We start from the raw sequence: 71,714 nt of genomic DNA, 5'->3' as shown, positions 1-71,714 counted from the left end.
GTAACGATTAGCTCCGTCGTTGTGTCCCATCATTTCCGGTGATATCTGTCAACTTTGTCTATTTCCGATATCAGTTTAGTGATCGATCCTGCTTAATTTGGTAGTGGTTCCTCTCGATTCGCAAGTTCAATTTAGTAGTGGTTCCTCTCGATTCATATTGAGATCTAGCCTCAATTGCAAGGTGATCTCTAACCTGATTAGTGACTATGATTGAGTTATACTCTGTTTGTGGGGAGTGGAAACAAAACGATAGAGGAGTATGGGATTTTGAAATTGATTCTAAAAAAGGAGGATCTCTTAGTGAAGTAGATGAGAATATCACATATAAAGTTTTAGCTGAGATGGTAATTGAAGATTTTGGACTTGATTGTTTAGTGAATGATATCAAACTTAGCTATAGGATTTCTTCAAGGATGAATTTGATGGTAGAAGATTCTCCACCAATGTATTTGCGAAATGATCGTCAAGTACAGACGTTTTTCAGGAAGTTTCAAGATGACCCTGAGTTGAATCGTTTATGTGTAACTGTAAGTGAATACACTGTAGTTTTCTTACTGCATCAATATGTCATTCTTATATTTGATGTTTTTTTTTTTGTTTTTTATGTAGCTGCCTATTGGTTATGGGAATGTTGAAAGTAATACTCTGTCAGCTACTTTCAAGAACAACCGATGCATTCAAGGTTTTCAGTTTTCGAATAGTGATATATCTGTTGCATCAGTTCGTTATCTAACAACCAAGGTAAACTTGGCTCTATTTTTTTACTCAAAAAACAATGTCTTACAAATCATAGAATACATATGTGTTTTTTGTAATAGGTGCTTGCTGTGAAGAATAGAGTCATATATATTAGAATCTTTCTTTGTGCATTAAGAAGGATATGGTGAAATGAAGTCTGATATCTATATGTTAGGAAAGTCATCCTAAAGTCTTTTTGAGATATTCCCTAATTGTTACATTTTATATGTAGGATTTCATGAACCAAGTGGAAGTGGCGCCACAGTTTCTGAATCACATACTGATACCTGTTCAACTGCTAAAAAAGTGATTTATGATGGTATTCCTAGAGGTTTTTCACATGACACTCAAGGGACTGATTATATACATGAGGGGAAATATTTCAAAAACAAAGCAGAGTTGAGGATGAAGATGCGGCTGTTTGCACTTGAGTTCAAGTTTGAGTTCAGATCTTTGTGGTCAGACAGAACGAGATTGATATTGGGTTGTGTCGATCCTAGTTGCAACTGGAAGATGCGTGCAACGAAGCTCAAGTCATCTGATTTCTTTGTAGTGATTAAGTATATTGGAGAACACAATTGTGATCCAACGTACAGGAATGCGAACCATAGGCAAGCCACTGCAAAACTGCTTGGTTCTTTTATTTGCAGTCATTTTGCAGAAAAGAAGGTTGGACTCAAGCCAAAACAGATAATTGAGAGAGTTAGATTAGATCATGGTGTTCATATAAAATACAAAAAAGCTTGGAGAGCAAAAGAGGCAACTCAGATTTTGGTTAGAGGAACTCCTGAGGACAGTTACCACAACATAGCAAAATGGTTGTTCATGGCTAAGGAAAGAAATCCAGGATCAGTTGTTTATCGTGAGATGGATTCTGGTACTAAATTCAAATATGTGTTCATTGCATTCGGTCCATCGATAAGAGGTTTTGATTTGCTGAGAAGAGTGATTGCAGTAGATGGTACCTTCTTGAAGGGGAAATTTAAAGGAACTTTATTAGTAGCTACAGCACAAGATGGAGATCATCACCTATACCCGATAGGCTTTGCTATTGTTGATTCAGAAAATGATAAATCTTGGAATTGGTTTTTTAGGTGTCTTCGTACTATCATACTTGATGCCCAAGATTTGGTGTTTGTCTCTGATCATGCATCGTCCATTGCAAAAGCACTTACAGAGTTGTATCCAACATCACATCATGGAATCTGCAAATACCACCTTGGAAACAACATCAAAGTAAGTTTCAAGGGTCAATCATATTTGCCACTTGTTGAATCTGCAGCCATTGCTTATACTCGTGAAGAGTTTGCTAAAATATTCATCCAGATTCAAGATGCAAATCCTAAGTTGGCTGAAAATTTACAAAAGGCCGATTTCAGAAAGTGGGCTCGTTCCTATGCTCCTTCAAATCGTTACAATATTATGACAACAAATGTTGTTGAATCATTTAATTCGATGTTGAAAGAACCACGAGAGTTGCCAGTTCTTTATCTTCTTGAGACAATCAGGTTAACTTTGACTTCGTGGTTTCATGAGAGACGTGAAAAAGCTGCTAAACATGACAAGCTTGTCACGCCGCAAGTAGTGAAGAAGTTGGTATCAAGGTTCTCAGATGCAATGAAACTTGACGTTTTCCAAGTTGATGAAGACAAGTTTGAGGTGAAGGACAACATTAACAAGTTTATTGTTCACTTGAAAAACATGCATTGCAGTTGCTGTGTTTTTGACATCGACAAAATTCTGTGCATTCACGCCATTGCTGCTGCGAAGCGTTCAAATAGGGATGAAAATAAGTTTGTTCATGTTTGCTACTTGACTGGGACATGGGCTAAAGTATATGCTGAAAGCATACACCCGAATGGAGATATAAAAGATTGGATTTTCCCTGATTCTATAGAAGAATTCTTTTGTGCACCTCCATTTAGTAAGCCAAACAGTGGGAGACCACCAAAACAAAGAAAGCGATCTGTTGGAGAATTTGGGGTGCCAGGTTCAAAGTCTCAGAGTCACAAGTGCAGTCGATGTGGCACAGCAGGACACAATAAGAGTACATGCCGAGTTCCCATATGATTATCGGTTAGTGATAACTTTCATACAACAAAGCTATATGGTGAATCTGTGACATTTTTAGGATATGTATTTTAACATTTTTCATTCTTTTTTTTGTAGGTGTTGTAGACTGTAGAGGATGATACAACTAGGATGATGTGTTTCATACTTTACAGTATTCTATTCTTTAATTTCAATTTATATATTTCATTTGATTGGGTAGCCATTCTGTTATGTGAAACATTAAGACAACATACTTTTATACTGTAAAGGAATGTCATCCTGAATTTCAGAAACTCCTGCCTAAATATAATTAAGTATTTAGCATATATAATTTGTCTTACCTTTATGTTGTTATTTATGAAAGCTTTCAGTTTCTTTTAACACACATTCTTGTTTTTGTGTGTTTTTATAGGTTGGGAATGCATTTCTGCATCACTATTTCTTAAATTACATACCTACACTATTAGGGAATGCTATCCTAAATAACAAAATAGCCTTCCTAAAATAAATAGCCTATATATTTCATCATATATATATTAAAGCTTATAACATATTCTCGAATAACAGGCTTTGGCCTACTGGTTACTCTCCCACTTGTAAATTCTTAATGTTGTCGGTTTGAACCTCCTGGATGCGCATTTGAGGAATGCCATCCTTATTTTTTGTAATCTCTTCCTAAATGTTTGACCATATATATTAAAGCTTATTACTAATTTCCGAATAACAGGCTTTGGCCTACTAGTTATTCTCCCACTTGTAAGTTCTCGATGTCGCGGGTTCGAATCTCCTGGATGCGTATTTGAGGAATGCCATCCTTATTTTTAGTAATCCCTTCCTAAATGTCATCCTAAATGTTTGACCATATATATTAAAGCTTATTACTAATTCTCGAATAACAGGCTTTGGCCTATTGGTTACTCTCCCACTTCTAAATTCTCGATGTCATGGGTTTGAACCTCCTGGATGCGCATTTGAGGAAATGCCATCCTTATTTTTAGTAATCCTTTCCTAAATGTTTGACCATATATATTAAAACTTATTACTAATTCCCGAGTAACAGGCTTTGGCCTACTGGTTACTCTCCCACTTGTAAATTTCTCGATGTCGCGGGTTCGAACCTCCTGGATGCGTATGCTTTGGCCTATTGGTTACTCTCCCACTTCTAAATTCTCGATGTCGCGGGTTTGAACCTCCTGGATGCGCATTTGAGGAATGCCATCCTTATTTTTTATTTTTTTGAGGAAAGCCATCCTGATTTTCTATAAACCCTTCCTAAATAACTTTCATTCTTTCCCTAATCTGTACAAATACCATCCAAAATAAAAAAAGTTTCACAAAACACATCATTTACTTAGTATCTTTAACATTTAAATCATAATCCCAAAACACATAATATATGATTCCAATAAATCCATTGTAAATTTATAAATCCAAAGAAAAGTCTACCATCTGAAAACAAAAAATCAACCTCTAAACATCTCAATCTTTTTAAGAATGATATCATGATAGATATCAAAGCATAACTTGGCTCTTATATCTTCTGAAACCTCTTCTTGAAGCTTACTCATCATCTCTTCTACGCCCATTGAGTGGCATTCCACCATTTTAAGGATGAATAATCCACAGTTTGCATCACTCTTAATGCGACGAAAGAACTTCTTAGGGCATAAGACTTTAAATGGAGACAGATCAATTGTTCCTCTGTTTCTTTCAGTGCCTAAGAGATAAGGTATCATCTCTGCAATACACACAAATTGTTATCAGTAATATATCATAAGCATAAGATTCACATCATAATCATATAAGTTCTTACCTGCAATTGGCTTAACATGAGTTTCCACCAAGTCACCTTTACTCTCATGAGTTCGACAATCAAAAACAGTAATCTTCCTGGACTTATTTCCATACCAATGAACTGTTTGTATTTAGAGTTATAGGCAATACCATAAACTCCCTCGAGATCCTGCCACTTCTCAGTAGGAAGACAAAACCGAAGGCAACTTCCCACTCACAATATCAGTGACTTCTTTTGGAAACACATGTTGTGATTTAAAGTTATCCTCCTTGAAACTGAAGTATCCAGCTTTCAATTTTGAAAAGAAGTCTGGCCTCACAAAGGTTGATTTCAGAAGTCTCTTGTTGTGAAAATAAATGGGATCCTTGTTTCTTCTCAACCAAAGTAATCCCAAAGCTGCATCAATATGCTACATTAAAAAAAAAAAAAAAGACTTTTAGTGTATTAGGAGAAATAGACACAATAATATTTGATAATCTGACATTCAGGATAAGATTCATGAATCCACCCAACAGAAAAGAAACTGAAACAAAATTTGTGAGCAGTATCGTTTCTTGCAATTTCTTCTCTGGTCTTCCCAGCAAATGTATCCAATGTGAGGTTAATGGTTCTGTATCCGTTATTACCCTGGAATTATCAAATAACATTCTCTTATACTTGGATAAAAACTTAATTTTTAAAGTTGACAAGAATTGTTAAAACATCACACTAACCCTGTTCTGATATTTGAGCTCTTCCAAGAATTCAATTCTTCAATGTCATTGAAAGATGGAGACAGGAAAGGGTTGAACATTGGATGAATAGCAGATGTGGTAGGGTTTATTGGTGCTTTATATGGAGTAATGGTTGAAAATGATGGAGTTGTGAGCCGATTGCTTCGTCTTGGAACATGCTTCTCACCTTCACCATCATCTTTTTGCTTCTCACCATCACCGTCAACTCTTTGCTTCTTTCTTGGAATAACAATTTTATCTTTCTTATCCAGCTTTCCCTTTTTTTCCTGAAATCAAGATGTAACAAAGAAACGTGTTTATGAATGTCCTCTTTGTACTTTTTACAAAAATCAGCAATGATATATACAAAACAAACAAGAACTAAATTAAATTGACATACCTCAGGTGAACTTAAACATTTAAGATCAAATGATGGTCCCTCGTCTTCTGGATTTTGTTATCTTCTTTTTCATCATCACCATCATTTGGGCTCACTCCTTCTGGTACATGATCTTCTTCTTTATCAAGACCATCATTTAGATTCTCACCTTCATCCGCATGATGACTTTGATTGTCATCACCTTCCTGAAGGTTCACTTCATCATCACCTTCCCGAGGAAGGTTCTCTTCATCATCACCTTCCTGAGGAAGGTTCTCTTCATCATCACCTTCATGAGGAAGGTTCTCCTCATCACCCTACAAGCAAAACACGTTTTAGAACCTTTTTTAGCTTAAGAAGACTTTCCTACAAAATTAAATCACAGGATAAAGTTGTATAATAAATCTTACATCAACAGCTGAATCGAGCTTCTGGGTCATCTCCTTAGTGATGGAATTGAGCTTTTCGGTTAACTCCTCCGTTTGGTTTTCCCTTGGAGTAAAGAACTGGATATGAATTATTTCACTTGTCAATATAATGTGTTAGAATATTTTTAAAAAGTTTTAAGAATCATTTCATTTACCTCAGTAGTTAAAACTTCTGGATTTGGTTCACTTTCATTCTCTCTATCGAAGAACCGAATTTGTTCTTTTCCAAAAAATTCTTCTTTCTTTGAATTGTCCATCAAAACACTGATTCCGTTTTCAAGAATTGTCTTCACTCTTCCTTTGCTCCTTTTGTTCTCATACCTAACTTCAACTTCTTGCAGCAATTGTATCTGAAAAAAAAACATTAGAAGCTTTTAATACATTGATTAAGAATACTTCCCCTATCATTCAAAATACAAGTACCAAACTAACTCTTACCTCCTTAGGAATCTGAGTCTCAGAAGTCAAAGCCACATGCACTGTTTTTTGTTCAGTGGTAGACATGTTAGATGGTCGGATCCCATCACCACACTGCAAATATAAATGTTTTTAGGAAGCTTTAGTGCATAATTAAGAATACTTTCCCTAATATTCAAACTACAAATAAGAAACAGATTCTTACCTCCTTAGGAATCTGAGTCTCAGATGTATATTGTTCAGTGGGAGAATTGTTAGTTGGACGGATCCCATCACCACTCTGCAAGTACAAATCGTTTTTAGGAAGCATTAGTACATAATCAAGACTACTTTCCCTAAAATTTAATTTACAAGTAAGATACCAATTCTTTACCTCTATAGGAATCTGAGAGTCAGGAACCTGAGTCACATGCTCCGTATTTTGTTCAGCGCATGGGGAACTGGGGAATGGAGGGTTTGAAATTGGAGAACTAGGAAATGTAGGCATTCCACTATCTTGGTGTAGATCCTACAACACAAAATGAAAACGGTTAGAAGTTACATTCATAAAAAAAATTTCTTAAAGAGAAAATTTGTTTTACCTGATCGTTTGTATTGGTAGGTTTATATCTTCCCAGACTCTCTTCTATTTTCGATAGCATGCAATTGATATCTTTGAATCCATCTGTAACAATGTTGTACAGCTTGTCTAGTTTCTCCATTAGTGACTCTCCAGAAGAGGATGGCTTTAGTGTCTCCTTGTTACGGAACTGGAAAGATTTCTTAGCAATATCTTCCATCACTGCACCAACATCCAATGCTTTTTTCCCCCAGTCTTCAATTGTCAATTTGTATCCCTTGTTCACTACTTCTGTTAACATACTCAAATCTTGATCAGGAGTGTCTTCCAAGAAGACTGTATCTTCTGCATCATCAGGTATCGATGGTAAGATGTGAATAACCTGAAGCTGCACACAAACAATTTCTGTTTAGTTAGACAGTCCTAAATTACTATTAGTCCTTCTTAAAATTAAAGAGAATATAACTTACATGGTTTGATGCTTCAATGTTCTCCACTTGAGCAATCGATGGATTAACTGTATGTGTGTATTTTTCACACATGTATGTTGTTGGTCGCTGAATTACACTCAATGTACTAAAAGCAGACTTTAACATAGGAACAGACTCAAGGATCCACAAGTGCAATGCCAACAGATATCCATGTATGTAATATTTATTCTTCCTCAGATTTAATTCGACATTCTTCTTTACTGATTTAATCAGAAGATTATATGCATCTTTTCCCCACGGATAATTAGCCAAAACATCCAGATGTTGAGCCCTCTTAAGGTTTTTTGCAGGAAGCCTGTTACCTTTGTACCTCTGAAGGAAGATGCATTCTATAAGGATCAGCATCGCAAGAGAGAACTTTTCATCTGCTTCCTCTGGATCAGTTTCTTGTAGAATATCCAAAAGATCTTCATATGTGTGAGCATCTTCAGTGTTAGCCCTGTTATAACGATTCTGTTGTTGATCTTCATCACCTCCCCATTCAGTGCATTTCAATTCAGTGACCATATGGAATTCTCTTATTGAGAATCTCATAGGTTGTCCTCCAAAATGCATCCATAGCTCATTTTTCTTTGATACCTTTAAACTCCTGCTCAGAAAACAGTGCACCATTTTCCCTGACATCATCAGTCCTCTGTTGATAACCTTCAAAATTGGTCCTAGGAAGGAATTCTTGATCCTCTCATACTCTGCAACCGAGAGGATGCTTTTCACTTTTGTGATGCCATCATTGTTTACAAACTAGTTTATCGTCACGTCTGATCTCGGTTCCTCTCCAATGTTGAAACAAAGTTCAGGAAGTTTGATTTCTATAGGGAAAGAATCACCCATATCCTGCAACATATAAAAGAAAGAGAAGAGACGCATATCGTGTCAGGAAATTGATCCTAAACTATATAGATTCTTTCATGAATTTTAAAAACCTAGCATCGCCATTGTACTCAACAAAACGTGAGAACTATCATCCCCTTTGAACTCGCTCTTGGCCATGACTATCATCCCCAAAATTACCATTCCCATTGTACTCAACAAAACTATCATCCACATTGTAACCCACAATTTAGAATATTTTTTTACTAGAAAATCATAAGAATCTACTAAATTTTTCACCCAAATTGTTTAAGTTTTTGTTTCACACACAATTGTTTCAAATATCACAAACAATCATTTCAAATTACACCCAAATCATAAGAATTTACTAAAATTTGTTTAGGTTTTTGTTTCACACACAATCGTTTCAAATATCACTCACAGTCATTTCAAATTACACCAAAATCATAAGAATCTACGAAAATATAACACACACACACACACACAATCGTTTCAAATTTCACAAAATCAAACCGTAAATCACACAATCGAGAACAATTCATTAAAATGGATCTGAAGCTTACTTATAAATGGCAATAAACTGATGATAAAGTGTCGCGTGGTGAAGATTGATCAAGCAAGAAGATTCGTGGAGACGAGATTCAACAAAAGCACTGACGGCGAGGAAAAACAAAGTTAGATCTCGATATGTATATAGAGGATTTTTTGGTGGTAAGGTGATTTCGATCAAGGTATTCTCGAAACGGCGACTCGAAGGAAGGTATTACCGAAACGGCGAGATATGCCGGCAACGAGAGTCCGATGATTAGTCTTTTCGTCTCAAGAGAGAGGAGACGCAAACGAGGGTTTGAGAAATGTGAGGGTATTTTCGTCATATGTTTTAATTAGAAATGTTAGAAATGGAAATTATTGGGCCTGGTGGTATTTTTGACCCCAAAATTAAAAATGATGGTATCCATGACAATTGCCCTTTTTAAAAAGAACTTTAAAAAATCTGATCTTATTAAACCTAAATTGTGATAAAATTTAGCTGACCCTTCTTAGCCTATAAATAGATAATAGATCATCTAACTAAGTTATTCACATACCCACATAAAGCACTCATTTTTCAAAGCTTTTATGATTTGTTTTTCATGTTGTTTAACTTTCTGATTTGTTTTCTTTAAATCTTTTGAGGTTATTTTGTTTGGAATAGAACTTGACTAGAGAGAACACATCGGCAACGAAGCCATACATTGAGATATATGGTATATTTCTTTATTTCTCTAATTAAAGAGATTTAAAATTGTATCTCTTTATTTCTTTATATCTCTTTGATTTTTTCATCTCAATTTGCAGTAACTGGAATGTCTAGAAAACTTATTAAATGGTTGATTCATTTTTGTTTTTACGTAATTAAGATTGCCTTCGATGTTCTGTTTCTTATATTAGTTTTTTTGGTTCACAGGTGTCAAATAGAACTAATGATTGCAAGTTATAAAGTATCTCAAGTGTGTAGAGTAAAGAACTCAAAATGAGATTGCCAAGATACTAACAGTGAGTTTTCAGCTTCTTATTATCCAATTCTATGTTTTTTGTGACCTTTACATTGACTTTTCAGTTTGATATATTGTTTCTATAATATACTGATCTTTTTTTAACATATATATTTGTCGCCTTCTTGATGCATAAGCTGTTAGTTCAGTGATTAAGTATGTGCTCAAGAATGTTCAACATGTATGTTTCTAATTCGGGTTTGGTGGGTATCTTCAACAAAGATGCATCATCTATTGAGCTGCCACATATGGAGAAATAAATAAACATGGAGAAGAGTCGAGACATATTTAATAGAACACTATAGTAGAAGAGATGCATATGTAAGTAGATTAATAGAGAGCCATGTAAAAGCTCCACTTTTTTATGGGCATTTGTTTAAATTTCTCATGATATATGCAAATATATTAGCTGCATTTATACTGTCTACCTTCGTTTAGATTAATTTTGTAATCCAAAATCCATCGTAGTTTACTTATATTTAATACCTTAACTAGGTAGCAACCCGCACATATTTAAAGAAAATTATTATAAGTAAAATTATTATCCTAGAACCAATATCTTTTTGTGTCAAACATAATATGTAATTAAATATTTGAGGGACGGCGCTTGGGAGGAAACCATATAAAATGCTCTGGTTCTTGGGTTGAGGGGATGTACGGACCTAGACCCAGAACCTCTCGGTAATTCAAAAGAAAAAAAATATGTAATTAAATATTTTTATTTATTTATTCAAAGCTGTGTTTTTCGTGTAAAAAATATGTTTCACCTGTGAAATCTTTGAATGTGTAAGAGATTTTATGGTAGAGAAAATATTAATAAAATATTAACTATTTATTAAAACATGTCTTTTGTATAATTTAAAAATCAAATTCATATATTCTTATGTTTTATTTTGTAATCATAACAATTTTACATGTTTGTAATGTAACCATAACAACATATACTAAATTACTCGGTAGTTTAATTATTTTATTTTATAATATGTTAGTAACAATCAGATTCTAAACTAATTTTTTTGAAGATAATCTAATTTATTGATTTAATATTTTTGATTAGGCTATTTAAATCTTTTGAGTTAGTCAGTTTGTTAACATTTTCTATAAATGACGGATTATTGCCAAAAAACCATTATGAATTAATGAAATTCTAAAATCAACGTATTCGTGTAAGAATACATTTCACTCGTGAAATATGTGAACGTGGTAAATAAAATATTTATAAAATGTTACAATTTATGGCAATATATATTTTTGTGTATTTTGAAAATCAAATTTATATTTATGGTTTATCGAGTAACTATAACAATTTTGTATAATAATCACTTATTTTAAATATATTATATTTTTTTGGGTACTAAGTTTATTTATAATGATAAGGGTTATTGTCTCATTCCTTTTTAACAGCACATATATGAATATACAATTAGAATGTATATTCCTATTCAAAGGAACTGCTTCAAAGAAGCTTAACGTTTACTTGCGTGCAACACCAAAGAAGCGGCCTGCACCTAAGTCTAACGATTCAGGCAGTGAGGGGCCTAACCCGAAGAACCCGGAAGCGGGGAAGGGAGCAGGGGGTGGGCATAAGCCACCAAAACCACAGAATCATAAATGAGGATTTTAAGCTGGAATTGTCAAGGGTTAGGGAATAAAGCAACTATTGGCTATCTCAGGGATTTGTGGGGGAAGCACAAGCCAGAGTTTTTGTTTCTTTCTGAGACAAGGCAATCTTTTTCTGTTTTAGAACCTTTTGTTGGTCATTTTGGTTTTTCTGATTTAAAAACGGTTGAACCCATTGGTTGTAGTGGGGGTCTTGCACTTTTTTATAATAATAATAAAAATAAAATTAATAATGTTTCAATTTTATCTTCTTCAAACAGACTAATTGATGTTGAGTTACTGTACAAAGGGAAATTAATTTATCTTACTTTTGTTTATGGTGATCCGGTTTCCAAGAACCGGGAGCTGGTTTGGGAACGGTTAACACGGATTGGTTTAAACAGGGATTCCCCTTGGTTTTTAATTGGAGATTTTAATGAACTAAAAGGAAATCATGAGAAGAGAGGTGGCAAATTGCGACATGCTTCTTCATTTGTACCTTTTAACACCATGATTCGACATTGCGGTCTCCTAGAATTCCCTTCTCTTGGGGATAATCTTTCGTGGTGCGGATGGCGAGACAAGAAACCAATACGGTGCCGGTTAGATCGGGCCCTCGCCAATGAGGAATGGCATGATATGTTTAAGGATTCTTTTACCGAATACTTAACAATGATTGCATCGGATCACAAACCCATAGTTGCGGTTATTGAAGATAAGGTCCATAGGGGGCGAAGCGGTTTTCGTTTTGATAGACGTTGGCTTGATAAAGAAGGTTTTTATGATGTAATAGCTGACGGGTGGGACACAAATAAATCTGCTTCTCCCACTTTGATAGATAAGATTACCACATGTCGGAGGGCGATCTCTCGTTGGCGAAAGGCACAAGTACCTTATGGGAGAGAGACAATTGAGGATCTAAAAGCTAAATTAGCGGCGGCACAGGAAAATGATGCCACTACGGTGGATGAACTTGCGGAACTCACTTGGAAATTGCGGGAGGCGTACAGGGATGAGGAAGTGTATTGGTATCAGAAAAGTAGAAGCCGGTGGATGAAACTTGGGGATCATAATACCGGGTACTTTCATGCTCAAACGAAGCAACGGAGAGCTCGGAATCGTATTGTGGGTCTCCATGACCAGCAGGGTGTTTGGACGACGGAGGAGAGTGGTGTCCAAAATATTGCGGAATCTTATTTTCAGGAGTTATTTACCTCATCGGATCCATCGGATTTTCAGGACATGTTAGAGGAAGTTCCTTCCTTAATTACCCCCGCGACAAATGATTTTTTGACACGTGAGGTTACTGAACAGGAAGTTAAACAAGCACTTTTTATGATGCATCCGGATAAGGCCCCGGGACCTGATGGCATGACTGCCCTTTTCTACCAGAAAGCATGGTCTACGGTTAAATCTGATCTGGTTTTACTGGTTAATTCTTTCATGAGGAATGGGGAATTTGACAACAGACTGAATATGACTAATATCTGTCTTATCCCAAAAGTGGATAAACCGACGAGGATGACGGAATTAAGGCCCATAAGCCTATGTAATGTTAGTTATAAGATTATATCTAAGGTTCTGTGTCAGCGCCTCCGCGCCATTTTACCATCCCTGATTTCGGAAACACAATCAGCATTTGTTGCGGGCCGCTTAATTTCTGATAATATCTTGATTGCTCAGGAGATGTTCCATGGCCTGCGGACAAACCCGTCTTGCAAGGGCAAGTTTATGGCTATCAAAACGGATATGAGTAAGGCCTATGACCGGGTGGAGTGGTCTTTTGTTGAACATCTGCTCCGACAATTTGGTTTCTGTGATAAATGGATATCATGGATAATGTTTTGTGTTCGGTCGGTCCAGTATAAGGTATTGATTAATGGTCAAGCTTACGGTTCTATTATTCCGTGTAGGGGATTGCGTCAGGGGGACCCGTTGTCCCCCTACCTTTTTATTCTCTGCACGGAGGTACTTATTGCTCATTTCCGTAAGGCAGAACGTATGAAGTTACTTACTGGGATTAAGGTTTCGACTGCCAGTCCCGCCATATCCCATCTTTTATTCGCGGATGACAGCCTGTTTTTCTGTCGAGCTACAAAAGAACAGTGTGAGGTGGTCCTGGAGATTCTTAGGAAGTATGAAAGGGTCTCAGGTCAACAAATAAACTTTCAGAAATCCTCGGTTCAATTTGGACATACGGTGGATACTGATCTACGGGAGGAGTTGAAAGGGGTCTTAGGTATCACAAACCTAGGTGGGATGGGCTCCTACCTAGGTATCCCGGAAAGCTTAGGGGGTGCTAAAACGAAAATTTTTTCGTCTGTACAGGACAAGCTTCAGGCTCGGGCAAGCGGGTGGCCAGCAAGACTTTTGTCCAAGGGCGGTAAAGAGGTAATGATCAAGTCCGTTGCTATGGCTGTTCCTACCTTTGTAATGTCATGCTTCCGGCTGCCAAAGACGGTTACGAGGAAATTGACTAGCGCGATCTCCAATTTTTGGTGGAGCTCGTCTGATCAATCACGCGGGTTACATTGGGTCGCCTGGGATAAACTTTGTCATGGTAAAGATATAGGGGGTCTTGGTTTTCGTTGTTTGGATGATTATAACACCGCCCTGTTGGCAAAACAGCTATGGCGGTTGATCACGGTACCGGATTCACTTTTTGCACGAGTTTTTAAAGGACGTTATTACCGGCACTCCGATCCTTTGGATCCAATAAAATCTTACTCTCCATCCTACGGGTGGCGGAGTATGATTTCTGCTCGCTCTCTGGTTAATAAAGGACTTATTAAACGGGTAGGATCTGGTGATTCCATCTCTGTATGGACTGACCCATGGATACCTGCTCAATCCCCGAGACCAGCACTAAGCACAGGGTTACCTTTTGATCCCTTGCTCAGAGTTACAAAATTTATTAACAGGAATTCCAATTCCTGGGATATGGCTCAACTTACGGCTACTTTTGTACCGGAAGATGTTGCTATAATTTCTGCCTTGCCGTTACGACAATCGGATGCCCCAGATCTCTTGGGCTGGCACTTTACTAAGTCTGGTAAATATTCGGTTAAGTCAGGCTACCATGCCCTTCGCTCCAGTAAAATGATATCTTCTGGGTCGAAGGTCTTTGGACCCGATATAGTGCCACTGCAGGCTTTCGTTTGGAAAATCAAATGCCCACCAAAGCTCCGTCATTTCATGTGGCAAGTGCTTTCTGGTTGTGTTGCGGTTACGGCGAACCTCCGCAAACGTGGTATGAGCTGTGATGCTACGTGTGGTCTGTGTGGTTTTCAAGAGGAGACGATAAATCATACTCTCTTTACTTGTCCACCTGCTCGGCAAGTCTGGGCCTTGTCGCGCTTCCCGACGGGCCCGGGCTCATTTCCTTCGGAATCAGTGTTCACAAACCTGGACTTTCTTTTTTGGCGGTTTAACAAAATTCCGGACTATGAATTTTTCTCTTGGATTCTATGGTATATCTGGAAAGCGCGTAATGATAAACTCTTTGGTAATCTCGACTCTAATCCCCTAGCTATCTTGCGTTTAGCAGAGGATGAGGCAAGAGCCTGGGCATTGGCCCAAATGGATGATATGGTATGCCCCCCGGAGACCCCGGGGGTGCAGGGGCATAATGCCAGTGGAGGTTTAGGATTACCTAGATCTCCATCGAGCTATATGTGTTTTGTAGATGGCTCTTGGAAAGCAACAGATTGTTATGCGGGTAGAGGATGGTTCTGTATTTCGCCCTGGGGTGCGGCCCCTACTAAGGGTGCTGCTAACCATCGCCGTAGTCTATCTCCTCTTCATGCTGAGGTTGAGGCCCTTATTTGGGCTATGCGCTGTATGATTGGAGCGGATAATCAATCAGTGGTTTTCCTCACCGACTGCTCTGATTTAGTGAAGATGGTGTCTTCACCCGCTGAGTGGCCAGCTTTCGCACCATATTTAGAGGACATACAGATGGATAAGGAGGAGTTTACTTTCTTTTCTTTGGTCTACGTCCCACGCTCCCAGAATGGTAACGCGGATAATCTTGCACGGCGTGCTCGTACTTCACCGCAGTTAATTACCTTTGTTAACGATTTTCCTTCACATTGGCTTGTTTGAGCCAATCTTGTATTTGTTGTCAAAAAAAAAAAAAAAAAAATGTATATTCCTATTCGGTTATCAATATTTCTATTTTTAATGAATAATCACACTAAATGTAGAGATTAATTAGTTTACATACTTAGACATATATAAATAAGAGAATTTGTTAAAAATGCCCCTTTTAATATACCCCTTTTCAAAAATACCCTCTTTTCTGGCCAATTTTATTTATGCCCTCTTTTAATTTTTAATGACCATTTTACCCTTAGATGAAAATTATTTTATTCAATAAAAAGAAAAACAAAATTTTCCCGCCAAAAAATTTCCGACATATTTTCCCGCCAAAAATTTTTCAAAAAAATTTTCCCGCCAAAAATTTTTTTGTCAAAAAACTTTTGATAAAAAATTTCGAAAAAAAAAAATTTCCCGCCAAAATTTTTCCCGCCAAAAAAAATTTACAAGGTTTTTAAAAGGTTTTATAAGGTTTCTACTTTATAAAAGCCTTATAAACACCTTGTAAAGGCTTTTACAAGATTTTTTAAAGAGTTTTAAAAGGTTTTTTAAACAACTTGTAAACGCTTTTACAAGATTTTTAAAAGGTTTTTAAAAGGTTTTAAAAGGTTTTTAAAAGGTTTTTAAAAGGTTTTCAAATGGTTTTTAAAAGGATTTTTAAAAGGTTTTTAAACACCTTCTAAACCCTTTTACAATGTTTTTAAAAATCTTGTAAAAGTTTTTATAAAATTTTTAAAAGGTTTTTAAACACCTTTTAAATGCTTTTAAAAAGTTTTTAAAAGCGTTTACAAGGTGTTTAAAAACCTTTTAAAGCATTTACAAGCTTTTTAAAAGCATTTACAAGGTTTTTAAAAGCGTTTACAATGTGTTTAAAAACCTTTTAAAAACTTTGTAAACGCTTTTAAAAGTTTTTTAAAAGCATTTACAAGGTTTTTAAAAGGTATAAATTTCAATATTTTTGGCAGGAAAATTTTTCGATTTTGGCGGGAAATTTTTTTTTTTGGCGGGAAAAAATAATTTTTTCGGGAAAAATTTTCGATTTTAGCGGGAAAAAAAATTTTGGCGGGAAATTTTTTTGGCGGGAAAATATTTTCGATTTTGATGACTGTACATTCTTGCTGTCACTCAAAAAGGGTAATTTGGTCATTTTGTATATAAAGAGGGGTAGTTTTAAAAATGGTCAACATGAAGGGGTATTTTTAAAAAGAGATATGGAAAAAGGGGTATTTTTGAGAATGCCTCTATAAATAATCACACATCATGATATCTTCTAATTTGTTGTCATTTTTATATTTATTTATGAATATATATAAATCTATATTTATTGGGAATTAAGTTTTTTTTAATGAGTTGGAGATAATTCAGGGGTAATATACTTCTTTTTATAATCGATTATAATAACTATTGAAAGCTTGTTATTTAAATTATTATCGTCATAATACTAACATAAAAAATAATATTTTTTATATGATTTTGTTAATAAGTTATATGTTCTTTATTTTTATTAACTTTATATTAATTGATATGTTTTTGTAGCTGTTTTAGAATATTTTACTTATATTAATTTTAAGAAATCAATATAACTTTGACTTGTATATTTGTAAGTAAATTTTAGTAAATTTTTGCCTTAAAATAGTATGTAATTATTTAATTAGTTTTAATATGTGATAGTTAATTTGTGTGAGAAATGATGATATATCTAATTATTATTCATTTAATTGTTTTTTTTTGAAAATATAATGGCATGTTAATGTAATTAAGTAGAAAATTTAAGGATATTTTGCTAAAAGGTGCACCGAGCTCTCTGGCGGCGACACATCAGCTTTTTCAAGAGTGTGGTTCTTTATTAATATATAGAGGATTCTTAAATCCATTAAGTATAAATGTACTTATATTATAATATAATATGACAAAATATTCTTACTATTATAGTAATTTAGACTTAGAAACTAATATATTTAATCAAATATATTCAATATTCAATTATTTACTTTTAAAATCATATATTACAAATTTAATACTCTTCTCAACTATTCCACATATAAAACCACATATTTTTAACTTAAATCATTTTATTCTTTTCATATATATATATATATATATATATATATATATATATATGTTTCCTTCCTTCAAATTCAAATTATAACCAAATAAAATATATATGTGATCTAACACCAATAAGATTTATTGTAATCGGCTGCATTATACTTAATAAAAAAAAGTAACATATTTCAATTCGTTAAGAACTGTCAATACCCGTAAATATTTTCCCGCGCTGTAATGCGGATTCGGTCCTACTGTCTTAATAAAATACAAAATGGATTAGAAAACTTATATATAAACGCGTATAATCTTGTAACAACCAATCAAACCGTTAAAGTGGAGATTACGATTGTTTTCGGTGAAATCATGACCTGCGAATAAAGTTAAGCAGATGCGAATTGAAAAAAACAAAAAGATAATAATTCATAAAGTGTAATAAGGAACACGTGGCAGATCAAATAAATAATTGCTCAAGGATATTTTGGTATATGCGGACAGGTCACGTCGTGTCCTAAAACCTCTTAGCCTTCCTTTCTCCTTTATATAAGTCAATCTTGCGTCGGCTTCGACTCTCAACATATAACAAAGAACTTGCAAAGAAGAAAAAAATGGCGACTCTTAAGGTTTCTGACTCTGTTCCTGCTCCATCTGAAGATGCTGAGCAATTGAGAACTGCTTTTGAAGGTATAGTTTTATGCTTCTTCTTGTTCTCTGTGTTTGTTGCTCTTGTTTATCTTTTTATGTACCTTATCATCAGTATCTGTTGTTTTTGGTTTGGTCGATGATTGTATTATAATTTGTTTAGATGGTTTTTGATGTGGATCGAACTTGGTTTTGGTCCGATCTTATTATGGATGTTGTGTCGGTAGTGTTTTATTATATGATCATCTGTTTTGATGATGGTATTGATGTTGTAGATCGAGCTTGTTCTTTCATGGATCGGATCAGTCCCCAGTGATCTCGTTTCTTTGTTGGATCTAGAATAATCTTTTGTTCTTGTAATGGTTTGATCCTTTTTTTTGTTCTTTTTTTTTTTGTTCTGATCAGTCTGTAATGGACTTTTGGTTGTATGATCATGTTGATACTGACAATGCTAACATTCACACGACATCTTGATTGGTTGTTTTGGTTCTCAAACTCAAATTCACAGATCTGTCTTCTTATTCTAGATCTGAAATGTTGTTATGATGTGCTGATTTGTTTGAAGTCCAAGATCTTGATTGAGATTAATACTTTGATACCTTTTGTTGTTATGGATCTGCAGTTTGTGGCTTTCTTGGATCTGCCATTTGACTTTGATGCTTATATAAAGTGAATCTTATTCGTGTGTTTTCGCAGGATGGGGTACCAACGAGGATTTGATCATATCAATCTTGGGTCACAGAAGTGCTGAACAGAGGAAACAGATCAGGCAATCATACCATGAAACCTACGGCGAAGACCTTCTCAAGACTCTTGACAAGGAACTCTCAAACGACTTCGAGGTTCGATTTCAGACTTTAAAGTATGGACTTTTCAATCTGTGTTAAGTCATTGTATCCTAATTGATTTTGGTCATGGAACAGAGGGCTATCTTGTTGTGGACTCTTGAACCCGCTGAGCGCGACGCCTTATTGACTAATGAAGCCACCAAAAGATGGACTTCAAGCAACCAAGTTCTTATGGAAGTAGCTTGCACAAGGACATCAACGCAGCTGCTTCACGCTAGGCAAGCTTACCATGCTCGCTACAAGAAATCCCTTGAAGAGGACGTCGCTCACCACACTACCGGTGACTTCAGGAAGCTTTTGGTTCCTCTTGTTACCTCATACAGGTACGAAGGGGATGAAGTGAACATGACATTGGCAAAGCAAGAGGCTAAGCTGATCCATGAGAAAATCAAGGACAAGCACTACACCGATGAGGATGTCATTAGAATCTTGTCCACAAGGAGCAAAGCACAGATCAATGCTACTTTCAATCGCTACCAAGATGATCATGGCGAGGAAATCCTCAAGAGCCTTGAGGAAGGAGATGATGACGACAAGTTCCTTTCACTGTTGAGGTCTACTATTCAGTGCTTGACAAGACCAGAGCTTTACTTTGTGGATGTGCTTCGTTCAGCAATCAACAAAACTGGAACCGACGAAGGAGCTCTCACTAGAATTGTGACCACAAGAGCTGAGATTGACTTGAAGGTCATAGGAGAGGAGTACCAGCGCAGGAACAGCATTCCTTTGGAGAAAGCCATCACCAAAGACACTCGTGGTGATTACGAGAAGATGCTTGTCGCACTTCTTGGTGAAGATGATGCTTAATCAATAAATCCTCCACAGAGAAACAAAAGCTGCTGCTGTAGCTTCTGTTTTCTATTCTCTCCCTCTCTCTCTCTCTATTTCTCTTTGATGAGTTTCAAATCTTTTGATTCTGTTCTTCCAAAACCTTGGTTGTTGTTTCTGTTGTGTGTTTTTGAGTTCCCAAATAATGCAAAAGAGAGACAGAGAGAACCAGTGTGGTCTCTTTAAGTTATATATATAATTAAAGATTAAAGAGTAGATGGCCTAAAACACAGACTAACAAGTAATTCTGGTTTGACAAAAGTTGTTGTCACTACAAAAAGGGAGACTAACAACAAAAACATTAAGGGCAGGGCAGTGTTTTCTCTATAGCCCTATATGATCTTGAAACACAAAATAAGGACAACAACAGCTTTTAGTTACTAATTAAGGTCACTTCTTCAAGATGGTCTTGGAGAAAATCTTCTTGCAATAAGGGCTCGACCGTAGTTTCCCGAACCTGTAAACCTTCTCCAACAGTATAGCACGAACAGCTCCCTGCGTTAACCCCAAAAGCCATGTCATCAAGTTCTGTTTTTGAAAGCTTATAAAAGATTCATCTATTTGGACTTACTTTGGTTACAGAGAGTGCGGTTTGGATCACATAGTTCGCATAAGGATCCTGCAGAATATATTCAAAATCTGGACTAGAGAGGAGCTCCCGGACAATCTCAGATCGACTCTCTGGATACTCCCTTAGACACTTCTCAATCACATGGCTACTAAACTTCTGAGTCGCTAGCTCGGCGTAGTGATTTCTAAACTGAACTAGCAACCTCACTGCAGAAAATTTTTGCTCTATTAAGAACTGCACCACATAGTTCCTGCAAAAATTTATTAACCATAAGGAAAGCTTTTCAAACGATACCAAATCATCATAAGAAAAAATCTTTTGAGTCTACGGTGGAAATAATGTTTACCCAAAAGGATCCTGTGAAAGGCGAAGTGCGTTTCTTGATATCTCAGCAACGAGCCTTTCATGTTGCGGTCCAACAGAGTTTGCAACGCAGCATTGAAGAACACAGCATCCGTGGCGATGAACTGCAATCTCAGCACAGTGCTTTGTAGCAGCTTCTAACACAAACTGACACCAAAATCAAATCATTCATCAGAGCTTAAGTAAGAAACAAATGATGAAGATTAATATCTGACAACAATTCAGCACATGACTTTTGTAGCTGCTTCCAACTCAAACCAACACCCAATTTCACAACGTTCATCAAAGCTTAAGTACGAAACAAAAGATGTGACATAAATGATAAATAAAACCTTGTTGTCATTAGGGCCAAGGGACTGAAGGCAGCTTTGAATCACATGGTTGCCATTCAAATCTTTAACAAGAGCAAGAAAGCCTGGTTTGAGACCTGACTTGACCAATGCCATCTGATGTTTTGTTCTCACTGTTTCAATCATCTTCTGTACAACTCTTGTCCTGTTTTTTAATTCATAAACCCATTAGCCACAAATGAGGATTCAAAAACGTATAGCAAATTTTTAAGCTTTGGCCAAAAAGTTTTTTATCTTTTGAAATCAGAAGTATGTAAGCGGATTTATAGGGTTTTGTCCAATGGTCTCAGCTTTATTTATTTTTTCTTCCTATAAAGCTTGCAGTCTTTGGTTTGTCCAAAAACAGCAAAAAGTAAAACCAAAATTCATACTTGTCCACCAAATAGTGCCTTCTTTTAATGATAGCGATGGCTAAACCTTATACCAAACTATGAAGAGATATCAAATATTTCCATAAACAGAAAAGTCTTCATCTTTCTCAAAAAAAAAAAAAAAACAAGAAAGATTTCATCTTAATCCTCAAAAGATGAAATGTCTCCATCTCTATTGAACTTGTTGACTAAAAAATAATGAATCTAGGGGTTTTTAAAATTTTACTAAAGTTGATGGAAAGAGATGAACTTACCCATAAGTGTTGAGGCAGATTTTGATAAGCTCCCTTGGTTTTGATGTCAGCACACTCACAAACAACGTTCTCTGTTCCTCATCACAGGCATCTATAAGCTTCTGGACAATGTAGTTCCCAAAAGGATCCATGGAGAGTTCAACGACATGGTCAATAATCTCAAGGAATATAACATTAGTCTCAAGAAACGTTCCTTGATCAACTAATTTCTGCAGAACTCGACAACCAGTCTGATCTTTGGCCATTAAGATGACAGATCCGTACATATCAACCATGGAGACGAGACTCAGAGGCAAAGGCAAATCAATACTGCTCTTTGGACTCATCCTATCATAAGAGCCTTGACCGATCAGAGTATCCTCTGGATACCTTCTCATCAGAGAAGTATCTTCTGGATAATAAGCTCCAGAACCTTCCATGGCGGCTAGGGTTTGAGAAACCCTAAATTTCTCAAACATCAACGAACCCTTGAAAACACCGTTGTTGCCTCTGAGACAAGGAGAACGCTTTATGGGTTGATGGATATGGTCGAAGAGGAAATCTCTGTGAGTCTTAGAAGCCATCGTCTCTTCATACCCATTTGGGTTTAAGGAATCTTGAAAGCCAAGCAATCTAAGCTCTTCCGGAGGAGAAGCTCCATGAAAGTTGTTGTTTTGCAGACAAACAGAGGAAAAGTTGCGAAACCCATCATGATGAATCTGAGAAGCAGCTCCTCCAGTCAGATCCTCCTGCTCAAAGTCAAACCCAGAAGACCTATGAAGAGTTGTAGCTTTAGACCCAAAATCACCCGGGTCGACCCGGAAAGGTTCTTCTTCAGGTTTGGTCCAAATGCTCATGTCACAAGAGATACCCATTTTGTTAAGCTTTCTGCACAAATCCAGAGCATCACCGCTCTTGTTGTAACACTGATTCTTCAGAAACGGGTTTGTGTCTAGACTCTTTGTAAGAAACCCATCAGAACCAAAATCAGGAGGAAGAGGAAGAGCTCGTCCCAAGTTAAAATCTCCCTGAAAACCTCCAAAGCCCATGAATCTTCTTTCTCCAAACATCAGATCAGAAACAGAGTAAAAGTGTGTAGAAACGAAGAAGAGAGAGAAAAGAGAGAGAGAGAGAGTAAAGCCAAGGAAACAATACGGAGCAGAGAGGTTTTGGTTGGTGATATATATAACAGAAAATGGTTTTGTGGGGAGAGAGAATGTTGTGTGGTGAGTGTACGTACGGAGGGAGAGGCAGAGGCCTTCACGTCCAAGGCTGAGTTTGTCTCTTTTGTCGTCTTTTTCGCCATTAATGTGCAACAGAGAGCCTCAAAACACTACTTTTTGCAGCCTGCCTAAGATTTCTTACAAATTTACAATTTTGTCCCTTTTCTTTTATTTTGATTGTAAATTCCACATCAAAACAATCAACATTCAACATTTACCCAGTTGCTCTCCTTATTCAAATTTACTTAATGAGAGATTCTGATGTTAAAAAATTATTTTTACTTTTTAGTACTTGCAGTTCATCGTTTTGATGAGTTATAATACTTCTAATGTTCTCATTTCTTTCACAATGAAATTGATTTGATCTTACATCAAATTGATCATCAACATCGAAAAGAGCTAAGTCGGAAACAATGAAACTTTTATTTACTCATCTATTTTCGATGTTTTTCAAATTTTTATCTTGTCAAACCAAAACTTTTGATTGTTTGTTGAGATCAGAAGCTCAAAGTTATATATAAAGAGCATATTAGCCTAAAACACAGACTAACACGTCACTGTTCTGGTTTGACCGATGTTGTTGTTAATACTGTGTCCTATCCGATCTTTAAATACAAAATTACTAATCAAAGTCACTTCTTTTTAAGATACTGTGTTTTGCTGCATGATATTAATTCCATTTAAAGCTTTGCAATTTTGTTCCTCTTTTTTTTTTTTTTTTTTTTTGTTATTTTGGTCCCGTTTTTTGTTCTCTTGTTTGTTCCAAATACAACAACTAAATAAATTTCATAAGTTAATCAATAATAAACAGTGTTGCAAATATAACCGAAATACTGTAGACTCTAATCATCTTTTCAACATATATCAATTGTTGTTATTCTCTTTATTTATTTATATCATACACAAAATAACATTTCACTATAAAGTTGGATAATTTCTCTCGATAACATTGCGGCTGTGGTAGACGCATATATCGTTGTTCATTTTGTTGCCGCCGGTACTTGCGTCAAAACGCAGCGACAAACGCAGCGACAAACGCAGCGTCTTGCGAGAAAAAAAAATTTGGACGTTAGTTAAATTCAGCGTCTGCGATTAAAAAGCATCATTATATATGGTAAAACCCAAAAATACCCTTGTTATTTTTGAGAAATCACAAATAAACCTAACCCTAAATCTTCATCTTCTTCGCGACAAAGCTTGTTGTTCTTCTCAGTCTCTCTTCACGGCGAAGCTCCTTCTCTGTCTCTCTTCACGGCAAAGCTCGGCGTGAGCTCCTTCTTTACGACAAAGCTCCAATCTGCTCTATCTCTCCAGTCTCCATATCTCTCTCCCAATCTTTGAGTTTCTTCGTCTCTCTCTAATTCCCTCTCCATGTATATTGGTTTTTTTGTTTCACTACATGACTTAATTTGGGATTTGAATTGTTGGGTTAGCATGATACTTAAGGGTTAAGATTCATTGGGTTAGCATGATTTAGTTCACTTTCACCGTTGAGGGTTAAGATTCATTGGGTTAGCATGATAAGGGTTAAGATTCATTGGGTTAGCATAATCTGCTCTATCTCTCTCTTTGACTTTACTTGGGTTTATCTTGTTTCTTACATGAATTTGTTGGAGTGAAGCTGTAATGTGATAACATGAATTCATTTTGGCAATTTGTTTGTCCTTTGTTTAAGTGATTGGAAAAGTGAATTCTTTGTTGACTTTAACACTAGAATTATACAGACTTGCGGTAATGTTTGTCGCAGCCGCTTGCGATAATGAAACGAACAGCACCAATATCGAAAGAAAAGATGAACTTGTATAGAAATGTTTAAGTAATTTATATTAACATTTTTGAAGTACATTTAGGTTTATGCCCTTTAAATTTTACTTATTTAATTTTTATTTTACAACATTAATCCCTAAAACAATTCCATAAATAACATTGCAGAGAAAATCAAATACTAAACTTTCTTAAATTGACCAACATTTGTTACATTTATTGCCATAAAATTTTAACAACATCTATACATTTCGATTTTTCCAAAAACAACTCTACCCATTAAAGTTTTAACCCATTAAATCTCCAAAATTATTTTTATGGATGCTAGAATCTCTCATTTAAATGATATACAACATATTTTCCATAACAAAAGTTTACAATCTCCAAAATTATATATTAACATGAATAAATTTCCTAAACCGAAAATCCAATTATAAAATATCACATTAAATATGTTGATAACCCCCATATAATTTGATTTGTTTTTTGAAGAATTACCAAAAAAATTAAAATTTTATTAATTATCATAAACTATATATATTGACATGGAAAAATTATAAAATATAAAAAATGCTAATTTGGTAAAACAATTAACATAATTAAACTTGATAAAAAAACTTATTTTGAATTTTTTTTTACGCAAAAACTTATTTTGATTTTGGTGAGACAGGTTGTCATTAATCATATATAGGGAGTTAAGTGGAATTGTTTGTTGTTTAAAACACTTTTAAATGTGTACCATGAGATAAATGTATTACTAGACTATACATATACCACATGTGTTCAAACCTTGAAAACACTACAAAAATTCTATACTTTGAATACTTATATCAAATACCTGTAAAATTTTATATTTTTAAAATTAATAAAACAATAATAAAATAATAAATAAATACAATATAAATTTAAAATAAAAAATATTGTCCTGCGGTGTACCATGAGTTAAATCCTAGTAATAAGTGAAAAGAGCAATGAAATAAAAATAACGTTTAAATCAGATTATACTGAAAGTTGAAAATGTGATATGACTCTTATATTTCTCTCTATTATACTGACTTAAAAAAGGAAAAAAATGATGCTCATTTATGTCACTTTTCGACCGTTTGCCATAACTAAAATGCAACTGTTTTGGAATTTTTCCCTTTAACAAAAAAAAAACTGTTTTGGAATTTTCTTTAGCTTGCATTAGGCATAAAATGGAATAAACTTAAAATATTGTAATCCTGATGGATATTTTTCATGTGCAAAATCCTTTTAATCCATTAGAAGGACAATACTTGAACAATACTTGAGTTCACCCATCTTTAGGGATGAACCTATTCACTCACCTCCTTATAAAATAAGGAAATAAAATCTGTATACTTTATTACAAAATTAAAAACTTAAACCGTTTTTTATAAACCCAAACCAATATATAATTTTATTCTAATTGTAAAATCTAAACTCTAACCATCTTATTTGAAAGCCCAAACCGATATATAATTTCGTTTTAATTGTAAAATCTAAACTCTAACCATCACATTTGTAAACTTAAATCGACATATAATTTCGTTCTAATAGTAAAATCTAAACCCTAATCATCTTATTTGTAAACCCAAACCGACATATAATTTCGTTCTAATTGTAAAATCTAAATCCTAACCATCTCATTTGTAAACCCAAACCAAAATAAAATTTTGTTCTAATTGTAAAATCTAAATCCTAACCACCTCATTTGTAAACCCAAACTGAAATGATTTCGTTTTAATTGTAAAATCTAAACCCTAATTCTCATTTATAAACCCAAACCGATATATAATCTCGTTTAATTATAAAATCTAAACCAAGTCAATATTTAACTTTTCTTAAATAGTATACAGAATTTGTTTACTTAATTTGTTTTGCTTTTTAATTTAATTTTAATTTATTTTTAAATAAAATATTAGATAGTTTATTCTGATTGGTTGAGAGAGGAGGAGGTGGGATGAACCTAAGTATTTTTCAAAAAAGAAATCCTTTTCGTCATCTAATTAGCTGTGTCATTATAAAACTTGTTCTAATATCAGGATAAAACTTTCGTTAAATATGAATGAATCGTACCAGTACCACAGTTCTTTACAAAAACAACTAAACCAAGAGGTCCAAGACTAAACCTACCAACAATACCAATGTAGCTTAACCGAGATATATAGACTCACTCAGTCATAGTCATGTTTGGGTTTTTAATTTGATTTTTTAATTGGTGCTTAAAAGTTTAACCAAAAAATAGGTTTTTAGTATGACCCCACTCTTACGGCACTCTTAAGTCAACTAATAGTGAGATTTGTGCATATAGATATACAGTAGATTGAAGAATCAATTAATAATTTTGTTTTTTTTCTAAACTAAAACATCAAGAATTAAAGAACTGAGGAAGTATATCTTAAAGAGGTTAGTAATGTTTGGGTTTCTAATTTGATCAATCAATATATTTAAAGAAAAATTAGTTTTAAAAGAAAATCACAGATAATGCTGAGTATTGGAAAAAAAAATGTTTAAATCATACTGGAGTTGAAAAATTGATTCAACTTTTTTTTGTTTTCTCAAAATGATGACTTTGAAAAGATCTTTGATATACATTTTCAAAAATTTTCTAGCCATAAATGAAAAAGTTCTTCACGATGTTTTGAACTTGTTATAAGTCATAAAATGAATTGAACTTAATAGACTCCATTTCCAAAAGATATTTTTTTCATTTAATTTTTCTATGATCATCTAGTTAAATATATTATTAAATTATTTGGTACTTGGAATTCATCTTCTTGATAAGTCTTAATGTTTCTAAGGTCCTCATTCCATTCATATCATATCAATAATGTAGAGAAAGAGGGAGAATCAGCTTTTAAGTTCTGTTTTGCAAAGAGTTTCATTTTACCATTTTCACAAAAATTAAAAAAAAAAATTTATTTTTATTCTTTATTAATACACACTACAGAATACTTTCTGAAATAGTAGAGATAAAAAAGAGATTTAGTCTTAAAACTGTATTGAAAATATAAAACAACACTCTTTTTGATATAAAATTAAAATCATAAAACAACATTCTTTATGAAATAATTATTTGTAAAACTGAGAAAGTACTAGATTATAAAGAATAATGGCCTAAAGCACATACTAAGACGTAGTGTTCTGGTTTGACAAAAGTTGTTAGTCATGCACTACGAAAGGAGAGATGACAACAAAATACTCCCTCTGTCCCTTATTGATGTTATGGAAAAAAAATATGTTTCTAAAATATTGATTTTCTAGATTAAAAACTAAAATGATCTTTTTACTTTATATTTTATTCCAAGTAGCACAGTATTTAGTGGGTTATGTATTCTCTTTCTACCATAAAATCATTATAAATTAATTTAAAAATAAAAAACTTAACTTTTTTTAATATGTGTGAAACTACTAAAACATCAATATATATGAGAGAGAGGAAGTATATAACAACAACATCAGCTTTTTCTGTTTAATCAAAATCACTTCTTGAAAATGTTTTCAGAGAATATATAAATATCATCTTGCAATAACGACTGGACTGTAGTTTTCCAAATCTTTCATGACTTTCGTTTGCCACAATTAAAATACAACTGTTTTTCTTTATTTTTTTAGCTTGCATTAGGCATAAAATGGCATAGACTTAACATATATCTTATTCCTAATAATTTTTTAGATATTTTTCTTGTGTAAATTCCTTTTAATTGTAACATTCGCGAATCGGAAATTCGGTTTGGATTGTGCATCGGTCGACGTTGGTGATGCATCGGTCGATGCAAGACCGGTTCTGGGCGGTTTGACTTAAGTAAAACGCTGCGGTTTGGGGTTAGGGAAAACCCTTAAGTCGTGTTTTGTCGTCGATAGAAAAGTTTGGCCGCTTTTGAGAGAAAATGTGTTCTTGAGGATTTTGGGAGATTTGAGGCTGTTCCTGTAGAGATCTGTAGCTGGGATCGTTGTAGGAGCTTCCTAGGAGCGTTGTTTTGCTTGTTTAAGATTCAGAATCTTCTTGGAAAAGGTGAGTGTCACCATGGCTTATCTAAGCTTGAGATTTATCTAAGCCTGAGATTTCTCTGATCTGCTTGTTTATGTGTCGGTTGGCTTGTTAGAACGTTATTTGAGGCTTTGTGAAGCTTTCTTGTGGCTTGGGATCGAGTTTGATGGTTTTAGGAACGAAGATCCGGCGAGAAGCTTTGGGGAAAATGATGCTCGGCATGTGCATCGGTCGATGCACTTTGTGCGTCGGTCGATGCAAATGCGAGGACGACGCGATTTGACCTAGGAACATCAGTCGATACCATGTGAAGGCGTCGGTCGATGCAACTAGGGGTTTTTGTGAATTGTCGAACATGCGTCGGTCGATGTAATGTGAGTATCGGTTAATGCAAGTGAACCTTGCATCGGTCGATGCCAAACAAGTGTTGGTCGATGCAACCCCCTGATGGTGTCCGTCGATGCAAGGTTGGCGTCGGTCAAGGCATTGCCTGTTTGTTTGTTGTTTGTTGTTTGATGGTTAGAGTATCTCAATTGCTTGTGTGTATAGTCCAGTAGATGAGAGGATCCCCAAACAGATGGATAGTCAAAGAGGACGATCCAGACGCTGGAGGATTTGCTGAGGATGTGTGTGTTGGATTGGGGTGGCCATAAGGCAGATCACTTGAACCTGGTAGAGTTTGCTTACAACAACAGTTATCAGGCGAATATTGGGATGACTCCTTATGAAGCTTTGTATGAGAGGCCATGTTGTACACCGTTATGCTGGACTCAGGTGGGGGAGAGAAGCATGTATGATGCTAGTTTTGTTCAGGAGACCTCGGAGAAGATTTAGGTCCTCAAGCTGAACATGAAGGAAGCTCGGGATAGGCGGAAGAGTTATGCTGACAAGAGGAGGAGAGATCTTGAGTTTCAGGTAGGAGACAAAGTATACCTCAAGATGGCCATGTTGCGGAGTCCAAACATGTCATTGACAGAGACTAAGTTGAGTTTAAGGTATATGGGTTCGTTCAGAGTGATTGATCAAGTGGGACCGGTGGCATATAGGCTGCAGTTGCCTGAGGTTATGCGTGCGTTCCACAAGGTTTTCCATGTGTCTATGTTGCGAAAGTGTCTCTGTGAGGATGATCAGGTGTTGGCTAAGATTCCTGAGGATCTTCAGCCTAACATGACTTTGGAGGCGAGACCAGTGAGGGTTCTCGAGAGGAGGATCAAGGAACTTCAAAAGAAGAAGATTCCTTTGATGAGAGTCGTTTGGGACTGTGATGGTGTTGAGGAGCAGACTTGGGAGCCAGAGGCAAGGATGAAGGCAAGGTTTAAGAAGTGGTATGAGAAGCAAGCCGCGACTTGAGCTTGTCTAGCCTGGTCCCAGCTGTAGTCCGTGGTTGGAGCGGAAATGGTGTATTCCAGCCCATCTCTCTTGTTTACTTGGTCGCTTAGAGATGGTTGGTTGTACGACTAAGTAACAAGATGAGGTGGTGTTCGGGGTACGAAATTTTCGTGAGGCAGTGGTTTGAGGGAAAGTTTCCTAAATAGAAGTTTCTAAAAGTGAAAAGTTTCCAAAAGGGAGAAGTTCTAAAAATGGAAGTTTTACGGGAGTTATAATTTGTCCATTTTAAGTGATTGTGAGCCTTGGAGGGGCTTATGTGGCCTTTGTGGCGGGCTTTTGAGTCATTGTGCCCATGTGTGGTGGTTTTTTGAGACATTGTGTGGCCTTTGTGGCGGGTTGTTTAGCCAATTGTGTGGCCTATGTGGCGGGTTGTTTAGCCAATGTGCCTGTTTAGGCGGTCCTTCGGGATGTGTGGTCTTTGTCACGTTCCTTCGGGACGTGTGGCCTGTTTAGGCAATCCTTTGGGATGAGTGGTCTTCGTGACGGTCCTTCGGGATGTATGGTCTCGTGACGGTCCTTCGGGACAAATGATCTTCGTGACGGTCTTTCGGGAAAGTGGTCTTCGTGACGGTCCTATTGAGGACATTTGTTTGACCTTTGTGGCGGTCCTGTTTAGGACATTTGTTTGGCCTTGGTGGCGGTCTTGTTTAGGACATTTGTTTGGCCTTGGTGGCGGTCCTGTTTAGAACATTTGTTTAGTCTTTGTCGCGGCCCTTGTGACATGTATATGATCCTTGTGTGGTCATGAGGTATTCCAGTGAGGGGATATGTGGGTGGTAGGACATTGTGTTGTCTTACGCGAGCCACGGGAAGGAAACCTGGTTAGGGATAGGACTGAGACATGTTCAGAATTGTTTGCTAGCGACTCTTGGGGGACTTTAGTTCTTCTAGTACTGCCATATTCTGAGACTTTGTGGCTTGGGAGTATGGTTGGTATGTCGACTTCGGATGACGATATGGGGGCGCACTTTAGGGTGGCAACCCGAGAGATGAATATTGGACTTCCTTGTATATTATGGCATGCGGGCTTTGGCGCGATGAGGAGCCAACATTATGGCATGCAGGTTTCAGCCTGATGAGGAGCCAATAAAAACTCAAAGTTAAGGTCTATGAGTAAAGCAAAGTCCAAAAGTCAAGGGCAAATAATGCATGGAACGTGAGTCTATCGCCTAGAGGTGACCTTCGTAGATCGGTTAGAGGTAGTGCGGGCCATGGAGACGGTTGCACAGGAGTTCTTGACTGATGGTTGTTCGAGATTCGAGGATGAATCTATGTTGGTGGGGGAGAATTATAACATCCACGAACCAGAAACCCGGTTTTGGTTGTGCATCGGTCGATGCTGGTGATGCATCGGTCGATGCAAGGCCGGTTTTGGGCGGTTCAACTTAAGTAAAACGCTGCGTTTTTGGGTTAGGGAAAACTCTTATGTCGTGTTTTGTCGTCATTAGACAAGTTTGGCCGCTTTTGAGAAAAAAGACAGAGAGAAAGGTGTTCTTGAGGATTTTGGGAGATTTGAGGATATTCCTGTTGAGATCTGTAGCTGGGATCGTTGTAGGAGCTTCCTAGGAGCGTTGTTTTGCTTGTTTAAGGTTCAGAATCTTCTTGGCAAAGGTGAGTGCAAGACCATGGCGTATCTAAGCTTGAGATTTCTCTGCTCTGCTTGTTTATGTGTTGTTTGGGTTGTTAGAACGTTATTTGAGGCTTTGTGAAGCTTTCTTGTGGCTTGGGATCTAGTTTGATGGTTTTAGGAACGAAGATCCGGCGAGAAGCTTCGGGGAAAACAATGCTCGGCATGTGCATCGGTCGATGCACTTTGTGCGTCGGTCGATGCAAATGTGAGGACGGCGCGATTTGTTCTAGGAACATCGGTCGATGCCATGTGGAGGCATCGGTCGATGCAACTAGGGTTTTTCATGAATTGTTGAGCATGCGTCGGTCGATGCAATGTGAGTATCGGTTGATGCATCGGTCGATGCAAATCAAGCGTCGGTCAATGCAACCCCCTGATGGTGTCGGTCGATGCAAGGATGGCGTCGGTCGATGCAAGGATGGCGTCGGTCGATGCAGTGCCTGGTTTGTTTGTTGTTTGTTGTTTGATGGTTAGAGTATCTCAATTGCTTGTGTGTATAGCCCAGTAGATGGGAGGATTGCCTCACTGAGTATTTATCAAATACTCATGCATCTCAATTTGTGTTTATGGTGCATGTAAAGGCAAAGTGTGATCGTGGAATCAAGGTAATGAAGAGGAGGATGTTCTAGTAACTCGCTTGGTTGTTGTCTAGCTTCTGTTAGGTTGATAGATCGAGTCGTTTCATTAATTCTGTCAACAAAAAATCCATTATGTAATATCTAATTAGGTGTATCATCATAAAACTTTCATTATATTTGAATGAATGATACAAAGAGTTCTTAAAAAAAAAACTAAAGCAAAGCTAAAGCTACCAGCAATAACCAATATAAGCATAATCGAGATATATTGATTTTAATCTCCTATCCTCCTTTTCCTTAAAACAATTTTTCGAAAACCCCCACTTATTCTCACTACCCTTTCTTTAATGAAAGGACGAAACTACCACTCTAACAATTTTTAAATTAAAATTAAACATCCTAATTGTACCTACCAGTCTCTTAGACCATCTTTACTCCAGAACGGATAAAAGATGCTCAGAAAACAAAAAACAAAAAAATTTATTATATATATTCTTTATTTATTTATTTATTAATATATGTACCACTGAGTAACTGACACATGTCACTTTATTCTGAGAACCCGTTTCTTTTGATTCTTCCCCAAGTACCGATTTCTCTTGTTTTTTCCCCTCTTTCTTACTTTTGTTATTTTTTTAATAAGAGTAATTGCAAAAGTAACCCCCACTAATGATGTTCTTAGTTGTACTAGATATCCCTAATTGCACCCAGTTGCACTCAGTTGTACCTAGTTGCACCCCACATAATGGGATTCGAACCCTGGGTGCACACGCGTGTGCATGGAGCTCACAACCACTGAGCTAGTGTGTTTTTAGTTGAACACTTACTGGTTTAATTATATTTAACCTAAAACAGCCGAAAACAACCTTCATTAAGGATAATATTATCTTTTTTACTATTGAGGGATTTTTGAGAAATTGTTTTGATGAAAAGAGAGATATGATATTTTAGTCCGATTGTATCAGTCATAGTCATGTTTTTGGTTTTTACGTCACTCTTGGGAAGCTAATCTAACTGAATCATTTATGCTATAATATGATTACATCGGCAAACTAATACTAATAAGATTTACAATGTATATTTGATTTTTGTTTTTTTTTTTGTTTTTAACTAAAAAATCATTTATTATCTACTCAAACATAATTTGACCAATGATAAAAATAATATTTAGAATATAAATGATCAAAATCAATCTTAAACTTTTTTTAATCAATTGTGTGGTTGACAAAAAAAATGGTCAAAACCAATAAAAGATAATTAAATTTATACTACAAGTTAAAAACACCATATATATTAGTATGAAACAAGGAGTACAATTTAGTCTAGTCTTTCATCTAATACATTAATCATTTTTTTCTCTGTTTAAGCACATCAGTATTGTATATTTATCTGGTTTCATTATTTTCTTTTGATATCTTTATTTATCTTATCATCCACCATATCAATTTTTTGTTTTTTTATTAATTGTAATTTATTTTAATTTCAACATATTAAATAATTTTTTTTCGTTTGTTATTATTCTGATTTTATACATTTAGTTAAAGAAGTTGGATGATTTTTGAAAATTGCTATTAAAATCAAAGAAATAGTAGTGTGTATAAAAAGTTAAAAGCAATAATAATTTTTAGAAGAAGAAATTAATTAAAATAATGTTTAAATCATATTGGAAGTTGAAAAGGTAATTAAACTCTTACTTTTACCCATAATGATGATTTTGAAAAGATTTTTAATATACATTTTAGTCTTTTTCTAATCATAAATGAAAAACAACTGTTCATGATGTTTTGAGCTTGCTATTAAAATAAAATAAAAACTAGGTTTGATAGATATCATTTCCAATAGATTTTTTCTTATTTAATTTCTCTATACCATCTAATTAAATGTATCATTCAACTTTTTGGAACTTGCAATACATATTCTTGATTAGTCTTAATGTTTTATTTCTAATGTCCCCGTTCCTTCGATCTCATCATGATCATATCAAATAATGTAAGAGTGAAAGAGGGAGAACTATTGTGGTCTCTTAAGTTTAAGTATATTATAAAGAGTTATGGCATAAAGCAAATATACTAACACGTACGAATACGTAATGTACTGGTTTAGCAAAAGTTGTTAGTCAGGTCCCTTTGTTGCCGAACTTGAAATACAAAACTAACAACAACAGTTTTTTTTGTTACTAATCAAAGTCAGTCTTGAAGATGTTTTTGGAGAATATCTTCTTGCAATAAGGACTCGACTGTAGTGTAAGAATTGTGGATGATAATGGAGTAAGTTTTAGAATTGAGAGATTAACAACAAAATATGGAGAATGAAGGATATGATGAACAGTGACGAATTTGGAATTTGAGAGGATGAGAGAGATATATTCTTCTCTTAACATTTTATGTTTACAAAGAGAATCTATCGTAATACAATAGTAAACAAGTCTGAAGCTATTCTATCTTAACACAACACAAATGTATAAAATAGACGATATATAGTATTCAATTTTATCTTCAATATAGAATAAACGATCGTATCTATATTCTACCATGCCATATAGAATACTCCCTCTGTTTCACAAAGAGTGTTATTTTGACACATTTCACACAAATTAAGAAAAGTTTGAATTATACTTATTTACCCCTATTTATTAAGTGATTAATGATCAAAATTCAATGAAAATAGCTTTGGGTTTAAGGGTAAAAAAGAAAATTTAGCATTAAAACACTCATTGAAAATGTAAAATGACATTCTTTGTGAAACAAGAAATTTTCTCCAGAATTACACTCTTTGTGAAACAGAGGGAATAGAAGATAATATTCTATTTTATCAGGCTTGATCAATATGTAGTTTTCCCAAACCTATTATTAACTTTCTCCACCAATCTAGCTCGTGCCCTGTTTCAATCAACTCAAAAGTCCATTTCAAATTCTGTTCTTGGAAGCTCTTTAGTTGTATAAAATATGTATGATATTGGACTTACCTTGGTTACAGAGAGAGCGTTTTGGATCACGTAGCTTCCTGTATGGATCCTGCAGAAGATCTTCAAAGTTTGGAAAAGAGATACGTAGTTAGACGACACTTCTCTGTCACATGGCTACTAAACTTGTGAGTCTCTAGCTTTGACGTAATGCGTTCTAAACTGAACCAGCAACTTCACTGGAGAAACTTCTTGCTTTACTACTACTAGCTAGGCTCTGCATCACATAGTTCCTGGCCATTTCCACAGACCATAAAGAGAGTTACCACTTACCAGTTTCATAATAAGATTTTTGTTGAGTTTACAGTCGAGATTTGAATTACCTGAACTGATCCTGTGAAAGATGAAGTAAGTACTCTCTTGATATCTCAGCGACGAGTCTCGCATGTTGCTGTCCAACAGAGTTTGAAAGGAAACATTGAAGCACACAGCATCCGTGGGGATGAGTTGCAATCTCAGCACAATACTTTGCGGCTGCTTCCAAGACAAACTGACACTAAACTTCACATAAAATTCAGACATATCACATAAAGTTAGTCCTAAGAATCTTAGTTAGTCCTAATGTTTCATTTTTAATGTCCTCGTTCCTTGATCTAATGATCATATCAAATAATGTTAAAAGAGAAAGAGGGAGAACCATTGTGGTCTCTTAAGTACAGTACGTATATGTATAAAGAGTAATGGCATAAAGCAAATATACTAAGACGTACGACTACGTGATGTACTGGTTTAGCAAAAGTTGTTAGTCATGCTCCAAAGAGGGCAGTGTCGCTTTGTTTCCGAACTTGAAATACAAAATAAACAACAACAGTTTTTTTTTTGTTTTTTTTTTTTGTTTTTTGTAACTAATCAAAGTCACTTATTGAAGATGTTTTGGAGAATATCTTCTTACAATAAGGACTCGAATGTAGTGTAAGAATTGTGGAATGATAATGTAAGTTTTAGAATTTGAATTAATGGTGCAATAATGAGTTTGTATAAAAAAATTAAAGTAATAGTAATGAGTTTTGGAAGAATAAATAAACTAAAAATAATGTTTAAATCATACTGGAAATTGAAAAGCTGATTTAAGTCTTATTTTTTTTTTATAATGATGACTTTGAAAAGACTTTTGATATACATTTTCATCATTTTTTCTAGCCATAAATAAAAAAACAACATTTGAATCTTGATCATTATATAAAATATAAAAACAAGCTCGAGTTAATAAACATCATTTTCAATAGATTTCTTACTATTTAAGCTCTCTATATCATTTAATTAAATGTATCACTAATTTTTTTTTTTCAACGTATCACTAAACTTTTTAGAACTTACAGTTCATCTTCGTGATTAGTCTTAATGCTTCTCATGTCCTCGTTCCTTTGATATTGAAATTGATTGGACCCATATAACATATATAGAGAAAGAGGGGAAAACCATTGTCTCTTAAGTTATACGAGTATATCATAAAGAGTAATGGCATAAAGCACATTCTAACACGTACGATGTTCTGGTTTAGCAAAAGTTGTTCCTCATGCACTACAAAAAACAAAAGAAAAAGAGACCGACGACAAACGAAGAGGGCAGTGTCGCTTTGTTTCGGATCTTGAAATACAAAATTAACAACAACAGTTTTTTTTGTTACTAATCAAAGTCACTTCTTGAAAATGTTTTTGGAGAATATCTTCTTGCAATAAGGATTCGACTTTAGTCTCCCAAACCGATTAACTTTCTCCACCAATCTAGCTCGTGCAGGTCCCTGTTTCAATGAACCCCAAAACCCATTTCAAATTCTATTATTGGAAGCTTTCTTTTTTTTTTTTGAAAATCATGTGAATTTCAGTAGATGAATAACTGTAGTGAATACAGACATGTGAAAACAAGCGAACAATCCTTGCCAAAAAATAATAAAAAACAAGGAGAATTCGAATCAGAGTCTCTTAATGAGTAGAGAGCTAGTCATAATCCAGCCAGGTTTGGAGAAGTTGCTTGAACTGCTTCCGGTGTTGCTTTGCTAGGAGGGCATCTCGGATTTGACGGTCTAGCTTCTTGAAGAGAACAAGAGCGTCAGTGGAGATGTTGTTGTGATATCTGTTGTTTCGTTCCTGCCAAATAGAGTAGAGGGTGGCCTGAGCAGCAAGACGACGGAGGTTGAGGGGGGATATGTAGTCTTTGGTATCCAGCCAGACTGAGAAAGCAAGCCAGGTGTGGAAGGAGAACGCTGAATAGCCCAACCGTTGGGTAACTTTGCTCCAAAGAACCTCGCTGATTTCGCAGTGGAGGAAGATGTGATCTCGTGATTCCAAGTGCGTCCCACATAAGCAACAGCGTGGATCGAGTTGCATTCCCCATCTCGCGAGCCTGTCTCTTGTTGGTAACATGTCCAAGTGCATCAACCACATGATGAAGGCATGACGGGGAATATGACCTTTGAACTAGACGTGCTCTGTCCACGGTTGGGGAGACGATCTTTGTCGCAGGGCTTCCCAAGTCTTCTTTGCTGAGAACTGGTCGAGCTCCTCTGATTCAATACACCAAACATGAATATCCGGAGTTGGATCAAGCGGGAGACGGACTGAAGTAAGATGGATTTGGAGTTCTTCTGCTTGAGCCGATCGAGCAGGTCGAAGAGCCCATCCAACATCAGAGCAAGCAGTGGAGACTGGTGCAGTTAACGGTATCCCTCTCTGAGACGGTCCTGTAGGCCCTATAAAGTCGATTAGAGGGCCAAAGGGAGTCCACCAATCAAACCAAAAACTGATATGATCGCCGTTCCCAAGGTGGCTGCGAATGAAGTTGCGGGCAAGGGGTCTGAGATTGAGGATAGTTTTCCAGGTCCAGGATGCTTGTTTTTTTGCGTCAATGGACCAGAATATGTCGTCTTTTACCTTCGTATTCTTCAGCCATTGTGCCCAGAGGGAGTCCGACGCCGAGAACAGTCGCCAGATGAACTTTAGGCATAGCGTTTTGTTCCAGGCTTGCATGTCTCTGAAGCCAAGACCTCCTTCACTTTTAGGACGACAGAGGCTGGACCAGGCAACCTTTGCGGATCCTGATTTGTTAGGATCCCCACTCCAAAGGAAATTAGAGCAAAGACTTTCGATCCTTTTCAGACAACCTTTTGGAAGAAGAAAAGCTGACATCCAGAAGTTTAGGGTTCCGTACGTCACCGAGGCAATAAGCTGCGCTCTACCCGCGTAGGATAATGCTCTAGCAGACCAGGAGGAGAAGCGGCTGGATAGATTGTCTAGAAGAGGCTGATAATTGGCTAGCTGGAGCTTCCGGTGCATTAGAGGGAGGCGTAAGTAGCGGATGGGGAGTGAACCCAACTTGAAACCAAGAGAAGAATTCTGGGAGGTTTCAACCTGGTTCAGACCAGCAAAAAATAGTTCAGTTTTGCTCTTGTTCATGGCCAGACCCGAGAGAGTTGCAAACTCGCAGAGAACCCCATCAATGTTGCTAATAGAGCGAGGGGATCCGTCAAAGAAAACCATAATGTCATCTGCAAAAGCTAGGTGAGAAACAAGGGGAGCACTAGCGTTAGGATGGACTCCAATACAACCACTCACATAGTTAAGAGAGAGCATCTGTGAAAATACTTCCATAACTAGGACAAACAAATAGGGGGAAAGGGGGTCGCCTTGGCGCAAGCCCTTTTCACCCTTGAAGTAACCGCAGGTCTCGCCATTTATGCATAAGGAGAAGCTTGCAGTAGTGACACACTGCGTAATCAATGAGATGAAAGCAGGTGGGAAGTTCATAGCATGGAGAGTATTAAAGAGAAACCCCCAGTGTACTGAGTCAAAAGCTTTCCTCAGATCCACCTTCAACATTCCCCGCGGAGAGATGTTCTTTTGGTTGTATCCCTGAACTAATTCCGTTGCTAGTAGAACGTTTTCCACCAGGAGCCTGCCTTGTATGGAAGCTGACTGATTACTCGAGATTAGTTCAGGGAGGACCTGTTTGAGTCGTTTTGCCAGGATCTTTGAAACTATCTTGTAGACTGTGTTCAGACAGGCTATTGGGCGGAATTCAGTGATCCTTTGAGCATTTGGCGTCTTTGGGATCAAGGTTAGGAGTGTAGCGTTCCACTGCTTTAAAAGCTTACCCGAGAGGAAGAATTCCATGACTGCTTGGACGGCTGAATTGCCCACTGTTGCCCACTGCGCCGTAAAGAACTTAACACAATAACCATCTGGGCCTGGTGCTTTGATTTTAGGGAGAGAGAACACGACCTCCTTTATTTCTGAAGGGGTTACGGGTGCTAGCAGGAGTGTTGCTGCTTCGGGGGAGCATCGCTGAGGGATCAGAGAGGCTATTTCCTGGGCAGAAGTCGTGGAGGAAACTTGCTGCTCACCCAGAAGCTTCGTGTAGTAGCTAATAGCCAAGTCTTTGATTCCCTGAACGGAGTCTACTACTTGGCCAAAGTCGTCAAGTAGAAAGATGATCTCATTCCCGGATTTTCTGACTTGAGCTGCCCGATGGAAGAATCTGGAGTTTTTGTCACCCTCTTCTAGCCAACAGATTCGGGATTTTTGCCTGAGAAAAGATTCTTCAGCAAGAGCCAAGGTACACCATGCTCTATGAGCTTCAGATTCTTGCAGTGCCTGAGAAGGGGACGGGTCAGAGAGCAAACGCTGTTGACATGCAAGAAGGTGGTCATAAGCTTCCTTTACTCTCTTTTCTAAGTTTGAGTAGTTCTCTCTGCTGAAGTCTCGGATAACTGGCTTGAACTCTTTCAGCTTCTTTGAGAGTTTCAACATTTCTGAGCAGTCGAAATTCAGACCTTCCCACCAAACTTTTATAATGCCTGCGAAGTCAGGGTGCCGATTCAGCAAGGAGAGGAATTTGAATGGTATCTTCTTCTTTGGTTTATGGGAATCAAGAAACAGACAGCAGGGACTATGGTCAGAGAACCCTGGTTCCCCGAAGACCGCCAAAGACGAGGGGAAGAGAGAGAGCCAAATATCATTCACCATTATACGATCTAGCTTCTTGGCTACAAACCCCGTATCCTGTTTGTTTGTCCAGGTAAAAGTGTTTCCACTGTACTGCAGGTCACAGAGAGCAGAGAGAGAGAAACAACGAGAGATATCCAACATACCGGGGGGTTGAGCATGCTGGTCCATGTTTGAGTGTTCATGGGGGTATAGAATATGGTTGAAATCCCCAAGCACAGACCAAGGCTTATCTTGTATAAATGGAGAGGATGCGAGAGATTGCAACTCTGCCCAAAGTGGCTTCCTAGCAATGTTACTGACACTGGAGGCATAAACCACAAAGATGACTAGCTCATTAGCAACAAAAGGCAAACGCACAAGACAAGTTATCATTTGGAGTGACTTGCTGATGATAGAAACTTTAACCGATGGGTGCCAAACGACCCAAATTTTTCCTAAATCAGAGAATTCATAATTACCGACAAAAGACCAGCCAGGAAGGGCACTCGAGATTATATTCTGCGCATTCTCTAGACTGACATGGGTTTCTATTAACCCGCTTAAAAGAGGATGATTACTATGCATCCATTTCCTGAAGCTACGCCGCTTTACTGAGTCGTTAAACCCTCTTATATTCCAACAAAAAATATCCATAAAAGAGGATATGGTTTAGAGGTTTGAAGGGCCTCCAGCCCTAGCTTTTCTCAACCGTTGTCTCATCATTCGCTTGGACACCACTTTCAAGAAACAATCCTCATCTGCAGGGTTATCATCTTCTTCAGAGAGGTGCTCTTGACTTGAGAGGGACGCGTTGCATTCATGGTCAGGGTTCTGGTAAGGTGGCTGAGTAAATAAGCTTGTGCGCAAATCTACACAAATTTCACCTTTTTCGAGACCCAAAGAGGGAATTACCAGTGGACCTTGGCGAGAAGGTGGACAGGGATTTGCAAGGAGAGCCTTGTTTGCTCCATTTACCAAGGGGTTTACCTTTGATGGGGCTGGAGGATCACGCTTTGGTAGCCCTCGACTGGAATCCTTAGAGATAGTAGGAGATACAGGGGGCGTGGCGATGGTGGGAGTTGTTTTGTTGGGCTGACCAACAATTGGAAGCTGTTCCGGAATAGGCTTCTTGCCTTGCTGTTTGCTCTGTTGTTGATCCTTTTTCGCACGAGGGCAGAGGGACGTGGGATGCTTAACAGAATTGCAGACAGTGCAGGTAACCGGGGCTTTTGAGCAGCGTGTGATGTTGTGCCCTATCTGCTTGCAGTGGGAGCAAAGAGAAGGGAGCCAAGGACTGGAGACTTTGATACGTTTTGTTTGTCCCGATTCAAATCTGGCATTCACAGCTTCAGGAATGGGTTTCCTGGGGTCAATGACGGTGTAGACTCTAGCAACTTCTATGTTTGTTAGATTTTCAGTGTGAGGATGGAGGCAAATAGGATGACCCACCAACCCTGCGATGTGCTCAAGCCCTTCTCTGTAGAAGAATTCCAGCGGTACACCCTCGAAATCCAACCAAACAGGGACCATGGTGAGTTCAGGTTTCGAAGGGGTGATTTCTGGATACCATTTGGCGACAAACATTGTTTGTCCATCGATTTGCCAAAGGCATTGACTAAGGATACGTCTCCTCACATTCGGACAGGGGACTCTGAAGAGATAGGAGTTACCCTCCATCTTTGAGGCGGTAATGTCTCTTTTTTGTCGACTCCATATACCATTGACAATGGCCTGAACTGCACCTCGTGGTGGAGTTTCGTCATAAAATTGACCAAGAATAAAGCTATCCCAGGCCTTTTTATTCTTCTCTATCACCGAATTTGAGATAGTAACACAGGCTTCACCTGAATCAAGAGTAAAAGGCGTACCTTTCTTCTCCAATTTGAGGGAACTACCGTTGACCAAATTTTTCCATGGGAAGTCGGGTTTGGTTTGCACCGGAGCACTCAGAAGAGTGGTTGGGAGGGGGCTCTCCGTGAGAGGCTGTTGTGGTTTATCAGCCGCTGTAGAAACTGCAGTGGCCGCCACCGGTGGAGTCCGTACAGAATTAGGGTTCGCTGTAGTTGCTACAGGAGATGGTGAGATTTCTGTGAGCAAGGGAGCGGTAGTGTCTGTGTTAGCCAAGCTTTGCAAGTGCTCAGGTAACGTCTTGGCGGGAGGAAAGGAGGAGCTACTGGCTGCGACAGAAGACACAGGCGGGGTTAAGGGCCTCTCCGAGGAGTGACTAGAAGTTGGGGATCCAGTGGGGATTACCCGAGGGGGTTTCTTTTTGGGTTTGATTTTGGCCATGGTGGCCGGAGGGAGCCTATGCCGAGATCGGCGAAGGTGAAGGGAGAAGGAATTGGATCGCGTTTTTTATCGCCTTTGCAGAGAGAAAAAGGGGCGCGTGGGGCGCGTGGGGCGCGTGGGGTAATGTGATTCTTTACCGATGTGACATATTGGAAGCTTTTTGGTTGTATAAAATATGTATGATATTGGATTTACCATGGTTACAGAGAGAGCTTTTTGGATCACATAGTTTTCATATGGATCCTGTAGAAGATCTTCAAATTTTGGAAAAGAGAGGAGCTCGTTGACAATCTCAGCTCGGCTCTCTGGATACTTAATTAGACACTTCTCTATCACATGGCTACTAAACTTCTGAGACGCTAGCCCGACGTAATGCGTTTTATACTGATCCAGCAACTTCACTGGAGACTCTTGTTGCTCTATTAGGCATTGTATGTAGAAGCTGTATTTCGTATATCTTATAAGAGTTCCAGAGAGGCCATAATATACAGAGAGTAGTAGAGGAGCCTCTAGGTTTAGCGTAATTACAAAGGTTTTTCTAATACAGAGATATGGAATATCAAGACATTAATACAAATCCTATCATATCTAACTCGTACTGCCGCCTTCGTCGGGTCCCACGAGTTGTGAACGTCACCTGCCTGAGCAACCATCGTCGTCGTTGTCACCGTCAGTGTCTAATGATGGCTCAAAGAATGCTACAGAAACGACATCGTCTTCCCACAATCAACAAAATAACAACTCTTCCACTTCAAGCCCACATGCCCAGTCCGCTCACAAAATGAAAGCCCATTATCCAACTCTCAACCCAACTCACCTACACAACCGATACTGCCATCCCCGACACCAACACCGTCTCCGACCCCATAACCACCACCGTCACCATCTCCCTCTCCATCTTTATCACCACCATTGTCACCATCACCACCACCCAACGCGGAAGAACCACAACCTCAACCTCAACCTCCGAACCCTATCATCCCTAACAGTCACCCAATGCGTACACGTCGCAAAAACAACATCACCAAACCCAATCGCAAATATAATCTCTCCGCAGCCTTATCCACCCACATACCACCAGAACCCCATACCGTGAACCAAGCTCTAAAAGATAAACGATGGAGAGGAGCCATGTCCAATGAAATTGATGCCTTCGCTCGAGATCCTTCACCTGGAAGTAAGTAGGAAAGAAATGCACAGAAACTTGGTTAGCATTGCACAATCGATAAACAGAGATGAGATTTTTGTGAAGGTTAGGGACACAGAGAACACTGTTTAAGTTTAAAGGTCGAGTAGAGGAGGGAAGGGTTAGTGAACCAGCATGAGAAATGGAGAGTCCGGAGCCATCGCCAATGAGAACTGAGTCTTCCCCCGTGTATGGTTGGTGCATCGCTAGGTTGTTGAGGTCATTGGTCATGTGGTGCGTAGCACCGCTGTCCATGATCCATGGACTGGCCGTAGGGTGAGAAGCGAGAGCGATATTGGCTCGTGGTTGCCAGGAGCGAAATGGAGTTGGGAGGAGACCATTCTGGGGAGTGGACGACAGCTGAGAGTATTGAGGACACCGACGAGCACTGTGGCCAAACACACCACAGATCTGGCACTTCCCTTGATAACTATGAGTTGTGCGACCATCGTATTTGGGTGAGGAGTTGTATTGCTGGTGGTGAGATTGATTGTGGCGATTGTTTGGTCGGTATTAGGAGGCGCGAGGAGGACGAGAGGTGGCAACATTTGCGGTGAGAGGAACATGGCTTGGCACCGTAGCAGAGACAGAGAGGAGTTTAGCTTCCTTGGTCAGTAACTTTTCATGAACAAGAGTGATTGTGGGGGAAACATCACGACCCTCAACTTGATCGACAACAGACTTGTACTCTTCAGGTAAACCTTGAAGAATATAGTCAATCTTCTCTTCATGCTGGACCGGTTGACCAAGTAGGGCGAGTTTGTCGAATCGAGTAGTCAGCCCTTGCATATACTCATCGATGGATTTGTCTCCTTTGGGGAAGTATTTCAGTTGGTGGTGAAATTGCTGAACATGACCTCGGCTTGGTTTGGCATATGTGTCGGCCATGGATCTCCACATCTCAGACGAAGACTTGGTGGTGGAGACAAGCGGTTGAACAGTCGAAGAGAGTGTTCCAAGGATACTGCTGTAGATGAGTTTGTCTTGGCGTCGCCATTTGGTGAAGTATGGGTTTGTTGTGGTTTGACCATCAGTCGTGACAGTTGGAGGAGGACAGGGTGTGCTTCCATCAAGGAAACCAGCTAAGTCGTAGCCATCGAGCAGGGATTGAATTTGAAGGCTCCAAGTAACATAGTTGAGAGAAGTGAGTTTGGAGACATTGCTCATGTTGATGTGGAGCAGCGGTTGAGAGGAATCGACAGTTTCAGCGGCCATGACACAGAGACAAGACAGAGATGATGATAAGACAGAGAGGGACAAAATAGGAGAAAGAGAAGAGAATAGATGGAGGCCGAGAAAAATGAAAAATTTTAGGTATCGGAACCTGCTCTGATACCATGTAGAAGCTGTATGTCGTATATCTTACAAGAGTTACAGAGAGGCCATTATATACAGAGAGTAGTAGAGGAGCCTCTAGGTTTAGCGTATTTACAGAGGTTTCCTAATACAGAGATATGGAATATCAAGACATTAATACAAATCCTATCAAATTTAATCATATCTAATCATATCTCTAACATTGTACCACATAGTTCCTGCCCATTTCCACAAACCATAAAGAGAGAACATACCAATTTCATCATGAGTAGCTTTTTTGAGTCTACAGTAGATTTGAATTTACCCAAACAGTAGATTTGAATTTATCTCAGCGATGAGTCTCTCACGTTGCGGTCCAACAGAGTTTGAAAGGCAACACTGAAGCACACAACATCCGTGGAGATGAGTCGTAATCTCAGCACAATACTTTGTAGCTGCTTCCAACACAAAGTGACACCAAATTTCACAAGAATTCATCAGACATATGTTTTACGTACTCATCAAAGTTTTAAGTAAGAAACAGCAGATGGAGATAAATTAAACCTTGTTGTCGTTAGGGCCCAGAAATTGCAAACAACTCCGAATGACATGGCTTCCATTCAGATCTTTAACTAGGGGGAGGAAGCCCGGTTTGAGACCAGACTTCACTAATGCAATTTGCTGTCTTGTTTTCATAGTTTCAATTAACTTCTGTATAACCCTTGTTCTGTTTCAATTCAAAAACGGATTAGCCAGAGTTGTGACATATATAAACGACTGTTAATTACGTTTACTATATTAGCAACAAAAATAGACTAAAGAGAAGAAAGCGTACGTACCCATAAGTATTGAGACAGATCTTGATGAACTCCACTGGTTTTAAGGTCAACACTCTCACAATCAGTGTTCTAAGGTCTTCATCACAAACTTCTAATATTTTCTGAACGAAGTAGTTTCCAAATGGATCCTTAGAGAGTTCAGTGACATGGTCAATGATTTCAAGAAATATAACGTGGCAATCAAGAAACGCTACTTGATCATCCAATTTCGGCAGAATTCGACTACCAATATGATCCTTGGCCATTAAGTACACAGATCCGTAACTCATAACCATGGACGCAAGACTAGGAGGCAAACCAGTCGTCATCTTTGGCTTATCTTCCTTTAAATATCTTCTCCTTCCGTTAAACAGAGTACTCTCCACTGGATAGGATGCTGTAGAACCTTCCATAGTGGCTAGGGTTTGAGAAACTTTAAAGGAATCTTGAGATCCAAGAAATCTAAGCTCTGCTTGAGAAGAGACTCCATGCAAGTTTTTGTTTTGCGGAAAGCCTTGGCGAGCAGAGGAAGCTTCACTCAGATTCTGGTCGTCGAACCTAGAAAACTCATGAACAGCTCTAGGTCTAAACACAAAATCACCCGGGTCGACCCGGAACTGCTCTTCAGGTCTGCTCCACATACTCATGTCACAAGAGATACCCATTTTGTTAAGCTTTTTACACAAATCCAGTGCCTCACCATTACTTGTGTTGTAACGCTGATTCTTCAGAAATGAGTTTGTCTCAAGACTCCTAAGAAACCCATCAGGAAGATCTGAAGCTCGTCCCAAGTTAATATCTCCATGAAACCTTCCAGAATCCATGAACTCTCTTCAAACATCAAAAAACAGATGAAAGAGTAAAAGCGATTTCACAAACAGAGAAAAGAGTGAGAGAGAGTGTTGTGCATGTTGATTTTTTCACTCAAACATCAATCTGTGGACTTTATAGGCAAGAGAGCCTCAATATTAGAAATTTACAAATTTGTCCCTGATCTTGTCTTTATTTGATTATTTCAATCCGTTTCTGTATTGGTCTTTTTGCACCTCCATTCAGAGTATGTAATGCAGATACCCTTATTTAAAAATAATAAAAAGAAGAGAGAAGAAAAAATGAGAGATAAGTTTCTCAAAAGAGAGACGTTAATGAGAAACCTTTCTGGGAAATAAAGCACATGTGTCATTTACTTATTGGTGTCTTTATTGGAAATAAATAAAAACAAAATTATGTAATAAATACAAATATCATTTATTTATTTATTTGAGATACGTTGATCGTATCTTACCAATAAAGATGCTCTTAGACCTATAGAAATCCTCTTACGTCACTCCTCAGTGCTCATGTGCCAAAAGCTCTATTACGTCACTCCTTGTTGCTCATGTGCCAAAGCTAAAACCCTTATTAAGTATAAACTATAAATAAAAATTTGATTTCTTCTTAAAAATATTTTAAACTATAAAAGTGTTATTTGAAATATATTATTTTATTTCCTTTAAATTAATCTTTCATTCATCACATTAATTATTTAACTTTTGTATTTAATCATTTGTCTATTCATTATATCAATTCATTATATCAGGTCATTTTTTTCCTTTCTAACATATCCCATCATTATTCTTTTCCACATAAATATTATGTTTACATAAAAAAAAATTGGCATGTACAAAAATCTAAAAGTATGATAAATCTTGAAAAGAGAATAAAGTAAAAAGAATGCATGTGTCATATTGGAAGTTGAAAATGTAATTTAACTCTTGATTTATATCTTCCAACCAAAATATTTAATGATATAAAACTCCACATGAATACATTTAACACCTTAAACTATTCTCATTGGTGATCCTTAGTTGTTTCTAAAGAAATTTCTTAGTTAGAGAAATTAATTATTAATGAAACAAAATGTAAGAACTGAAAGAAACTTTTTTAATTTTAGGAGCAAAAGAAACGTTTCTTCTAGGACAGGTGGCGCAATATGAATGGGTTGAATGGTGAAATGAGAATAATGGGGTAATTTTTTGTTGGCCTTTCTCTTTCATTTTCGAGTTCTCTCTTCTATCACTCTCTCTGTCGACAAAATCGCTACGTTCCTTCTTTCTTCTCTTCCAATTGATTCCCACATCTGATTCTCCATGGATTCGCCGTCGATTTGGTTCCGATGAAGCAGACGGCATTTGATTCCAGTGAAGATCGATCTGTCGATTTGGTGTCGGTAGTTGAATCCCTAATATTTGGGGAAGATTCAAGCACTTCGATTGTTATAGGTAAATGCTCTTGCACGTCGAGTAATTGTTGATTGTTTCTTTGAAAAATGACTCAATCCTAATTTATTTATATATTTTGTTTGTATGCCGGTTTTATTTGCGAATAAGAAGAGTTTCATCAATTGTTTGTTTTGTATGTTTCTAAATCATGGATATAGGATTCGTTTTTGTTTAAATTTAATGGGTTTTGAGTCCATATAAGTCTGTTTGGAAGTAAATGAAAAAGTGAGAAATGATGCATATGATCCGATTAGTCAGAGTGTTGAACTCTGTATTTGGTTAGATGGTTGGTTGATTTCGAGAGTTTGTGTTTGTTTTATGAGTGTTATGAGTTGATCTATGTAATAGTCCGAGTGCTTTATGAGTATTATGAGTTTTTGGATATGTATCGGACTTTGTATGGTTGTATTGATTCTTGTTTCTATTCAAACTCTGTAAACCAGCCTCTGTGGTTCATAATCATTCTGTGTACTTCACTCTATCAGATTGAGTTGGTTGTTGGTTATTGTGTCTTTAATGGATGTCTTTACACAGTTGGTATTAAGACTCATTTACTTGTATTTATGCTTTAATGGATGTTTTAACACAATTAGTTTCATTACTAAAACCATTTCTTGTTTCTTGTTTTGTGAGTTTCTTTTAGTTGAGCTCAAGCAAGTCACAGTTAAGGAGACAAGGAAACAACATTTCAACCAACCGACTTGGTGAAACAACTGCTCGTAAATGTTTGCAACATTTGTCAGTGGAGTTATCAATTTCTTTGGCGATGAATATCTAAGAAGACCCACACCAGAGGATCTTCAAAGATTACTATATGTTGCAGAAGAACGTGGATTTCCTGGGATGGTTGGAAGCATCGACTGTATGCATTGGGTTTGGAAGAATTTCCCAACAGCTTGGAAAGGCATGTATACACGAGGATCCGGCAAACCAACAATTGTTTTAGAGGCGGTCGCGTCATATGATCTCTGGATATGGCACGCCTTTTTTGGATCTCTAGGTACTTTTAACGATATTAATGTTCTTGATCGATCTCCCGTCTTTGATGATATACTTTATGGTCAAGCTCAACAAGTTACCTACTATGTTAACGCCAGAGAGTACAATTTGACTTACTATCTGACAGACGGTGTTTATCCGAAATGGCTAACTTTTATTCAATCCATACCACTACCACAAAGTCCAAAAGCATCTTTATTTGCTGAACGCGAAGAAAGCGCCCGAAAAGATATTGAGTGTGCTTTTGGTGTCCTACAAGCTATATTCACCGTAATTAAAAATCCATGTCTTTTATGGATAAAGACAAAGTGGGATTGATTATGAAGGCGTGTATCATACTCCACAATATGATTGTTGAAAATGAACGAGATGGATACACTCAAGCTGACGTTTCTGATTTCCCACAAGGAGATGGTGTGGATCTTTCATATTCTATCAATATGGCTTCAAATATCAGCAATGTGTTGAATGGTCAAACAATAATTCGTGATAGAGAAGTTGAAACAACCCGACTTTTTTTTTTTTTAATAATTAAATACAATATAAACAATTATGCAGCCTATACTACTAAATTAAACCAATCCAAACCACGACTCCTCATTAAACCAATAACAACCATTACACACAGCGGAAACATACCAACCATACAAAACCATTACACCATCAATACATATCCAACAATCCAATAACACACAAACGAGACTCTAGATCATCCTCCTCCTCATCGCCATGATTCCACAACACAAACCTGCACACCACAAACAACAATTGAGATGCGTAAGTATTATAACAAATACTTAGTGAGGCAATCCTCCCATCTACTGGGCTATACACACAAGCAACTGAGAAACCAATGCTTAACAACTGACAACCAAACACAAACAAACTAGGAAAATCACGAAACAAGCAACTTGGTGTCGACCGACACCAAAGAGGTGTCGATCGACACTGGCCAAACATGGTGTCGACCGACACCTAACTGGTGTCGACCGACACCTAACTGGTGTCGATCGACACTCCCTTCACAGACGCGAACTGCACGAATCCGAACGACGAACCTCTATTCCAATCCGCCTACAATCTGTCCCAAACTCTCCCAAAAACCTCAGGAACCTATAATAACCATAACACAACCACCACAAGCAAGAACAACACCACAAAACACAACAAATCAAGCAAACAAAGGATTCTCAGGCTTAGATAAGCCATGGTCATGCACTCACCTTATCAACTGATTATAACAAACAATACAACCAGTTGAGACCCTCCTACGTCTAAAACAGCCCAGAAACGCCCTACAACAAGCCACACAACCAAAAACGACTTATAGCAAAACTAGACAGAAACATCAGAAAAGAACAGTCTCAAAGACGAAACCCTAAAATGAAAACTAACCGTTAACTAACACATCGCTCCGGTGAAAAGCTATCCCTAGACGTCACGAAGCTTCCCACAAAATTTCAGCACGATCAGGAACCAGCCAAGACCACGATCTCAATTACAATCCCCGATGGTTCCAACTCGCGTCTGAGAAAACGTGACTCACGAAACTGCCAATAACTCATCGAGTTTAAATCCAAAACTACTTTTGTAAAAAGGAGAACGACGATGAAAGACTTGGGAATAAACCTACCAAATGTCATTACCTTTGAGAACGATTTGTTATGCTGAAACTGTTTCCTCCCAAACCCTAACGATTCTGCTCTTTCTCCTTTAATCTCCTTCACACCACAATAGGCTCTCTCCTCTCTCTCTATCTCTGCAAACGGCGACCAGACACCCTAAAACCCTTAATTTGTCGCTTCTCCACTTATATACTCGGTTTAGTTAACTAAACCAAACCAAAATCGCGAATTAAAACAAACCCGACGAACCCAGAAATAGTGGTATCAATCGATGCCACAAGGGTGTCGATCAACACTCCTACCAAAACCGCATAATCCGGTTCGCGGATGTTACAGAAGTGCATGACCAATTGAAACATGATTTAGTTGAACATTTATGGACTAAATTTGGAGATTAAATATGTTTCATGTTTAATTAAATATGTTTCTATGTTTGATTTCATGTTGTGTGTTATGTTTTTATTTTTTAATGTTTTGTGTTTTAATTTTAAATGTTGTATGTTATTTTATGTTTTTATTATTAAAATATGTTTCTATGATATATAAAATAATTTTGAATATTTTAAGTTATTAATTATTATTTTACTATATTATTAATAAGAAACACCTTAACTTGGTTTATACCAATAATCAACAAAATTTTCCTTTTCTCTTAACAAAGTTTCTTCTTCCCTTTTTATTATTAAAAATTGCCTTAAGAAACAACTAAGGATCATACTAATGAGGATAGTCTTAGAATACAAAAGAAATGAGACCTTTAATGTTAAGTGGGAAGCTGTGAATAGATATCCGTTGTTTTTCTATTGGTTATACAGATTTTTGTGTTTTTTGATCTCTTCCCAATTATTTATACTCAATTATTTTGTAGTAATTAATTTTTCAAAAAAGATCTTTATACCAAAACTCATCATTTTTTAAGATCTATATATAGATACTAGTCTCGTTTCATTTGGACATAGGAAAAAAACTTCATTTTTCACTATAACTTTTTAATTATCTTCTGATCAACTCTTTTTGTTTATTTAAACCATTTTTTTTGTTAAATGGATCCCAATAATAATCTTTTAAACACCCAAAATTATTCTAGTAATCTGTTCAACTACCCAAATCCCAACAATTATCAATTTCAAAATCAATCTACTATCAACCCCAAAATATACCAAATTACGGGTTTTCACCAAAAATTTTCATGCCGTTAGCTGTTCCAAGCTATCCTCTATATTTGGGATCAATAATGCCATATCCATCTGAAACACCTTCTAAATCTTCTACTCCAATAGGTAATGTTTCAAGCGTTAGAGTAAATGATTTTTTTGGATTTTTTACACAAATGGCTTTTGGTGATATGAACGGTGGTAATAACGCCACTCCTGATACAGAGGATTCAACTCTAACTCGACGGAAAAGCTCCAAATGAACCACATAGCAAAATATGGTGTTATCGAGTGGGTGGATTAAATATGGAACAGACCGTATTGTTGACAAAATCAAAAAATTGAAGCTTATTGGAGTAAAATTGATGACTATTGTAATGAACATTGAAGCTTATTGGGGTAAAACTGATGACTATTGTAATGAACATTGCTCATTTCATCTCCTCCACGATTTAGTTTCATACAAAAATTGTTACAACTACATGAACCAGAAACTAGGAAAATGGATTGGCGCTTATGATAACGCCAAACGTATACAACAAAGCGGATGATCAGACAATGATATATTGTCAAAAGCTCATGAATTATATTCAAGTGCTACAAAAAGCCATTTCAATTTAATGTTAGAATGACACGCTGTTTGTGATCAACCACGTTATGGTAGTTAGGTAGGTGGAAATACTGACTCTAGAAGTAGTGGATTTAAGAGATCCCGTGAGAGTGATGCAAATGATTCCAGTTATGTAAGATCTAATGTTTGTCCAATGGAGAGAGATGCAGCTAAAAAAAAGGGAAAAAGAAAGGTAAGGGGGCAGCTTTGGAAGTGGTCAACGAAGAGTGGAATGAATTCAAACAATTCAAAGAGCAAGAGTTGGAACAATTAGACAAAATAACAATGAGGCAGGAGGAGGCAAACCAATTAATGAAAGAAAGAAGCTAAGAAGATGAAAGTGTTTCTGAAGCTAAGTGAAAAGAGTACCTCGATGATCGAGTAAAGAGCGGTTGCAGATGTTGAGCCATAATCTATTTGAAAATTAACTATTGTTAATTGTCTAGTTGGGTTATGTATTTTTTTCTAGTTTAACAATATATGTTTGTCTGTTTCTGCATTAACATTGTGTGTATGTCTCTTTCTATTTTAATAATGTGTGTTTGTCTTTTTCTGCTTTAATATTGTGTGTATGTTTTTAACTTTTTTAATAATATTTATTTATCTCTTTATGCTTTAATAATGCATACATGTCTCTTTCTGTTCTAATAATATGTTTTTTTCTTTAATATTGTGTGTTGGACTCTTTCTCCAACAATATAATTCATGACTTCTATGTTTTATGAGAGAATCTAATCCATATCCATAAGTAAATGTAATCTTTGTTTGGAGTCCATTGATTTTAACAATCAATATTCCATTTATGTATTAATAACAAAAATCTCAACTTACTAAAAAAATATCAATGGATCCATCTGAATTTCCTTTTGATATTGAAGCTTACAAAAGGTAGTCGAAATTGTAGAGAAATATATCATGAACAAGTTTAGAGAGCGTCACAACAAAATAGAGGAAGACTATCAGCTCGTAAAGAGAAAATACTTCAAGAGAGATCATGTAGCCACGAACAAAAGACTGATTGACGGTTACTTTGCAGATCAACCTACATATGACGATGCCATGATTTGTCAATGATACCATATGCGAAAAAATGTTTTCCTTTGGATTGTTGAGGACCTATCAAACAATAACACCTACTTCACCCAACAAGTTGATAAAACAACCTGCCCTGTTTTTTTTATATCCTAATATCTAGTGATCCCATACTCACTAACAACCTAGTCCCAAACAATACACTCAACGAATAACATAAACCAATACCATTAATCCAATAAAACAATAGCAATTATCTAACCATGCCAATAACATAAATAAAGTCATCGAACTATGAACCAACAACCTAGACAACCGTTCTATACCACATCGTTCCATTATAGCAACCTAAAAGCAGCATAGAACAACAACCGAGCCTCTAGAACATCCTCCTCATCATCGTCTTGATTTCACGATCACACTTTATCTTTACCTGCACCACAAACAACAATTGAGATGCGTGAGTATTATCACAAATACTCAGTGAGGCGATCTTCCCATCTATTGGGCTATACACAAGCGAACAGACAAACACAATCAATGCACAAAAGCAAGCAAACAAGACCACTCTGAAAACATGCGTCGATCGACACTCCTCATCATCACGCTCGTCACTGAGCCCTTGCGCTGATTGACAAACTCTTTGCATCTATCGATGCAACACCTTTGCGTCAACTGACACACTCCTTCCATCGATCGATGCAACCTCACGTCTCCACCAAATCCCTAGCTGCATCGATCGACACTCTCCTGGCATCAATCGATGCAGTCGCGCATATCATCACCGAACACTATCTCTCTTGACTTCTCTCGGCACCACGACAAACACTCATAAATAAGTACACAAGCAATCAAACACACAAACACACATATAATCACTTAGATAAGTCATGGTCCCGCACTCACCTCTTAAATCAGAAGATTATGAACTAAAACGACAAGAATCACACCACAACATGCTTTCCAGCACGTCCTTAGCCACAAATCTCCACTCTAGGAACAGATCTACCCAGAAATGACTTAGAACTCCTAAGGAACGCTCACAAAAACTTTTCATAGAGAAAGCTCTTCTTCTCAAGTGTTTAGAACGACAAAATTGTTAACCAAAGCTCTAGAGCGTCGACTTCAACCTTATATATGAACTCTAGAGTTTTCCCGCTAAACCGTACTAAACCAAAGAAATTAGAAATAACTCGCACGTAAACCAACTAAGAGCGTCAATCGATGCCCTTCTGTGGCGTCGATCGATGCACGAACCGGGAATCCGGTTCACGGTGTTACGGTTGACGCATGCAATAAAAAACCATACTTACACACTACAAGAAAACAAGAAATTAGCGACTACATGTTACGACTGATAACATAGTCGCCAAATATTGCGAATGATTTGCGATTGTTTTTGCTACTAAATGGCTATTAAAACTATTTGGTCCCAATTTCATTGGTATTTTATGATTGATTAACATAGTCGTAATATAGTCGCCTATTGGCAACTACGTTTGATGACTATAGATTTGGTCACCAAATTTGGCAATGAAATAGCTACTCTTTAGCGTTTGTTCTATTTAATTTGGGCACCAAACAAAAAATCATTGGGCTTGGACTCGATCTTTTTTGAAAATCCTAATAACTTCTCTCCATAAATACTCTCGATATAACTTGAAAACCCTAAACACTCAATATTCTCTCTGTCGCCAGACCCAAAACGCTCTCTATTCTCTCTGTATTTTTGAAACACTCGTGAATGAAAATTTGGGATTTCGGTAGGGGTGTCGATCGAGACAGTTAGTGGAGTCAATCGACACTGTATGCGGTCGGTCAAATCGGTTCGAGTTTCAATTCTCCGGTCTGCATGGTCGGTTAGGGAAGCCCTAGACTCGAGTTTAAAAAGTGAAACTCGACTTCCTTTATCTCTTTAGCCATTTTTGACACTTCTAGGGAGAAAAGAAGAAGAGAAAGTTTCCAGAGAGTGTTCTTGAGGTTTTTGGAGATCTTTTGTTTCTGTGAGTGAGTTTTCTTCCTGGAGAGTGTGGATTCAAGGCTAGGAACGTGGTGGGAAGGTTTCTATGGTGCTAGCTTCATCGTTTAGGCTTAGATCTCTCTATTTTGGCTAAGGTGAGTGCATGACCATGGCTTATCTAAACTAAGATCTCTATTTTCAGTGACTCTGTGTGTTGTGTGATTGTTTTCCTTTGAGCTTTTGGTGATTTTTTATGGCTGCTAAGGCTGGATTCGCTTCTAAGGATACTTGGATCGAATGGGAGATATTTGGAGGCGAGTTTTGGAGCTTCTGATTAAAGAGAATTGATGCTCAGCATGAGTGTCGATCGACACAAGGAGTGTGTCGGTCGACACCAATGCGAGGACGAACGGAGAAATGTATGAGTGTCGATCGACGCCATGTGGAGGTGTCGATCAATGCAAATTAGGGTTTTGGGAAAATATCAAGCATGTGTGGAGTGACACCAGGAGGGTGTTGGTCAGCACAAGGAGGCTGCATCGATCGACATAAGGTGTGTGTCGGTTGACACAACCTTTTCCAGGTGTCATTGTCGATCGACACCAACCTTCGGCAGCGGCTGATGATGTGTTTTCTTTGTGTATAGTCTGGTTTGTCTTATTGTTTGTTGATTGTGGCATGAGGGGATCTTATTGCTTGTGTGTATAGCCTAGTAGATGGGAGGATTGCTTCACTAAGCATTTCTGGTAATACTTACGCCTCTCTTTTGTGTTGTGGCGTAGGTAAAGGTAAAGTATAATCGTGGAATCAGGGCAATGAAGAGGAGGATGTTCTAGAGGCTTGGTTGTTTGTTCTATGCTTCTGTAGGTTGCTAGAATGGAACTTAGTTTTCTAGAATGGATACTAGGTTGCTGGTTCTATGGTTGTTTGATGACATGTTTAAGATGTTGGAATTATGTTATTTGTTTATTCATTGTTGGTTATTGGATTATTAGAATTATTTTATGTTATCCGCTGTTGTTTGATTCGAGTTAGGTTGTTAGTGAGTATGAGATCAATAGATATTAGGATATTAAAAAGAAAAACGGGTCGGGTTGTTTAAATTTTTAAAATCTTATCTCTCTCGATTTTGAAAATTGGAAGTAGTCTTGGGCGTTCGGATTTTCGGTTCGGATCGGATCTTATATTTTGGATTTTGGATTTTTCGGATTGGGGTGTATAGAATCCGACTGTTTTTCGGATTGGATCGGTTCGGATTCGGATCGGTTTTCAATTTTTTTTCAGAATCCAAACTTAAACCGAATCCCTTATATAGAGCTTTCAGAAATTAAAATAAAAAAGTTTGAATAGCTCAGATGGCTAAAGCGTGCGGTCTCTAACCATGAGGTCTGCAGTTCGAGTCCTCATCCTAGTGATTTAAATTTAAATTTATAGAAGGGATCCATTTATAATAATGGGCTCAAATGGAGGCCCAAAATTAATATCAATATCGAAACCCAAATATATATAAATAAACTGTATATTCGGTTTACTGGTTAACTGATCGGATTTTGGTTCAGATCGGTTTAAAATCGAAATCCAAACCACAATTAATATAGAATCCAATCGGTTTTAACAAAGAAACCGAAACCAATCCAAATCGGGTTTTCGGATCGGTTTGTTCGGTTTCGGATTATATGCCCATGGCTAATTGGAAGAAAGAAGAACAAAGGAGGAGTAAGGGCTCCAAAAAACGCCTCAAATAGACTCACTGCTCCCGATGGTTCACAGATGACGAATCGAAGACCCCTTGGTCTTGGTGGTTCACAGACAATGAATCAAAGACCCCCGAGTCCCAGTGGTTCACAGACGACGAATCAAAGATCCATTGGTCTTCCGAGTCAGTATACCTTCACACCAGTGAATCTTCAAGGCACAGCCCCCTAGGCTCAAAAAAGTCTTGTCCCAATCTTCCACCCTCCAACGACTCCTACTTTCAGAGACTATCCACCTCCAACTGATCTTTTACAGACAGCGAGTAGCTATCTTGGAGTATCTCCTATGAGCGGAGCTCATATAGGCGGTCAATCTCCTCAACCTCTCGCCTCTACATCTGATGAAACTCTTTTCTAGAATCAACCTCCTTCCTCGAATCAACATCGAGCCTCGGATCAACCATAAACCTTTGTATCGCATCACAGTTCTCAAGCGAAAAACTCACAAGAGTAAGAAGACGGGAAAGCTAATTCTGAGGAAGACACTTTAAGGGAACCAACTCTCGTAGAGGATGTGCTTGCTGCTATACATGAGCTGCTTGTCTGGCTACGTCGTGAGCTATATACCACTATTATATCTCCCAAATTGGAGCCAGGAACCAATTTTCAAGCATCTCCCCGATTGTAGCCTGAATCTTTAGCTTGTGAATATTAATTTTTGTATGATTTTGTTTTTGTAGTTTTGGTATGAGTTTGAGATATGACTTAGTATGATTATGTGTCTGTAGGTTTGGTAAGGATAAGTCAAAACTTACCCGAAAGATTACAAAAGTTTTTGCAAACAAGTTTAATGGGCCATATTATATTTGAGGTGGTGTGCCTATTCCACGAAGAGAAAGATACTTTCTAAAATTCCCGGTAAACTTTTATCGCCTCTAACCATTAGTTGGTATGAGTTTGAGATTTTGTATGATTTCGGGTCTGTTTTATGATCACTAACAATAATCTCTCCTCTTGTTTTGTAGAAATAACACACATGGCATCCCTAACTGACCGGTATGGTTCAATCAAAATTCTATGTGGCATGTCAACGCCGTATGAAAGACATAGTTTCCAAGGCAGCGAGTAACTGAGAGAAACCGATTTGGATTGACAATACTCTATGGAAATAAATGTGTGATTATTGGGATACAGAAGAAGCCTAAACAAAGACTTCAACCACATCATCAACTCGAATGTCTAACCGTAATGGTTGTGATCCTCACAAGCACGTATCAGGACCAAAGTCTTACTTACAAGTTGAACAAGAGATGGTAAGTTACATCAAGACACAAAAATTCAGATGATACGTTACATCAACACATGTATATATTTCTTCTATCCTCCACCTTTTCATTGTTTAACATTTAAGAAAGTGGAATTGGGAAGACCACCGACTATTGGTGAAGTTTTCATCAGGACTCATACCACGCTTAGGAAGTTCATGAGGCATATATAAAAAACAATGAAGCTAAGTTTGCTGCCCTCGAGACTGACGTGTCTTCCGATGGTACTTCACATCAAGCAGGACTATGTCAAGAGGTGTATGGCAAGCTCTTTCTTCAAGTAAAGTGCTTTCACAAAACTTTAAGGACTAAAACTCTATGTTTGTTTTTTCTTATATTATCATTTTTAAAACTATTTAGTTGATTGGGTTCAATGGTACTCACTGAAGAACTGTTAAGGACTAAGTCTCTTTTTTTTTGTTTATGTAGTCTACTTTCACAAGTGACAGAGGAGAATACTTTGGAGTTGGAAGCCTAGGACAATACATGAACAGTAAGCAAATTTGTACTTTGTGACTGTTTAGTGACTGTTTTTGCAGTCACTAATTCATTGTTTTCTTGTAGTGAATTAGTGTGTCATGCTGCATACTCCCTCGTAAGCATCCCGTTTCGAATAAAATCTTTCTTTGTCCAAGCATGTGCAATAATTATTCATGCACAGTTTTTAGGTTAATTTAAAGTTTTTACTGTCAAAACTGAAAAACAAAATTGTAAAACTTGAGGTTTTTTTTATATAAGTTTTCTTTCAAGAGATAAAAGAAGAATTTATGAGTTGTATAAGAGATTGAATTTTTTTTTTTTTTTCTTTTTGTGATTTATGAACACACGAGCATTGCCTTAGGAAACTAAAAATATATGTTTCCAATATAATTTCTACACATTTCCTACAAACATTTTTCTAATACAAAAATCACTCTCCCACTTGTTTACCCACTTAGCTTTTTGGGGGATAAAATAGTACCTAATTTTCATTTTACATGTCGGAATTGTAATCTACACATTTTCTACCGAATTTCTAATACAGGTTTTCCATATTAACATTTTCTACACATTTGCCTACCAAATTTCTATGAAATATTTTCTTTCCATATTCATTATGCTTTCCTTTGAATTCTCATATGAGAAACCATTCGCATGAAATTTGAAGGCATTTTCTATCAAATTCTTTCGATATTTTTTCATTTCATATTTCTGCCGCGTTCGTACAACATTTTCTATGCCAAAATGGTTTGTAGGATTTTCGTAACACGTCTTCTACGATTGTTTGAGACATTTTTCCTTTGGAAATTTTCTTCCTATTTTATATTTCCTATGCTTATTTATTTTTATCAAAGTCTGAAAGGTTTTTGGTAGGAAAGTTTCCTACCAAATTTTTTCTACGAAAAAACATAGAAAAACATGTTGTACTCTTGTAATATAATGTCTAAAATATCCTTAATTATTTTATCAAGTATATCATTAAACTTCTTAGTACTTGCAAATCTGTAGCTTCTAATGTTCTCATTTCTTTTTTTTTTGTCAATACTAATGTTCTCATTTCTATCATATTGAAATTAAATTGAACTTATATCAAATTGATCACCCACATAGGGAGGAGTTAGGTGGAAGACATTAAAGCTTTTGTTTTCTCATCCATTTTCTATGATTTTCATTTCCAATGGTTTTCTAAATGATCTATTTGTTTAAATTCTTATTAATCATTTTGTTAAGTGAAGCATTAAACTTTTTGGTACTTGTGATTCATGTTCTTGATTAATGTTTCTATGTTTTAGGCCCTGATTGGTAACGACTGTTGGTTGTAGAGAATTTGGCTATAAAAACTTTTACTCTTAAAATTTGATTGTCAACCAACAACTTTTAAAGCTGTAACTGTTATTTTTATTATTGTTATTTATCAATAATAAATATAAATTATGTCCAAATATAATTCATAACAAGTTAATAACAAAAATAAAGTTTATTAATGATAAATTAAATTTTTAAAAATGTATATCAATAAAGTATGTGATTTTGTTTGAAAATTCTGTTTTTCTTTTGTTTTTGGTGATTGATTTTTGATTGTTTTGAATGTTTTTATATTGAGTAGTTATATGACCAGTCAAAAATACATTAAACACTGATCAATGCATTGTTTTGAATGTTACTCTCTTATTAATGATGGATTTCTTAAACTCTTTTACATCATTATTAATGATGATGATGAAAAAATAAATTTTTTTATTGAAATAGATCTTAAAAGAAAAAGAAAAAATGAAAATATGTAAAATATATACATATATATATATATATATATTTTTGGAGAGTTTTAAATATAATGAAAAGTAAAAAAAAAATGCTTTTAAAATTTGTTGATTTTATGGTGTCATTTTGTGGCTTTAAAAACGGAAGAGAAATAAAGAATAAATTATTTAAGTGGCTATTGAAACTTAAAAAAAAAAAAAGTCATAAAAGTCTGATTGATAAATAAAATACTTTTAAAACTTTTAAAGTCTTAAAAGTCTTCACCAATGAGGACCTTAACACCTTTCAACTTAAAACTGATTTGACCTCATATTAAAGTGGTCACCCATATTTGTTTTCTATGAATTTCACATTGTTTAGTCTTTTTTTTTTTTTTTTTTTTTGACAACAAATACAAGATTGGCTCAAACAAGCCAATGTGAAGGAAAATCGTTAACAAAGGTAATTAACTGCGGTGAAGTACGAGCACGCCGTGCAAGATTATCCGCGTTACCATTCTGGGAGCGTGGGACGTAGACCAAAGAAAAGGAAGTAAACTCCTCCTTATCCATCTGTATGTCCTCTAAATATGGTGCGAAAGCTGGCCACTCAGCGGGTGAAGAAACCATCTTCACTAAATCAGAGCAGTCGGTGAGGAAAACCACTGATTGATTATCCGCTCCAATCATACAGCGCATAGCCCAAATAAGGGCCTCAACCTCAGCATGAAGAGGAGATAGACTACGGCGATGGTTAGCAGCACCCTTAGTAGGGGCCGCACCCCAGGGCGAAATACAGAACCATCCTCTACCCGCATAACAATCTGTTGCTTTCCAAGAGCCATCTACAAAACACATATAGCTCGATGGAGATCTAGGTAATCCTAAACCTCCACTGGCATTATGCCCCTGCACCCCCGGGGTCTCCGGGGGGCATACCATATCATCCATTTGGGCCAATGCCCAGGCTCTTGCCTCATCCTCTGCTAAACGCAAGATAGCTAGGGGATTAGAGTCGAGATTACCAAAGAGTTTATCATTACGCGCTTTCCAGATATACCATAGAATCCAAGGGAAAAATTCATAGTCCGGAATTTTGTTAAACCGCCAAAAAAGAAAGTCCAGGTTTGTGAACACTGATTCCAAAGGAAATGAGCCCGGGCCCGTCGGGAAGCGCGACAAGGCCCAGACTTGCCGAGCAGGTGGACAAGTAAAGAGAGTATGATTTATCGTCTCCTCTTGAAAACCACACAGACCACACGTAGCATCACAGCTCATACCACGTTTGTGGAGGTTCGCCGTAACCGCAACACAACCAGAAAGCACTTGCCACATGAAATGACGGAGCTTTGGTGGGCATTTGATTTTCCAAACGAAAGCCTGCAGTGGCACTATATCGGGTCCGAAGACCTTCGACCCAGAAGATATCATTTTACTGGAGCGAAGGGCATGGTAGCCTGACTTAACCGAATATTTACCAGACTTAGTAAAGTGCCAGCCCAAGAGATCTGGGGCATCCGATTGTCGTAACGGCAAGGCAGAAATTATAGCAACATCTTCCGGTACAAAAGTAGCCGTAAGTTGAGCCATATCCCAGGAATTGGAATTCCTGTTAATAAATTTTGTAACTCTGAGCAAGGGATCAAAAGGTAACCCTGAGCTTAGTGCTGGTCTCGGGGATTGAGCAGGTATCCATGGGTCAGTCCATACAGAGATGGAATCACCAGATCCTACCCGTTTAATAAGTCCTTTATTAACCAGAGAGCGAGCAGAAATCATACTCCGCCACCCGTAGGATGGAGAGTAAGATTTTATTGGATCCAAAGGATCGGAGTGCCGGTAATAATGTCCTTTAAAAACTCGTGCAAAAAGTGAATCCGGTACCGTGATCAACCGCCATAGCTGTTTTGCCAACAGGGCGGTGTTATAATCATCCAAACAACGAAAACCAAGACCCCCTATATCTTTACCATGACAAAGTTTATCCCAGGCGACCCAATGTAACCCGCGTGATTGATCAGACGAGCTCCACCAAAAATTGGAGATCGCGCTAGTCAATTTCCTCGTAACCGTCTTTGGCAGCCGGAAGCATGACATTACAAAGGTAGGAACAGCCGTAGCAACGGACTTGATCATTACCTCTTTACCGCCCTTGGACAAAAGTCTTGCTGGCCACCCGCTTGCCCGAGCCTGAAGCTTGTCCTGTACAAACGAAAAAATTTTCGTTTTAGCACCCCCTAAGCTTTCCGGGATACCTAGGTAGGAGCCCATCCCACCTAGGTTTGTGATACCTAAGACCCCTTTCAACTCCTCCCGTAGATCAGTATCCACCGTATGTCCAAATTGAACCGAGGATTTCTGAAAGTTTATTTGTTGACCTGAGACCCTTTCATACTTCCTAAGAATCTCCAGGACCACCTCACACTGTTCTTTTGTAGCTCGACAGAAAAACAGGCTGTCATCCGCGAATAATAGATGGGATATGGCAGGACTGGCAGTCGAAACCTTAATCCCAGTAAGTAACTTCATACGTTCTGCCTTACGGAAATGAGCAATAAGTACCTCCGTCCAGAGAATAAAAAGGTAGGGGGACAACGGGTCCCCCTGACGCAATCCCCTACACGGAATAATAGAACTGTAAGCTTGACCATTAATCAATACCTTATACTGGACCGACCGAACACAAAACATTATCCATGATATCCATTTATCACAGAAACCAAATTGCCGGAGCAGATGTTCAACAAAAGACCACTCCACCCGGTCATAGGCCTTACTCATATCCGTTTTGATAGCCATAAACTTTCCCTTGCAAGACGGGTTTGTCCGCAGGCCATGGAACATCTCCTGAGCAATCAAGATATTATCAGAAATTAAGCGGCCCGCAACAAATGCTGATTGTGTTTCCGAAATCAGGGATGGTAAAATGGCGCGGAGGCGCTGACACAGAACCTTAGATATAATCTTATAACTAACATTACATAGGCTTATGGGCCTTAATTCCGTCATCCTCGTCGGTTTATCCACTTTTGGGATAAGACAGATATTAGTCATATTCAGTCTGTTGTCAAATTCCCCATTCCTCATGAAAGAATTAACCAGTAAAACCAGATCAGATTTAACCGTAGACCATGCTTTCTGGTAGAAAAGGGCAGTCATGCCATCAGGTCCCGGGGCCTTATCCGGATGCATCATAAAAATTGCTTGTTTAACTTCCTGTTCAGTAACCTCACGTGTCAAAAAATCATTTGTCGCGGGGGTAATTAAGGAAGGAACTTCCTCTAACATGTCCTGAAAATCCGATGGATCCGATGAGGTAAATAACTCCTGAAAATAAGATTCCGCAATATTTTGGACACCACTCTCCTCCGTCGTCCAAACACCCTGCTGGTCATGGAGACCCACAATACGATTCCGAGCTCTCCGTTGCTTCGTTTGAGCATGAAAGTACCCGGTATTATGATCCCCAAGTTTCATCCACCGGCTTCTACTTTTCTGATACCAATACACTTCCTCATCCCTGTACGCCTCCCGCAATTTCCAAGTGAGTTCCGCAAGTTCATCCACCGTAGTGGCATCATTTTCCGCAAGTTCCGCAAGAGTTCCACATTGTTTAGTCTTGTTATTCCAAAACCTTGTTTATTATTTTGGCTGTCTGTTTTGAGTTCCAAATAATGCAAAAAGAGAGAAAGAGAGAGAGAGTCTCTTATATATCTACTATATGAAAGAGTAATGGCCTAAAACACAGATTAGCAGGTTAGTCACTTCGAAAGAAGAGACCGACAACAAAAACATTAAAGGGATTGTCTCTTTCTAAAGCCCTATCCGGTCCTGAAATACAAAATAACAACAACCGTTTTTTCTTTTTTTGGGTACTAATCAAAGTCACATCTACAAGATGCTCTTGGAGAATATCTTCTTGCAATAAGGATTCGACTGTAGTTTCCCAAACCTATCAACCTTCTCCACCAATCTAGCTCGAACAGCTCCCTGTTTCAACCAACCCCAAAACCCATGTGAATTTCTGTTTTTGGAAGCTTTTGGGTGTATAAAATATGATATTTTAAATATCTTTGATTTTACCTTGGTTACAGAAAGAGCTGTTTGGATCACATAATTCGCATAAGGATCTTGCAGAAGATATTCAAAGTTTGGAACAGAGAGGAGCTCACGGACGATCTCAGCCCGACTCTCTGGATACATACTTAGACACTTCTCAATCACATGGCTACTAAACTTCTGAGTCGCTAGCTCGGCGTAATGCAGTCTAAACTGAACCAGCAGCTTCACTGCAGAAACTTCTTGCTCTATTAGGCACTGCACCACATAGTTCCTGTCCATTTCCACAAACCATAAAGAGAGTTTTTCAAACTATACAACTTTAACATTAAGAAACTTTTTTGAGTATACAGTCTAGATATGAATTTAACCCGAAAGGATCCTGTGAAAGGTGAAGTGCGTTTCTTGATATCTCAGCGACGAGTCTCTCATGTTGCGGTCCAACAGAGTTTATAAGGCAGCATTGAAGCACACAGCATCCGTGGCGATGAACTGCAATCTCAGCACAGTACTTTGTAGCTGCGTCAAACACAAACTGACACCAGATTTCACAACATTCATCAGGGCTTAAGTAAGAAACAAAATAAAGAAATTAAGATATGTGACAGCAATTTCAGCATATTTAGTAACAGCTTCTAACACAAAAACTGACACCAAAGTTCACATCCATAATCAAAGCTTAAGTAGGAAACAAAAAGATGGTGACTGAAGTAAACCTTGTTGTCATTAGGACCAAGGAACTCCAAGCAACTCTGTATCACATGATTCCCATTCAGATCTGTAACAAGAGCAAGAAAGCCCGGTCTAAGACCTGACTTCACCAATGCAATCTGCTGTTTAGTTTTCACGGTTTCAATCATCTTCTGTACAACCCTTGTCCTGTTTTGATTCATAAACAAGTTAGCCAGAAGTTAGAATTCAAAAACGCATTAACCAGTGGATTTTTAAACCAAAGGTCTCAGCTTTATTTCTTGTAGCTTCCTGAAGTTTGCAAATTTGGTTTGTCCAAAAACGGCAAAAAGTACAAATCAAATGTATTCTTTTATTGATGTGCAGAGATTTCAAATATTTCCATAAACAAAAAAAGATTTCATCTTAATCCTCAAAAGATGAAATATCTCCATCTCTATATTGAACTCGTGGACTTGTTGACTAAATTAATGAATCAATGGTTTTCAAAGTTACCAAAGTTGGTAGAAAGAGAAGCTTACCCGTAAGTGTCAAGGCAGATTCTGATAAGCTCCCTTGGTTTTAAGGTTAACACACTCACAATCAGCGTTCTCTGTTCCTCATCAGACACATCTAACAGCTTCTGGACGATGTAATTCCCAAAAGGATCCAAGGAGAGTTCAACAACATGGTCAATGATTTCATGGAATATACCCTTAGTAGCTTCATGAAACGTTCCTTCTTCGACCAGTTTCTGCAAAACTCGACAACCAATCTGATCTTTGGCCATCAAGTTCACAGATCCGTAACTGTTAATCATGGAGACGAGATTCAGAGGCAAACCACCATTGATCTTAGGCTCATCTTCCTTCAAATACCTTCTCATCTGAGTACTCTCTTCTGGATAAGAAGCTCCAGAACCTTCCATGGCGGCTATGGTTTGATAAAACCTATTTCCTTCAGCCATCAACGAACCTTTGAACTCATCGTTCCCAATCAGACTATCCTTTGTAGAAAAAGGTCCAAGCTTTCTGTAAACTTCCATGGCGGCTGGAGCTCGAAAAACCCTATTTCTTTCAAACATCAACGCATCGTTGCCACAAGAGACGCTTCTGAGACTAGGAGGTGAGATACGCTTAACAATGGGAACATTCTTAAAAGCCATCATCTCTTCGAATCTGTTGGGGTTAAAGGAACCTTGAAAGCCAAGCAATCTAAGCTCTTCCGGAGAAGAAGCTCCATGAAAGTTGTTGTTTTGCAGACGAACAGAGGAAAAGTTTCGAAACCCATCATGATGAATCTGAGAAGCAGCCCCTCCAGTCAGATCCTCCTGCTCAAAGTCAAACCCAGAAGACCCATGAAGAGTTGTAGCGCTAGACCCAAAATCACCCGGGTCGACCCGGAAAGGTTCATCTTCAGGTTTTGTCCAGATGCTCATGTCACAAGAGATACCCATTTTGTTAAGCTTTCTACACAAATCCAGAGCATCACCGCTTTTGCTGTAACACTGATTCTTCAGAAATGGATTTGTATCGAGACTCTGTAAAAACCCACCGGAGCCAAAATCATGAGGAAGTCGATGATCCGAAGCTCGTCCCAAGTTAGAATCTCCCTGAACCTCTCCAAAACCCATGAATCTCTCTCCAAACATCATATCAAAAACAGAGTAAAAGTGTGTAGAAACGAAGAGAGAAGAGACAGTAAAGCCAAGGAAACAATACGGAGCAGAGAGCCAAGAAATGGTTTTGACGTTTTGTGTGTATACGTACGGAGAGAGCCTTCACGTCCAAAGGGCTGTGTTTGTCTCTTTTGTCGTTTTTTGTTTCAGTCACATTTGGCCATTAATGTGGCAACAGAGCCTCAAACACTACTACTGCTTTTTGCAGCCTGCTGCCGAGGATATATTCTCAAATTACACTTCTGTCCCTTTTTATTTTTATTCGGCCACGTGTCTCTGCCGGGCTTAACGGCAACGCTCTTGCGTCACTTATTCACTCTCTCGCTGTCCTACTATATTTGAAAATTATTTTTTTATTAGTTTGAGTTTATTAGATATATTTTTATAAAAATTATATATGATTGATTACGGTAATAAAATATTATTATATAAAAAAATTAAATTAATATTATCATTTTTATTATCAAAATTTATGGTAATTTTCATTATTACTTTCACCGTCTGGTTCTTCATTATACTTTTTTTATTCTTCTTATTCGTCAACTTCTTCACATTCTTCCACTGAAAAACTTTTTTTTAGACTACCACACAACTTGTTGACCCATCAAACTCCAAGAACAAAATTATTTCTTTTCTCATAAAATTTTGTAAAATTCATGAAGAGCAGTATAGTTAACACATGCATCCAATTATTGATAATTTTATCTATATACTTATTTTGTTTTAGATCCACACGTTTAGAATCTTTTCCAACCAAAATCCTTACTTGGTTTATAATATTTTAAAAACATAATAAAATATACTAATAATAATTTATTTAATATGAATCATATGATATATAGAAATATGAGTACACTATAAGAACATATTAAGTATAAATAAATAATATCAATTATGTTATATCATCAAATAATATCAATTGTATCATATTCTTAAATAACCGTAACCGTATATAACCGTAACCGCTTGAACCAAAACTGTATCTAAACGTAACCTATTATAATAAACAGTTATAGTTAAGGCTAAACAATACTTCTAACCATAACCGATGGTTAATAAACCATAACCTTGACAACCGTAACTCTGGTCATGCCTATGTATAGCTAATAAAACATATGTGTTTGTTGTCCATCTTTCTTCTTTAAACTCTAAAACTTGACTCAAACATCAAATCAAAGTCTTGCGATGTCAATCCTTCTTCCTTAGACCCAAAAATAAAAAAATAATGAAAGAATATCAACTCATCTATAAAATCATAAACAAAAATTTGTTTTGTAGCTCATAAGAAATAAAAAGCACAAACGTAGATAAATAAGATAATTTATGTTTTACATCAATATTTATAGTATTTTAAACTTTTAAAAGGTTTCGAAATATAAAATTTGAACCTTTTAAGAAGTTTCAATATTTATAAAATTTTAAACTTTTAAAATTTAAAAATTATAATATTTAAAAACTTTTTAAAAGCTAAAAACTTTTAAAAGTTTCAATATTTATAATATTTAAAATTTTAAGAATTTAAAAAATTATAATATTTTTTTGAAACTTTTTAAAGTTTTAATTTGATCAAATAAAATACCGGATCAAACCGAATAATTTTTATTTGGACGCTTGATAAATCAAGCTTTCCTGCTTATTCGTTGTTAGAAGCATATTAATCTTATTTATACTGGTTCTGAATCATTGTCTAAAACTTTTCTAGTCGATGTGAGATATTGTGCATAGTTATTTTATTTCCATAAATTTAAAATTTGCCTTTTTCTAAAAAATTCTGGAAATTTTAAAAAATGTTAATGAATGACATGTCAAATCCTGATAGGTTGCTTTAAAATAATTCTTAATATAGAAAATTCTGGAAATTTTTAAAAATGTTAATAAGTGACATGTCTTATTACAATTGGATGTTTTAAATCCTAGGTGGACAGCCTTAGAAGCTTATAGCTTCTACTTTTTATTAGTATAGACTATGTTTTGAACCCATGCTACGCGTGGCTTTATTTGATATATTTTGATGAACTTATATATGATTGATGACCTTTGATGAATTATTATTTTATAAAAATTTTAATTAGTATTAAGGAAAAAAAATAATTTCAGATACACAAGTTTGAAAAATATAAAAATCAGTTGTGTTATAAAATCAAATCTGATCAAAAAAATCATGAATCTAACTTGACGTCCCGATGAGACGGATCAAACTGGTGACCTCACATATCCTAAACCATTTTTTTGACCACCAGAAAAACGAAACAATTTTATAATCATGAATTTATCTCGTTTTCATATTTAATTGATTGCTACCACCAATGTTTTCATATTTTTTATTCAATGTTTTTTTATTTTCATATTCTTTCTTGTCATTTTCATTGTCAAATTTTATGGTAATTGTCATCGTTACTTTTACCGTCAGATTCTTCGTTATACTCTTCTTCTTCTTCTTCTTCTTTGTCAACTTCTTCACATTGTTCTACTGAAAAACCTTTTTTTTAGACTACCACACAACTTATTAACCGATAAAACTCCAAAACCAAAATCATTTATTGTCTCATAAAATTTTTACAATTCATAAAGACCAGAATAGTCAACACATGCACCCCATTATTAATAATTACATCCATATACTTATTCGGTTTTAGATCCACACATATTAAACCTTCTCAAACCAAAATTCTTGTACATATTTCTTTTATTTATATATATTTTACTTTTACTTTTTTTTTTTCAAAAACATCTTAATAAATATAGATTACTACTATATTTCCATAAATGTTAATTAGTTACATATCTAATTCATATTGGTTGTTTTAAATCCTATATGGACACCTTTAGGAGTTTATAGCTTCAACTTTTTATTAGTATAGATATAATATTTTAAAATTTGTACATATTTCTTTTATTTATATATATTTTACTTTTACTTTTTTTTTTCAAAAACATCTTAATAATATAGAGTACTACTATATTTCCATAAATGTTAATTAGTTAAATATCAAATTTATATTGGTTGTTTTAAATCCTATATGGACACCTTTAGGAGTTTATAGCTTCAACTTTTTATTAGTATAGATATAATATTTTAAAATTTCTATTGAAGATAAGTAATTGTAATATTTTAAAATATTCTGTGAAGTTTAAATATTTTTAATATTTGAACCTTTTAAAAGTGAAACAACCGCACCCGGATTCCTAATCCTCATACCAGACACACGGGAAACAATCTCATTGGAACCCCATAATTCCGACAAGACAACCGGCGTTAACCGCTTCTTACAAAAAGTTCCACAAATACTAGCTAAAGAAAACTATTTCATACTCTACAGCTACTAATAGTAATCATACAAATGTACTTCAGCTCCACAAGCATTTTACATTTATAGACTCTGATTACTCCTCCAACTGGCAACTTCGTGATTCACCCAAACAAACCACTTAAGCATGTATTCCAAACACCACCTCATCTAGTTACTGAGTCGCACAACCAACCACCCCTAGCGACTGAGTAACAAGAGAGGTGGGCTGGAATACTTTATTCTGTCCAGCCACGGAAAACACTTCTCCGATGAATCCATCAATTCACCGTCTTAGCTTTAACCCGACACTCTTGAGCTCTAAATTGGTTCTACAACCACAATGACCTTGCTCCATAAGCTTACGGAGGTTCCAGCTCAAACCGAGCTTGTTGGTTCAACCAACAACACAACTCAACATAATTCAATCCATACAAAAGATTATGTAATTACTCAAATAAAACACAAACTAACCGTTAGAAATGCAATCCCACCGTTCAATACCGAGCCAGTAGTTTAATGCAGCTCTGTACCAAATTTCGTGGAGATCGAACAAGTTTTGATTTCCCATTCGAGACCTACACGAACTGTTTCTAGGCTTCTAGATCTGCAATTACTAGACCAGAAAGAAACGTCCATAACCTCCTGATTATAACCCCAAATCAAGCTCCGTCAGCAGCTATAGTTTCTAGAATGAGAGACCTTTCCATAGACTCTTAAATCGTGAGCTTATTCCATCTGGTTAGACGGGAATCATCCTCGCAAAACCGGAACTCGGAAACGCACATGTTCCATACTTAGCATAAATTGCACCATTTACCTTTCCAACAATTACTTGTCCAGGAAGTCAGGAGCATAACTCCTTCAATTTAGCTCTGAATAACAATCCGCCAATTGCTATGCACTCTTGGCTTGTTGGAGATCACGCCAATAACATCATCTTTCCAAACCAATGTCGGATCCGACGCCGACGAGCCTCCAAAGTCGGCTCCTCCACACTGCCTTTATCTCCAACCTTCTTCCACTCTCTTACTCTTCTTCAGTACTATTTACTCCGGCCTTGTTCTTCCACCACCAAAGAAGCTTCCCACAGCCATGGTAGGACTAACCAGATCCATCAATGGTTTGCACCATCTCCGAAACGTAACTTCTCTCTCCTCTCATCATGGCTCTCTCTCTCTTCTCTTCCCCTTTCCCTCACTTT

The 71,714-nt window shown here is 37.0% G+C and overlaps 7 protein-coding genes across 8 annotated transcripts; 2 read left to right on the top strand and 5 right to left on the bottom strand.

Annotated features, from left to right (window-relative positions):
• Positions 1-1,122: 1,122 nt before the first annotated feature.
• Positions 1,123-2,808, top strand: LOC147924396 (uncharacterized). The gene has a single exon (XM_087494129.1). The coding sequence runs from the start codon at positions 1,144-1,146 to the stop codon at positions 2,806-2,808; it is 1,665 nt and encodes a 554-aa protein (XP_087350255.1). The 5' UTR covers positions 1,123-1,143.
• A 14,967-nt stretch (positions 2,809-17,775) lies between these two features.
• On the top strand, positions 17,776-20,212 carry LOC104757870 (annexin D1). The gene is made up of 3 exons (XM_010480655.3): positions 17,776-18,365; positions 19,020-19,165; positions 19,247-20,212. Exons 1-3 carry the CDS (start codon positions 18,290-18,292, stop codon positions 19,976-19,978), a joined length of 954 nt encoding a protein of 317 aa, XP_010478957.1. The 5' UTR covers positions 17,776-18,289; the 3' UTR covers positions 19,979-20,212.
• LOC104757871 (pumilio homolog 9-like) lies at positions 20,153-23,195 on the bottom strand. The gene is made up of 5 exons (XM_010480657.2): positions 21,909-23,195; positions 21,266-21,428; positions 20,917-21,080; positions 20,571-20,820; positions 20,153-20,494 (listed from the first exon to the last, which is right to left on the bottom strand). The coding sequence occupies exons 1-5, from the start codon at positions 22,955-22,957 to the stop codon at positions 20,390-20,392; spliced, it is 1,731 nt and encodes a 576-aa protein (XP_010478959.1). The 5' UTR covers positions 22,958-23,195; the 3' UTR covers positions 20,153-20,389.
• Positions 23,196-41,018: 17,823 nt separating this feature from the next.
• On the bottom strand, positions 41,019-42,026 carry LOC147924395 (uncharacterized). The gene has a single exon (XM_087496755.1). The coding sequence runs from the start codon at positions 42,024-42,026 to the stop codon at positions 41,019-41,021; it is 1,008 nt and encodes a 335-aa protein (XP_087352881.1).
• A 1,929-nt stretch (positions 42,027-43,955) lies between these two features.
• On the bottom strand, positions 43,956-46,857 carry LOC104759736 (putative pumilio homolog 10). The gene is made up of 3 exons (XM_087497289.1): positions 45,960-46,857; positions 45,685-45,847; positions 43,956-45,575 (listed from the first exon to the last, which is right to left on the bottom strand). Exons 1-3 carry the CDS (start codon positions 46,760-46,762, stop codon positions 45,465-45,467), a joined length of 1,077 nt encoding a protein of 358 aa, XP_087353415.1. The 5' UTR covers positions 46,763-46,857; the 3' UTR covers positions 43,956-45,464.
• A 14,386-nt stretch (positions 46,858-61,243) lies between these two features.
• Positions 61,244-64,294, bottom strand: LOC147924394 (uncharacterized). The gene has a single exon (XM_087496754.1). The coding sequence runs from the start codon at positions 64,292-64,294 to the stop codon at positions 61,244-61,246; it is 3,051 nt and encodes a 1,016-aa protein (XP_087352880.1).
• Positions 64,295-64,498: 204 nt separating this feature from the next.
• LOC104757873 (putative pumilio homolog 10) lies at positions 64,499-67,396 on the bottom strand. Of its 2 annotated transcripts, XM_087497035.1 has the most exons (5): positions 66,088-67,396; positions 65,593-65,755; positions 65,248-65,411; positions 64,901-65,150; positions 64,499-64,807 (listed from the first exon to the last, which is right to left on the bottom strand). In XM_087497035.1, exons 1-5 carry the CDS (start codon positions 67,197-67,199, stop codon positions 64,709-64,711), a joined length of 1,788 nt encoding a protein of 595 aa, XP_087353161.1. In that variant the 5' UTR covers positions 67,200-67,396; the 3' UTR covers positions 64,499-64,708. The 2 variants fall into 2 exon arrangements, with proteins under 2 accessions (XP_087353161.1, XP_087353160.1); XM_087497034.1 differs by having other exon boundaries at positions 64,499-65,150; positions 66,088-67,300.
• Between the last annotated feature and the right edge of the window lie 4,318 nt (positions 67,397-71,714).

Source organism: Camelina sativa, chromosome 17 (assembly GCF_030686135.1).
Source record: "Camelina sativa cultivar CO46 ecotype springtype chromosome 17, ASM3068613v1".
Taxonomy (NCBI): Eukaryota; Viridiplantae; Streptophyta; class Magnoliopsida; order Brassicales; family Brassicaceae; genus Camelina; species Camelina sativa.
The sequence above is the reverse complement of the archived record's forward strand: the minus strand, read 5'-3'. Positions and strand labels throughout refer to the sequence as shown.

Coding starts and splice junctions, on each gene's coding strand:
- LOC147924394 (XM_087496754.1), bottom strand. CDS start 64,294: ATGAAACTTGGGGATCATAATACCGGGTACTTTCATGCTCAAACGAAG.
- LOC147924396 (XM_087494129.1), top strand. CDS start 1,144: ATGAAGATGCGGCTGTTTGCACTTGAGTTCAAGTTTGAGTTCAGATCT.
- LOC147924395 (XM_087496755.1), bottom strand. CDS start 42,026: ATGGAGGGTAACTCCTATCTCTTCAGAGTCCCCTGTCCGAATGTGAGG.
- LOC104757871 (XM_010480657.2), bottom strand. CDS start 22,957: ATGTTTGGAGAAAGAAGATTCATGGGCTTTGGAGGTTTTCAGGGAGAT. Junction 21,429..21,908: donor ATCTGCCTCAACACTTATGG/GTAAGTTCATCT, acceptor ATTAAAAAACAG/GACAAGAGTTGTACAGAAGA. Junction 20,821..20,916: donor CTTTCACAGGATCCTTTTGG/GTAAACATTATT, acceptor AAATTTTTGCAG/GAACTATGTGGTGCAGTTCT.
- LOC104759736 (XM_087497289.1), bottom strand. CDS start 46,762: ATGGATTCTGGAAGGTTTCATGGAGATATTAACTTGGGACGAGCTTCA. Junction 45,848..45,959: donor ATCTGTCTCAATACTTATGG/GTACGTACGCTT, acceptor GAATTGAAACAG/AACAAGGGTTATACAGAAGT. Junction 45,576..45,684: donor TGGGCCCTAACGACAACAAG/GTTTAATTTATC, acceptor TGTTGGAAGCAG/CTACAAAGTATTGTGCTGAG.
- LOC104757870 (XM_010480655.3), top strand. CDS start 18,290: ATGGCGACTCTTAAGGTTTCTGACTCTGTTCCTGCTCCATCTGAAGAT. Junction 18,366..19,019: donor ATTGAGAACTGCTTTTGAAG/GTATAGTTTTAT, acceptor GTGTTTTCGCAG/GATGGGGTACCAACGAGGAT. Junction 19,166..19,246: donor AACTCTCAAACGACTTCGAG/GTTCGATTTCAG, acceptor GTCATGGAACAG/AGGGCTATCTTGTTGTGGAC.
- LOC104757873 (XM_087497034.1), bottom strand. CDS start 67,199: ATGATGTTTGGAGAGAGATTCATGGGTTTTGGAGAGGTTCAGGGAGAT. Junction 65,756..66,087: donor ATCTGCCTTGACACTTACGG/GTAAGCTTCTCT, acceptor GAATCAAAACAG/GACAAGGGTTGTACAGAAGA. Junction 65,151..65,247: donor CTTTCACAGGATCCTTTCGG/GTTAAATTCATA, acceptor GGAAATGGACAG/GAACTATGTGGTGCAGTGCC.